The sequence below is a fragment of the Ylistrum balloti genome, unplaced genomic scaffold (assembly GCF_031769215.1).
Source record: "Ylistrum balloti isolate Yb309-2 unplaced genomic scaffold, AGI_CSIRO_Ybal_v1 Utg370512, whole genome shotgun sequence".
Taxonomy (NCBI): domain Eukaryota; kingdom Metazoa; phylum Mollusca; class Bivalvia; order Pectinida; family Pectinidae; genus Ylistrum; species Ylistrum balloti.
The window spans coordinates 43,885-105,006 of record NW_026782330.1 but is presented as its reverse complement, the minus strand read 5'-3'; the positions used below and the strand labels follow the sequence as shown (position 1 = coordinate 105,006).

The following is a 61,122-nucleotide window of genomic DNA, read 5'->3' as shown; positions in this document are numbered from 1 at the left end:
TTTTTCTGCGACATTCACATCCAGTTTATAGCATTTTGTAAGGTCGTTTAATTCCTATTAATTTCATAATCTAATATTAGTTTACTAGTCGAAATCTGTATAGACTGGGACGTGCTCAACCTTTGCACACTTAAACATACCATTCTGTTTAAATATATATTAAACAGTACGCGTATAATGGTTGAGGAAGTGATGCCTATAAGCAGGGACGTATAATACAATATTATACGTCCTTGCTATAAGGTCTGGTGCCCAAGGAAGATTCTGTTTTGCTTGTTTTCCGTTTCTAAAATTATTATTCATCTATGTTTCTTGTTAAAAATCAACTTTGACTTGGGTATAAGGTGTATTTGGAAACATAATTTTGATTTTGGATATTCAATTGCCAGACTATGATAACATCTATATATAAAGGTTCACCAACTCGTGTATTAGATGTGAACAGAGATTTATGCACAAGGTTTGCCACTTGCCGCATCATACATACAATTCCTGGGCTGTCTGAACCCATTGGACTTTTTTTCCATTTTGGTAAAGTTCCCAGAAACTCACGTTTTCTTTTCTATCTTACCATTAGTATTCCCCACACTCAAGATTCTAAAACATTTCAATGATCTATCACTGCGCATGCACAATACAGTTCCTGCTCTATTTCCGGGAAAATGTTTACGTTTTCGACAAACGCTGAAAATGATCTTTTTGAATGAAATCGCGACAATTCAAGTAATTTAAGACGTATCAGATATGGACGAAAGTTAGTTGTGTAAGTATTATTTATCTGTTTAAATAATGCAACGAATTTCGTAACAATATAGGGCTCTGACATCTTTCTTTCGTGTGTCGTCACTATTTTCAGTCATATGATGATTTTATGATTCAATGAATTTGTTGAACCACAGTCACTTGTATCTGGAATGCAAGCAACCCAATCAAAATATTCACAGTCAACTCTTCATGGACCGATATTTACTTGAGTTGCAATTGCAATCCACCTACTTGTGCCTGTGTTTGAACACTTTGACTCTGTTTGACTGTTGGGTGTGACCTAAGTATGGACAATCTATACAAAGAGTTGGTCCCTAATTATAAAATTCCTACTACTACTACTGTCATAACCTCTCTTCATATTGATTCATCTGTGTCCATTGGCTTGCCATTCTTGTGAATTGACATCTTTCCTTTGAAAACAAAATAATCCCCCTCCATTTGGCTGATATAGGATTTCAGGTCAAGATCAAAGTAACCCTTGACAGGATTAACTCAACCAGTGACAGGATCAACTTAACCGTGACAGGATCAGGTTAGCCTGTGAGGATCCATTACAGGATCAAGTTTACTAGGGACATGATTGAGTTAACCAGTGACAATATCAACTTAACTGTGTGACAGGATCAGGTTAGCCTGTGAGGATCCATTACAGGATCAAGTTTACTAGGGACATGATTGAGTTAACCAGTGACAATATCAACTTAACTGTGTGGCAGGATCAGGTTAGCCTGTGATGATCCATTACAGAATCAAGTTTACTAGGAATATGATTGAGTTACCAGTGACAGGATCAGGTTAGCCTGTGATGATCCATTACAAGATCAAGTTAACTGGGGATTTGATTGGATTTACTGGTGACATGATCAAGTTAATCCAGGGCTCTCACACCCCATTTTGGGACTGGGACCCGGGGCCCTTAGAATTGGGAAAAATAATGGTGTTTTCCTTATAATTTGGAAAACTTGGGGTCTAAATTGGGGAAAAAAAGATACTATTTTGCATTGGGAATAGGGCCGATATTTATTTGGCCCCAAATCTGGCAGATTGAGAGCCCTGTAATCTGTGATATGATTGAGGTAACCCATGACAGGATCAAGTTTACCTGTTGCATGACCAAGTCAGCTCCTGAGAACTGTCACAGCAAAGAAATAACATATGAAAATCTGTCTGAGGCATCAAGGTTGTCTCAGCTTTTAGTACATAGATTGCAAGTGATAACATTGAAGTATTTTGTCAGAAAAAAACACTAGTAAACACATATAAAAATAAATTCACTAATCTTTGCATTATTTTGATGTGGATGTCCATTAGGTTACATTTTGCAGTGTATCGTTTCTTTGATTGTAAACAAATTAACCAACATATATTTGAATTTTGTGTTTGCGTATTTAGTTTTTACCTTGACCTATTAAATTATGAAGAACCTCTGATATATAATGATTCTGTTATGTTTCTTCAAAAATTGTAGATCAAGTGATGAGAATGGAGCAGTGTACATAGTACATAGTGAGGTGATCAATGACAAAATAAAATTTTGCCAGAAAGCATTGTGATTGAAAAGCAGCCATGTTGGTCAAGTGCTGATGTTTCTGGAAGGGGCATGTGTCAGCCAATGTCCTTCAGTGTCCAGAGGGAGGTCCAGCTTCGATTTCTATGTCCAGCAGATATAGATGAGGTCAAGAAGTTATGCAGAGAATGGTTTCCAATAGAGTGTGTATAGTTTGTTTTTGTTCTTAACACTTCCATTTGGAAAACCTGCACCTGTAGAATTGTTTATGTATAATGGTAACTTTTTATCATCAGATGGTGGGCTATTCAAATCGCTCTGCATCCATGGTTCGTCGGTTAATTGGTAAACAGCATTTGTTATCGCTGTTTCTTGAGAAGTACTGGATGGGTCTTTATTAAATTTCATATGTAGGTTCCCCTTTGTCTCTCCTTGTGCTCGTTTGATTTTGGAACTGATCAGAAGAAATGAAATAGCTTCCAGGCAACCAGTTCTGATTTGGCAGGTAAAGATTATCATTGCTATTTCTGCAAAGGAATGTTCAAATGTCTTATCATGAAGAGCAAAAAAAGAGATGAGAAAAGAAAGGAAAAGATCAAACTTTCAAAGAACATATAAAAATCTAACAATGGTGGACGCCAAGATCCCTCTGGGTTCTCTTGTCATACTTAAAATATTTTAATTGATGAAACCATATGTATGTATAGTAATAATTTTGGTATGTAATAAAAATAACTTAAGTAGTAATTATATATATGAATGGAATATTGGTGAAACAATTTGTGTTATTACAAAGTGATAAAACTTACTGACTTAATTCTATAGTGAATCAGTATATTTATATATTTTTCTTAAATATTTTCTCTCTTGTGCCTTTCCTTCATATTCCTTTTTTTAAGAAAACAATATAAACCTTCCTTTAATTAGGAATTCTTCATTTCTCAGAAATCAGATTTGAAAAAAAATTGAAGGAACTATTACCTTTTATTTCAATCAGCAATATTATAGTTTGTATGGATATTTTCTCCCTCAGTTTTAGCCATTTGCTCTAAACCCTGGTTGGTTTTATATACATAAAATTATGTTTTTCTCAATGACATTTTTATTTTACAGTTTTGGTAGAGTTATTGCCCTTGCTTTTTTCCCGATGTTTTCATTGTGTCTTTATATTTTCTCCCTCGGTTTTTAAACCAATTTCTTTGGTAGACTTCAAATCCACATCATGATTTTGTTTTGTTATGAACATCATTTTGATTCAATTGTATTTCTAACAGCTGTTGCCCTTTGTTTTTTCATGATTTTATTTTACACTTTGATATATCATTAAAACATATTGCATTGTTTTAACTTGTGATACTTGGACCTGTTAATGCTTTATCTGTTTTTGTATTCTTTTCAGTACATTAAATTATGACTATTTCTTCGACATGGGATAGACATAAATGATATTGTTCTGCCTGGTGATACTCTTGTTATGCATGAGTTTGAAATGATATTATTGTTTGACGACCTGTAGATATATAGCTTAATCTTCGTTTGATAAAATGTCCTTAATTTGTTACAGATATCCCGATACATGGTACCAGGAAATAACCTCCAACCCCAAATTTTACTCACTAGCTGCAACCTACCATTCCAGGATCGTGGGAATGATTGTGTCAGAAGTCAAGTTACTATCTTCCATCAATAAAGAGGTTGGTTTGTTCAGGACCTGCTTGTAGTTTTGTGTATCTGAAAACTTGTTCTTGAATGAGAGATATGAATGCAGGAACTACCTACATTTGTAAGAATTTTTTCCAGACTGTCAAGGAATGGTATTTTATCTCTAAATTCTGTTCCATATTTTGGGAGGACCTATCATATTGGTGTTGGATATTTCCATGGGTCTGTTGTCCTCACACTGTGCTCCATTTACCAGTGCTGAAAGTCCAACACATGTCAGACATAAAATGTTGAGATATCTTCAGAAATCTATTGTACCACAGTAAAGTTTGTCTATAAAAGTAAAATTACCAGACCAAATACTGATGAGATGTTGTTATAATTTATCCAGTTTTTTAAACCATTCACCTATTATCATGGTTTCATTTTTGAATAAAAAGAATGAAAATGATATGTAAGTGATACTTGAACATGGACATTGTGATTACTCACAGGATGCTGACATTCTGGCCACTCATCATCCTCCCACTTCTCAGGTTGCCTACATACTGAGTCTAGGGGTGGTTGTGGACTTTCGGAAGCACGGCATTGGTAAGGACATTGATGCTAGTGTACAAGTACTTAGATAACATTATACACTGATTTCTGATAACAAGTCCATGTTAAGTGTATAAAAACTGACATTATCAAATTTTCATACATTTTTTATTTGTACTTAATCTGATTCGTGTTAAAGAACTATTTTAAATTTATTTTGATGATGCTGAATTGTATAATGTGAAATGAGATAATTCTATAATTTGTACAAAAATTAAACACTTTGCCTTGTTACAACTTCTTTGTTTTCAACATATCCTAGAAATAGTAATACAATCATGTATATTTTAAACTTTCCAGCTTCTTTGTTTTCAACATATCCTAGAAATAGTAATACAATCATGTATAATGTATATTTTAAACTTTCCAGCTTCTTTGCTATTGGACAGCCTAATTTCCTACCTTACATCAAAAGATCGATGTAACTGTAAGGCTGTGTACCTTCATGTGCTTGCTACAAATGTTATTGCTATCCGGTTCTATGAGAAGCGTCGATTCCAAGCTCACAGCTTCCTGCCTTATTACTACTCGATTCAGGGTAAACCCAGGGATGGATACTTATATGTACTGTATGTCAATGGAGGAAAACCACCCTGGTCTTTCCTATATCCTTTTTATCACCGAAGACTTTCTGTTTTCTTTTTAAACATATTTTAAGCAAAAAAAATATCTTTTAATTTAATGAAAGTGTTTGAAATGAAAAGAATAGAAAAAAATGTGTGATTTTTAGGCTAAGAGCCTGCATCAACATCATCTAAAAACTTTGTTTCCAGATTGTTTCCAACACCACTAGTAAGCATTCCTACACTTCCTGGTTCTGCTTAAGTTGATTGAATAGTAATATATGCCATATCTAGTAATTCTAAGACACAACAAATCATTCTATCAGAAAATTCCTCACTATTTGAGACAAATCATAAGCATATGTGAATGGGTCTCCCTAAAACAAATAAATAAGAAAATGATCAAATCATGCATGAGAGAAAGTAAACAACCAGCAGTGTCTCGCCAACAAAGCGGCATTCATCAGCCTGTGAACAACCTGTGATTTCACATGAAAGCTCTGGTTTCTTATTTTTATAGTAAATAAATAAAAAATGAAACCCTATCAAGTCTTTTCCTTAACACACTTCACTGATTACCTGGTCAACTGCGGAGTGATGATGTCCAAGCTTCAGCCGTGCGCCTTGCCAAGACAAATTGTGCGGTCAGTACGTGGATGGTTGTGCCGTTTACTCGCAGGAGCCACATCTAATTATTCTAGTTAGTTGTCATTCCAACCTATGATTTTATGTGTGAGTCCTTGAGTACAAATGTTGATAAATGTCCCATGATCAAACCTGCCATGTCTTCTGTTACTTGCATAATCTTTTATTTATATCACAGTCAAAATTGTTCCCAAAAGATAGTCACGTAAGTGTTGAAGGAATTGTTTCTTCGATAAGGAAATGATTTTAACAATTATATTTTTGTCTTCTGACACTAAAGATAAGAGTTTGTTTTAATGTAATATTTATCACTTATTAATACAAACATATATACCAAAATCCTGTGTAAATCCAACATTTGATATCTGATAACTTTCTTCAATGTCTGAAAGTGCTAAGTGTAATACAAAATGGATGTGTATTGAACCCAGTAAGGCTTCTGTAATATGGTTTGATGTAACATATAGCAAGTTACATTAGTGGGCTGCAAAACTGAGCTCATTTGTACTTTTATACTAAGGAGGCTTTAACATGATGAGAGATCACTTCTGTGGAGTGTATTTAAGATATTTAGAGTCCTTCATTTAACTAAAGGAAAAGTTGTCCATAGACACAATGTTTCCAATACACATTGAGTTGAGAGACTGCATTGGCTTCAGTCGAGGTAGGAACCTGGGGATTCACATGGCCAAAAAAACTGAGAAAGAAGAAGATGTCAAGTTTTTACAGAAAAAGTATTGGAAAATGTGTTTTAAAAAGCACTTTTTTATCATGCAGTCTGCATATAATCAGTATTGTAGTGAAAATAAACATCGTAGCTAAAACTAGGTTTATTTAGACATCATCACAAGCACACTATCAAATCACTGTATTAAATATTACACTTCCCGACATTTCCTCTCAGTTTCACACAACTGTACTAACACATGATTAGTTCTGTTTCATAACTACCCATGAACTGGACACGACTACCTTGCAGCATAACCATGACCATGGATGTCTCTGATAACAGGTCAACTGTTTTAAGGGTGACAGGTCAGCCATGACTGTTGTTGGTCACGGTCATGGTAACAAGTCAATAGTGACTTAAGTCGGCCAGAGTAACATTGGCAGGTCTACTGTAACTGTTGTTGATCTAGGAACAGGTCAACATGACTGTGGTTGTTTAAAGTAATGATGTCAGATCTAAATCAACTTTTGTTGTTCAAAATAGTGGTGGCAGTTCAACTGTGACTGATGTTGGTTTAGGTAATAGTGACAGGTCAGATTTGATTGTTGTTGGTCATAGTAATGATGACAGGTCAACTGTGACAGTTTTTGGTGAGAGACACGTCATCCATGACATGGCATTTGGTATTCAGTGACTTATTTGGTATTAGTCCATCTAGTTAAAATCTTCTCATTTCACATCAGACTTCGTTACATAAAATGGGTTTGTAATTTGAAGCAAAATGAGAAAAAGCAATTGTATTGGTCAGGTCAGCTTTCTGGTGTAATAGTTTACATAAATGAAACATAGATAAGTCAAATCTGGTGTAAAAGTTTAAATAAATGAGACATAGATAAACCTAATCTGGTGTAATAGTTTAAATAAATGAGACATAGATAAACCTAATCTGGTGTAGTAGTTTAAATAAATAGGACATAGATAAACCTAATCTGGTGTAATAGTTTAAGTAAATGGGACATAGATAAGTCAAATCTGGTGTAATAGTTTAAATAAATGAGACATAGATAAACCTGATCTGGTGGAATAGTTTAAGTAAATGAGACATAGATAAACCTGATCTGGTGGAATAGTTTAAGTAAATGAGACATAGATAAACCTAATCTGGTGTAATAGTTTAAATAAATGAGACATAGATTAGTCAAATCTGGTGTAATAGTTTAAATAAATGAGACATAGATAAACCTAATCTGGTGGAATAGTTTAAATAAATGAGACATAGATATACCTAATCTGGTGGAATAGTTTAAGTAAATGAGACATAGATAAACCTAATCTGGTGTAATAGTTTAAGTAAATGAGACATAGATAAGTCAAATCTGGTGTAATAGTTTAAATATATGAGACATAGATACGTCTCATCATTATGATATTCTCATTATTTCGGACAGTACAACATTTCAGTGACCTGTACTTTGTTCTATTCTGTTGTATTAGTGTGTTTGTAATATCTGTAAGTTTACATCTCCTGCTACATGTATAATATGTATAAGTCTATCTGAGGTAACTCAAGACTATAAGACTATATACTTACACACTTCAATCAATTGTGGTCAGAGAAATGTGTTCCAGAAATCCCTGTCATTGGGAAGTGTTCCAGATTTATTGAAATCCTTATCACAGAAAAGTGTTCCAGAATGAACAATAATTACACCAAATAATCAGGAGTTTTCTTCCTTCTCCAGTCTTCTATCCAAATCATCCATTAGTTTCCTGTAGGACTTAACTCCATCACTCCCCGTTACATTGTAATATAAACATATTTAATAATGAAATATAAGGAAGAGTGAGTATCTGTTGTAAAGGTTAATGATTACATAAAGGATGAAGAGAAACAGGGTTTCAATCTCTAATCTGTTCAGGATTAGTCTCATATCCATTCTACCACTAATCTGATCACAGAAATGTCAGAATGTTAATTTTGTAGGTTAAATGTTTTTCTTTTTTAGGATTACAAAATTAAATACAAACCAGATTTTGTTTCTGAAGCAGTCGTGTGTGATAAGAAACGGTCTGGTTTGTTGTATTACTTTCTTCATGATCATAGATGCAGCTAAGTTTATATGTGTCTAAAGAGAGAGTGAGAGAGAACTTCATGTCAGCAGGGAAATGTCTTATATACAAAATGTCTCATATTCAAGAAAGTTAATTCAAAAATTGTATATATCAGATGTATATAATAACCAGCTTTAGGAATAGTTTTACTAGCTTTGTCTCAAAATTGTAAGCTTTCAGTATGTTAGCATTGTCAACCTCATTTTTATTTCAGAACGTTGCCTTCCATTCAGTGTTGAGCCTGCATAAAAAGCATTTCGTCAATGTTTTTATGCAACAAAAATGAACAAATAAAGAGCTTTAGACTGAGGTTACAATAGACAGGTATAGACTGAGGTAACAATAGACAGGTGTAGACTGAGGTTACAATAGACAGGTGTAGACTGAGGTTACAATAGACAGTCATAGACTGAGGTAACAATAGACAGGTATAGACTGAGGTAACAATAGACAGGTGTAGACTGAGGTTACAATAGACAGTCAAAGACTGAGGTTACAATAGACAGTCATAGACTGAGGTAACAATAGACAGGTGTAGACTGAGGTTACAATAGACAGGTATAGACTGAGGTAACAATAGACAGGTATAGACTGAGGTAACAATAGACAGGTATATACTGAGGTAACAATAGACAGGTATAGACTGAGGTTACAATAGACAGGTATATACTGAGGTAACAATAGACAGGTATAGACTGAGGTAACAATAGACAGGTATAGACTGAGGTAACAATAGACAGGTATAGACTGAGGTTACAATAGACAGGTATAGACTGAGGTTACAATAGACAGGTATAGACTGAGGTAACAATAGACAGGTATAGACTGAGGTAACAATAGACAGGTATATACTGCGTTAACAATAGACAGGTGTAGACTGAGGTTACAATAGACAGGTATAGACTGAGGTAACAATAGACAGGTATAGACTGAGGTAACAATAGACAGAGGTTACAATAGACAGGTATAGACTGAGGTAACAATAGACAGGTATAGACTGAGGTTACAATAGACAGGTATAGACTGAGGTAACAATAGACAGGTGTAGACTGAGGTTACAATAGACAGTCATAGACTAAGGTTACAATAGACAGTCATAGACTGAGGTAACAATAGACAGGTATAGACTGAGGTAAAAATAGACAGGTATAGACTGAGGTAACAATAGACAGGTGTAGACTGAGGTTACAATAGACAGTCAAAGACTGAGGTTACAATAGACAGGTATAGACTGAGGTATTAATAGACAGGTATATACTGAGGTAACAATAGACAGGTATAGACTGAGGTTACAATAGACAGGTATATACTGAGGTAACAATAGACAGGTATAGACTGAGGTAACAATAGACAGGTATAGACTGAGGTAACAATAGACAGGTATAGACTGAGGTTACAATAGACAGGTATAGACTGAGGTAACAATAGACAGGTATAGACTGAGGTAACAATAGACAGGTATATACTGCGTTAACAATAGACAGGTGTAGACTGTTACAATAGACAGGTATAGACTGAGGTAACAATAGACAGGTATAGACTGAGGTAACAATAGACAGAGGTTACAAAAGACAGGTATAGACTGAGGTAACAATAGACAGGTATAGACTGAGGTTACAATAGACAGGTATAGACTGAGGTAACAATAGACAGGTGTAGACTGAGGTTACAATAGACAGGTGTAGACTGAGGTTACAATAGACAGTCATAGACTGAGGTTACAATAGACAGTCATAGACTGAGGTAACAATAGACAGGTATAGACTGAGGTTACAATAGACAGGTATATACTGAGGTTACAATAGACAGGTATATACTGAGGTTACAATAGACAGGTATATACTGAGGTTAAAATAGACAGGTATAGACTGAGGTAACAATAGACAGGTATATACTGAGGTTACAATAGACAGGTATAGACTGAGGTAACAATAGACAGGTATAGACAGAGGTAACAATAGACAGGTATAGACTGAGGTTACAATAGACAGGTATAGACTGAGGTTACAATAGACAGGTATATACTGAGGTTACAATAGACAGGTATAGACTGAGGTTACAATAGACAGGTATAGACTGAGGTAACAATAGACAGGTATAGACTGAGGTAACAATAGACAGAGGTTACAATAGACAGGTGTAGACTGAGGTTACAATAGACAGGTGTAGACTGAGGTTACAATAGACAGGTGTAGACTGAGGTATTAATAGACAGGTATAGACTGAGGTAACAATAGACAGGTATAGACTGAGGTTACAATAGACAGGTATAGACTGAGGTAACAATTGACAGGTATAGACTGAGGTTACAATAGACTGGTGTAGACTGAGGTAACAATAGACAGGTATAGACTGAGATAACAATAGACAGGTATAGACTGAAATAACAATGGTATATGTATCTCTGCCTTTTGAGTTCATATGCATGTGCAATATTTTAAAAGTAATCCTGATTTCTTGTTTTAGTATCATTCCTTTGAAAAAAAATAGTTGTCTGTTTTCATGTTACACACATTTTGATAAAGGTAAAGGGTACCTGGCAATTACCTAATATTTTCTTTCATTAATATCATAGAAGCTATGATATCATTTGCTTTATGAAGGTGGTATCCTTTACCTAGCTAGGTGGTATCCTTTACCTAACTAGGTGGTATCCCTTACCCTAGCTAGGTGGTATCCTTTACCCTAACTAGGTGGTATCCTTTACCGAAATAGGTGGTATCCTTTACCCTAACTAGGTGGTATCCTTTACCCTAACTAGGTGGTATCCTTTACCCTAACTAGGTGGTATCCCTTACCCTAGCTAGGTGGTATCCTTTACCCTAGCTAGGTGGTATCCTTTACCCTAACTAGGTGGTATCCTTTACCTAAATCTTTACCTAAATAGGTGGTATCCTTTACCCTAACTAGGTGGTATCCTTTACCCTAACTAGGTGATATCCTTTACCCTAGCTAGGTGGTATCCTTTACCCTAGCTAGGTAGTATCCTTTACCCCAACTAGGTGGTATCCTTTACCTAACTAGTTGGTATCCTTTACCCTGATAAGGTGGTATCCTTTACCCTAACTAGGTGGTATCCTTTACCCTAACTAGGTGGTATCCTTTACCCTGACTAGGTGGTATCCTTTACCTAACTAGGTGGTATCCTTTACCCTGACTTAGTGGTATCCTTTACCCTGACTAGATGGTATTTTTTATCATTACTAGATGTATCTTAACCTGATTTTGATACTGCCTATAAAATGTATTACATGTATTTATTCCTTGTATGAGATACTTATCAGGGTAATATGCTCTAGTTTAATACATCCTTTATAAACAGTTGATAGAACTTGCACCTTCTTTGAATGAAACAGTATTATACGGAGGTCACATTAGTATTTACGTAACACAAAACTCCTTGTCCCTAAATCTGATTGTGTCCCATGTATTATTTCTGAATAGTGAGTGCTTAATAAATATAATGTGTATATTGTATCGCCATGATCAAGTTAACATGCTTTCAGAAACTCTTAAAACAAAAGATAAATGTTGAGGTTGTGATTGACATATGTCTGGTGGCTACCGACGACAGGTAACTTCCCACCATTTATACATTAGCATCCAAATTTTACTCTGATAAACTGCATGAGCTGTCTGTCTGTTGGAGTAATGTTACAATACACATGTAGAATGATTTTAAAACATGCATGCTTCCCATGTATTTCTTACATATCTAAGTGCTTTAAAGTCACAGACTGTTGTATCAATTACCAGACAAATTGTTTGTATCAATGTGATATTTAAAGTAAGTTGCTCGGTGAACAGCTGTGAATCACCAATACTGGAGACCTCTATTCACTTGTGTAAATCTTCTGGTATACAGATTTAAAGGAAAGGCACACTGCCATTACAGTGAATATTCATACTTATATCTACATTTGTTTTGAGAATATGAACAAGACTTGAAAGAAATAGTTTGGAGTGAAACAATCATTCCTTTCCTTGTGGGTATAACAGAGAAACCTCAACCCATGGGTAAGATTTTTCCAATCTTTACAGATCCAGGGGTTAACATCCTCGGGTATAAGATTACTTTGTCACTTTCTCAAAGTAACAGCTATTGGGGTAATCTATTATACAACCTTGAACATTTTAAACACAAGAGAATTAAACTTTAGAAAATTTTGTTGAAATAAATGAAAAGAATCTGTTTAATACAATAACATCAGATTCTATAATCCTGACAGGTTTTAATGTTATCTGTTTAATACAATAACATCAGATTCTATAATCCTGACAGATTTTAATGTTATCTGTTTAATACAATAACATCAGATTCTATAATCCTGACAGATTTTAATGTTATCTGTTTAATACAATAACATCAGATTCTATAATCCTGACAGAATTTAATGTTATCTGTTTAATACAATAACATCAGATTCTATAATCCTGACAGATTTTAATGTCATCTGTTTAATACAATGATATCTGATTCTATAATCCTGACAGATTTTAATGTCATCTGTTTAATACAATGATATCTGATTCTATAATCCTGACAGATTTTAATGTCATCTGTTTAATACAATAACATCAGATTCTATAATCCTGACAGATTTTAATGTCATCTGTTTAATACAATAACATCAGATTCTATAATCCTGACAGATTTTAATGTTATCTGTTTAATACAATAACATCAGATTCTATAATCCTGACAGATTTTAATGTTATCTGTTTAATATAATAACATCAGATTTTAATGTAAGTGAAGAAAAGCTGTTTTTTCTGACCTTAGAATATTATTTATTTTTTATGTTGTTGTGTCATGACCTAAAATTAGCTATAACAATTGTAGACAGTGAACCAAACCCAAATCTCCTGGGAAGACAGTCTTAATAAGCATTTCACACTTGTTGCAAAAAAAATGATCCACACAACTGTATGTCATGTTTTATATCATTGCTTAGTGTGAACAAAATGTTGCAGCAGTGTGCTTAACAAAAGCATCAAGTGTTATCTATAAACGAAATGTACATACAAACTGACCTTTGTGTTCCAGCTGATTATTTATCTGTACAATTTTTTTTTTTGTTAATTTAAAGCTTAAGATAGTGGAATCACCACATTTATTTAACAACGGAAAGTTCTTGAACATTTTTGTGGAACAATTTACCCAGATTATCAGTTTGAATACTAGTTATTATATATTATGTACCCAGATTGTGTATGTACTGATGTGATGGTAATGTGATGTAGCGTGTCGACACAAGGTCATAACACCGAGTTATACAATGTAACCTAGTTATCGGTGTGAATTACTGTAGCCATATACAATGTATCATGTTAACACAATGTAATACTAGTTATACAATGTGACCTAGTTATCAGTAAGTAATACAATGTAATACTACTGTTATACAATGTGACCTAGTTATCAGTAAGTAATACAATGTAATACTACTGTTATACAATGTGACCTAGTTATCAGTAAGTAATACAATGTAATACTACTGTTATACAATGTGACCTAGACAGTAATACAATGTAATACTACTGTTATACAATGTGACCTAGTTATCAGTAAGTAATACAATGTAATACTACTGTTATACAATGTGACCTAGTTATCAGTAAGTAATACAATGTATCATGTTAACACAACGTAATACTACTGTTATACAATGTGACCTAGTTATCAGTAAGTAATACAATGTAATACTACTGTTATACAATGTGACCTAGTTATCAGTAATACAATGTAATACTACTGTTATACAATGTGACCTAGTTATCAGTAAGTAATACAATGTATTATGTTAACACAATGTAATACTACTGTTATACAATGTGACCTAGTTATCAGTAAGTAATACAATGTATTATGTTAACACAATGTAATACTACTGTTATACAATGTGACCTAGTTATCAGTAAAAGTCTGATATTAATGATATTCTAAATAGACCAGTATTGATGAGAATACATTTCCAACTGGAGGAGGAATCATAGTGTTATCTTGTTTGTAGTGTAAATCATAATGATGATACAATTTTTGTGGCGTAGCAGACTGTTATGGCTAATTTAGGATGTACAAGATGATACCTGCCAAGTATCTTGTACAGTATCTGTAAGGAATGATTATTGGCAAGTATATATTAAATTCTTCTTCAGTAACATTCTGAAGGAGAATTTGATTTTCATCTTTTCTTCTGAATAAAGTTGGAATAAGACCAGCAACATGGGTACTATAAAGAGTTGAAGGTATTTGTAGGTGTTTAATTCCAATGCTGAAAGTCTGTTCCACATATATGTGTTAGCATTCTATGACCTTGTTTTTGTTAGTCTGGTTTTCAATTGTTGTTTATTGCTATGCAAATGTTATAGCTACAAGTAGTGCAATCAAATTTTATATCTGGTTTGTAATTAAGATATGTTTAAAAAATAAAATCTTTGCATGAAAATAAAGTATTTAAAACAAATTAAAATGATAAAAAGTTTCCATGCTGTTATGTTGTTGCTGATAACCATTGTACAGTCACACAAGATGAAATAAATGTCATTTCACCTTAGATTTGTATTTCAGCAAGAGGTCAAGAGGTCATTCATCTAAATACATCCTGTTCTCTCGTTTTGATATCATGGTGACCTTTAGTGATCGTTGTTCATCTGTCGCCATGTGTTGTGCATTTACTTTTTCTTGTGAACACAATAACTAGAATGAATATGAACTGATTTTGCTGGAACTGTTAGTAGCCATATAACAATAAGATATTGGATGAGTTTGACATTGAAATTGATTTGAATGTACATGTAATTTACAAAGTTAGGGCCCTTTGCAATTTCATTATGGACCTTGGGAACACAATAACTGAGTAAATATGAACAAATTTTTATGAAACATGATGTGCAACCATATATCAGTAAGATCTTGGATGAGTTGGACAATTTATATTGGGTTGTAATTTACAGAGTTATAGCTTTAGCTGCGTTAGACCTTAAGAAATAGTGATAACAAATTTTCAAAGTCAAAATCCAAGATGGCCGCTTGTGGGACATTTTGTTTTTTCTGATTAGTACCAAAATCAAACAGGCACAACTTGGTATCAAGGATCTTTGCAGTAGTTCTCAAGAAATAGTGTTAATAAACTTTCAAAGTCAAAATCCAAGATGGCTGTCTGTCAGCCATTTTGTTTTTCTGATCAGTTCCAAAATCAAATAGGCACAACTAGGGACCAAGAGGGAACATACACTTGAAATTTAGGAAAGATCCACCCAGTACTTCTTAAGAAATAGCGATAACAAACTTTCAAAGTCAAATGCAAGATGGCCTGCTGTTAGCCATTTTGTTTTTCTGATCAGACCCAAAATGAAATGGGCACATCTAGGGACAAAGCGGAACCAACATAAGAAATTTGAGAAAGATCTACGGAGCAGTTCTCAAGAAATAACAATAACAATCTTGCAAAGTAAAATACAAGATGGCCGTCTGTCAGCCATTTTGTTTTTCTGATCAGACCTAAAATTAAATGGGCATAACTAGGGACAAAGAGGAACTTACTTATGAAATTTGAAAGAGATACATCCTGTGCGTTCTAAGAAACAGCAATAACAAATTTTAAAAAGTTAAAATACAAGATGGCTGCCTGTCAGCCATTTCGTCTTTTTTATCAGACCAAAAATCGAATGGGCACAACTAGGGACCAGGGGGAACCTACAAATGTAATTTGAGAAAGAACCATCGAGTACTTCTCAAGAAATAGCATTAACAAACTTTCAAAGTCAAAATCCAAGAAGGTCATTGTTGGGCCATTCTGTTTTTCTGATCAGACCCAAAATCGAATGGCACAACTAGGGACAAAGGGGAACCAACAAATGCAATTTGAGAAAAGTTGTTCACAGATGGATGGACAATGGACAGACTGACGCAGAGCAATTTAAATAGCCAACCATCATCTGATGATGGTCTAAAAATGTCAAATGAGGTTGACAACAGTACTAGTTTGATAAAACTTACAAGAGGAATATGATTGACTGTTCAGCAAGAGAAGGTAAAACCAAAAGCACAGATTTACCCCAATTCTTTTTGTGAAGTCATTTGAACACATTACAACCCTGTGACTCAAAGTGGTTCAAGGTCATTCAATGGAACAAACTTGATAGCCTTTATCCCAGAATGATCCTTGTTCAATATCAAGATGCGGCAATATGGTTTCATGAGAAGAAATTGCTGAAATATTTTACACACTAAACCCTGTTACCATGAACACATGCTGCTACAGACAAATTATCTTAACCCCAGGCTGTCTAGTTCTTTAAGAGTACTTGTAAGAAAATGGTTGACACCTGATGTATGGATAACAGACATCATGGCATAATTATCAGCTGATCACATGCCTTTTGGTCGGTTAAGATAAATATTGTAAGGTGTATTCAGATAAAGGAGCATGTGTATGCTATTTCACAACATCCAAGAAATAACTTTTCAACATAAAACAAAGCAAGCTGATAATAGAAACGATTTTATATTTTAAATGAGAGTATGTCACATTAATTATGTAAATGGATGTTACATGGCATTGACAGTACACACTGTTCCAAACTTGCATTACTTCTGGACTTGGTCAGATTTTTAATGATGACTGATTGAAGTTTTAAGCAGTTGGCCTGTACATACTACTATGAGAACAAATTGCTGGGAACAAACTTTGTTACAACTAACCATTCCTAGCAATTTCTTAAAGTATGTAGAAATTGTCATTTTAATAAAAATGAAAAAAAAAAATTCCATCCTGCTGTGAAAGTCGGCCATTCCAAAGTATACCAATCAACTATATATCTCTGAGTTTCTGTTTGATAATGATATAAAAACAACAGAAAAATCTGCAGTTCAGACAATTTTGATGAAAGTCTTGGCACATTGGCATTTTCCTGAAGAAGACTGTCCTGGTAAAATCACTGTCACTAGACTGCCAACCTTGGTATGTTTCAGCACCTTTCCCAGCCGTTTATCCATTCTGCCAAGCAGTTTCTGTAAAACCAAGGTTAAAGACATGCTTTATAACATCCAACCTATTACTTAACGACATATTCATGTTTGTCATTCTAGAAACTTCTGTATGTATGGAAGGTTTTTGAAATATTAAAATGAATACTTAAGCTAAATTCAATGTGAGGATTTTCCAATAAATGCAGAAATTCATATTACACAAATTATTATCTAAATTTACATATTACTCATGAAGTAACATCCAATAGCTCACCAAAATAATACACCTATTTTATAAACAGTATCCTGTTGATATCTAACCATATCAATCAGACTAGCCATCGACATGGTACACTGACTACAGTAAATAACGGTATTATTGCTCTGACTTTTTTACCTGTTTTTCCTCCTCCGTCAGTTTTCCTGTGTCCTCTTTCTTGTATGAGGGAAAGCATGTGTAGACAAAATCATGGAACTCTACATACGACTTCGACAGTGACTTACTAGTCCTGTCACAATCAGACACTATGGCAACCACTTCCTGATCGGCATGCTGCTGCACAACAGATGCTTCATCCACCAGGGCAGCTAGGGGAAACGAGAAAGGTCATTTAATAAACTAGGTCACAACCACCGGGACAGCTATTGGAAACAAGAGGCCCATGGGACCTGAAGAGTATAAAGACCTTTATCTATAAACTTAATGGCCTTTAATGTTTAATTACAGATTAAGATGTATAGTGGCACTAGGAAATTCGTTATAACAAAATGAAAGTGAGACATTTAAAATAGAGTGTGATATAAGCTACTTCAGCTTTTAATGAGAAACCTGGTATATATTTTAAACCTGAATGTTGCATACATAAGGGATAAGGCATATCCATGTACTATGGATATCTATGAAGCTTCCTTGTAATAATGTATATTGTGTATGCTCAAGAAATGTAACATTTTGTCCTAATGATGTGGAATCTGATGCAATCAGTCAATTAAAATGTCTAACAGTCTACTGACACTAAAAAGAACTTTATCATTACAACTCACCTGTTTTCTTCACATCTTTTGTAATACTGAACAGACTTTTGTACTGGCTGTTTGAAATATTGTGAAAGAAGGATTTTTTTCTAGCGACGATTTGTGTATGTGATAGAGACTCCGACTTTGATTGGAGCTCCACAGCCACTGAAGTGTTTTGGTCCTTTATTTCCTCCTCAGATGCCTGAACACTTTGCAGATCAGGTTTTGGTTCCACATCACTTTTCTCTTCTGGTGGAAATATTGCTCCACCAATCACACAATCACCAAAAGCAATGTCTGCAATATCAAATTTAACACATATATGTAAGATCTGTCATAATGACATTGAAACACACATACACTATAAATGGTAAATAGCATTCTTAAATTCAACAGCATCACCAGATTTTTAACAAATATCTGTATTGATGGATAAAGGCATGCTAAAGCAGGGCATCTTTCACAACACATACTTGAGGCTTGTTATCTTTTGACCCAAAGTGACCTTGACCTTTGTATCCGACCCAAGGTATGTAACTCTATCACTCAAATTCAGAAACAGAACAACCTTGAATACCATATCACAACTAATCTTGTTTAAAGTGTTAGAGATGGTAGAGATGGTAAATCAAGTTCCCACACAACACATCATGTTAAATGTTTTAGAGACATGTAAATCAAGTTCCCACACAACATATCATGTAAAATGTTTTAGAGACATGTAAATCAAGTTCCCACACAACATATCATGTTAAATGTTTTAGAGACATGTAAATCAAGTTCCCACACAACACATCATGTTAAATGTTTTAGAGACATGTAAATCAAGTTCCCACACAACACATCATGTAAAATGTTTTAGAGACATGCACATCAAGTTCCCACACAACACATCATGTAAAATGTTTTAGAGACATGCACATCAAGTTCCCACACAACACATCATGTAAAATGTTTTAGAGACATGCACATCAAGTTCCCACACAACACATCATGTTAAATGTTTTAGAGACATGTAAATCAAGTTCCCACACAACACATCATGTAAAATGTTTTAGAGACATGCACATCAAGTTCCCACACAACACATCATGTAAAATGTTTTAGAGACATGCACATCAAGTTCCCACACAACACATCATGTTAAATGTTTTAGAGACATGCACATCAAGTTCCCACACAACACATCATGTAAAATGTTTTAGAGACATGTAAATCAAGTTCCCACACAACACATCATGTTAAATGTTTTAGAGACATGTAAATCAAGTTCCCACACAACACATCATGTTAAATGTTTTAGAGACATGTAAATCAAGTTCCCACACAACACATCATGTAAAATGTTTTAGAGACATGCACATCAAGTTCCCACACAACACATGTTAAATGTTTTAGAGACATGCACATCAAGTTCCCACACAACACATCATGTAAAATGTTTTAGAGACATGTAAATCAAGTTCCCACACAACACATCATGTTAAATGTTTTAGAGACATGTAAATCAAGTTCCCACACAACATATCATGTAAAATGTTTTAGAGACATGTAAATCAAGTTCCCACACAACATATCATGTTAAATGTTTTAGAGACATGTAAATCAAGTTCCCACACAACACATCATGTTAAATGTTTTAGAGACATGTAAATCAAGTTCCCACACAACACATCATGTAAAATGTTTTAGAGACATGCACATCAAGTTCCCACACAACACATCATGTAAAATGTTTTAGAGACATGCACATCAAGTTCCCACACAACACATCATGTAAAATGTTTTAGAGACATGCACATCAAGTTCCCACACAACACATCATGTAAAATGTTTTAGAGACATGCACATCAAGTTCCCACACAACACATCATGTTAAATGTTTTAGAGACATGTAAATCAAGTTCCCACACAACACATCATGTAAAATGTTTTAGAGACATGCACATCAAGTTCCCACACAACACATCATGTAAAATGTTTTAGAGACATGCACATCAAGTTCCCACACAACACATCATGTAAAATGTTTTAGAGACATGCACATCAAGTTCCCACACAACACATCATGTAAAATGTTTTAGAGACATGTAAATCAAGTTCCCACACAACACATCATGTTAAATGTTTTAGAGACATGTAAATCAAGTTCCCACACAACACATCATGTTAAATGTTTTAGAGACATGTAAATCAAGTTCCCACACAACACATCATGTAAAATGTTTTAGAGACATGCACATCAAGTTCCCACACAACACATCATGTTAAATGTTTTAGAGACATGCACATCAAGTTCCCACACAACACATCATGTAAAATGTTTTAGAGACATGTAAATCAAGTTCCCACACAACACATCATGTTAAATGTTTTAGAGACATGTAAATCAAGTTCCCACACAACACATCATGTTAAATGTTTTTGAGACTGGTAAATCAAGTTCCAATGCCACTGTCATTTGGTTTGCACTACGTTTGAGTAACTCATTTTGCCAAACCAGTGTTTACAATTAATTCTTGAGAAACAATTGTTGAATACAGTATTTATACAATGAAATGAATCAACATGTAATACACAATAATGATTACAAAAACACATTGTCATCCAGGTCGTACCATTGGCAAGCTTGAGCTTGACGAGTTCCATTGTGGCTGAGGCATCTTCTATAGAATTGTGGCCTGATGCATCCCCTTGGATATCACGCCTGTAAATAAATTCATTTGTCTATAAAATAGCAGCTATATATATCCTTCAGTAAGCCTGACATGGTATCCCTTAGTTTAACAATCAAATTAGTTTGAGACAGGTGGGATGGGGGGTCCCTGTCAGGACAACAGAACAGTAACAATTCACTAATGACATGTCAACAATTAATTATACAGGTGTCTCTCCATTAGTTTGAGACAGGTGGGAGGAGGGGTCTCTGTCAGAACAACAGAACAGTAACAATTCACTAATGACATGTCAACAATTAATTATACAGGTGTCTCTCCATTAGTTTGAGACAGGTGGGAGGGGGGTCCCTGTCAGGACAACAGAACAGTAACAATTCACTAATGACATGTCAACAATTAATTATACAGGTGTCTCTCCATTAGTTTGAGACAGGTGGGAGGGGGGTCCCTGTCAGGACAACAGAACAGTAACAATTCACTAATGACATGTCATTAATTAATTCATCCTTTTGTTACTTCAATGATGTGAAGCACTGGGACAACATAAACACATATCTAACAAGGCCTGTAGGGATTCCATTACCACATACAATTCTTGTGTTCAAGATGGCTTTATCTCAGTCTCAGATAATTTATATATCTTATTTGAAGGTGTAACCCTGGTTAAATACTAGCCGCAATATACCACTCGGCTAGAGAGAACTTCTCTTTAGCTCGATTGGTTGAGCATCAGACTAGTAAGCCAGGGGTCCCGTGTTCGATTCCTAGCGGAGGCATTGAAATAAATAATGACCTCTGTTACAAAGTTTACAGAATGTCAGCCCTTGACTGAGATAAGTCAACCTCAAACAGATAATAGAATCTATTAATCCTACAATAATGCTCTCAATCACCTTGTCTTTTATGACATCACAAAGATGTGACACTGTATTTTATAACATATTTTTTCCCTCGAAATTCCAAATACCAATGTTTGTCCTTCAGTTCTAGGTATTCTGCCTCGAAATTTGTTGTTTTCAGCATTTGCACGACCAACATTGAGTTTACCAAATATTAATGTAAAATTTGTGTATATATCTTTATGTAAAATACCTGTAATTATCAATTATCTCCATTACAGTGATGACTGAGTCATCAATATGTAGTTATGTGGGATAATGGATATTCAAACATTGTAGAAAACTAAAAAGTACAAATTACTTGAGAAATACAGATGCAAGTCGCCTCAGTCCTGTTTTCCTCTTCCTGTCGCCATTCAGATTGTACATCACACTTGTGTCCATCACATATGGGTGAAACATCTGTCAACCAGACCAGTCATATTTAAAAGGGCAAAAATTGGCAGCAAATTTACACTAAGATTTGGATCTATGATGAATCTTACCTTTTACCCAGATTCAGTTATATTCCAGCAAAGAGAAGAAAATCACAGTGATCTAGATTCAGTAAATATCAAGTTCGACAGACATATTATCATTTTAAATGGATTTAGTTATGCTGGACAAACCTTGACAGTGGACCGACAGATGACAAGTTATACTCCCCTAACTTATGACAAGTTATACTCCCCTAACTTATGACAAGTTATACTCCCCTAACTTAATATAACAAGTAAATGCTAGAATTGTTCAATTTGTTTATTTTTACCATTGAAAACAAAACATATCAGAAGTCTGCCAGCTTATGACGTGTCATATCAAAATGTGATTACTGACAAACCTGCAGAGCATTCAAGTCACCACACAGTGACTGTCCACATAAAATAGCATCATCTGGGAGAATTTTCCTCAAGTATTTCTGTACATCACTCAAACGTGTCTGTACTGGGTCCAGGATCTGCTTGGTGATACCACTGTATCTGTTAAAGACAAGAAACATCTGTTGTGAGTCACATCAGAAAGTTATCATTTGTTACTATTTATTAATCTATTTAACAGGTTTAACGTCCACTATTACAACCTTTCAGCAGATGAGCTTTGTTCTTACCAGAATTATTAGATTTCTATTGATGAAGACATTTCAGTATTAATCAGATCTTTACAATTAATCACTGTTACCTCAATACCATACTCAAGTTTTAATCCATGCCTGTTATCAATACGATACTTGAGTTTTAATCCATGCCTGTTATTAATGCCATACTCGGTATTACTCTGTATTAATCCTATACTCAGTATGAAATGGATCTGTCTGTGCTGACCTTGTTTTGTCCTTAGGTAAGACATTTAACCCTAATTGCTCTGAATGGCCTGCAACAGGCCTCCTGTAACACTATTTAGTAAGAGTCACCAGCAATTACAAAGAGACTCCCCCACCCCACACCTCAAAAGACCTCCTTACTCTTTGTAAATCCAAAGAGACTTCCCCACCCCACACCTCAAAAGACCTTCTTACTCTATGTAAATCCAAAGAGACTCCCCCACCCCACACCTCAAAAGACCTCCTTACTCTTTGTAAATCCAAAGAGACTTCCCCACCCCACACCTCAAAAGACCTCCTTACTCTATGTAAATCCAAAGAGACTTCCCCACCCCACACCTCAAAAGACCTCCTTACTCTATGTAAATCCAAAGAGACTTCCCCACCCCACACCTCAAAAGACCTCCTTACTCTATGTAAATCCAAAGAGACTCCCCACCCCACACCTCAAAAGACCTCCTTACTCTATGTAAATCCAAAGAGACTCCCCACCCCACCCCACACCTCAAAAGACCTCCTTACTCTATGTAAATCCGAAGAGACTCCCCCACCCCACACCTCAAAAGACCTCCTTACTCTATGTAAATCCAAAGAGACTTCCCCACCCCACACCTCAAAAGACCTCCTTACTCTATGTAAATCCAAAGAGACTCCCCACCCCACACCTCAAAAGACCTCCTTACTCTATGTAAATCCAAAGAGACTCCCCACCCCACCCCACACCTCAAAAGACCTCCTTACTCTATGTAAATCCGAAGAGACTCCCCCACCCCACACCTCAAAAGACCTCCTTACTCTATGTAAATCCAAAGAGACTGCCCCACCCCACACCTCAAAAGACCTCCTTACTCTATGTAAATCCAAAGAGACTCTCCCACCCACACCCCACACCTCACCCCACACCTCAGACCTCCTTACTCTATGTAAATCCAAAGAGATTCCCCCACCCCACACCTCAAAAGACCTCCTTACTCTATATAAATCCAAAGAGACTCCCCCACACCACACCTCAAAAGACCTCCTTACTCTATGTAAATGCAAAGAGACTGCCCCACCCCACACCTCAAAAGACCTCCTTACTCCATGTAAATTCAAAGAGACTTCCCCACCCCACACGTCAAAAGACATCCTTACTCTATGTAAATCCAAAGAGACTCCCCCAGCCCACACCTCAAAAGACCTCCTTACTCTATGTAAATCCAAAGAGACTCCCCCAGCCCACATCTCAAAAGACCTCCTTACTCTATGTAAATCCAAAGAGACTCCCCCAGCCCACACCTCAAAAGACCTCCTTACTCTATGTAAATCCAAAGAGACTCCCCCAGCCCACATCTCAAAAGACCTCCTTACTCTATGTCAATCCAATCAAGTTTTAAAGCCAAAATATATGTATCATTTGGCAATTTCCTGTGATTCAGAAAACTTCCATTTGATAACTATGGAAAGATCAGATTAAAATATATATAAGCTGATTGCTACACTTGTGTATCTATTGAGTAACACTTGGTGGGGATATCAAAACAAATAAAAATTATAAAAATTTGTCCCACAGAAAATATTAACCCATGTTAATACTTAGTTTCAAAATCTACCACAAAAATATCATGTGACTATATATATATATATATTTGCACACTGGTATAGGGGTGTTGACAGGTAAAGAGCAATGCTGCACCTGCTGTGAGGTTTTCATGATGACAGGATGAGGGTGTGTAGTTATTCAGTAATGATTGTACCTGGATCAAGGCATGTTTACAAAGAGTGAATTTCAAACACTTTTTTATCAATACCAACACGTGATATTATTTTTACTACATTTGTATAATTAGAATCATTTATTTTCTTCAAGTTAGAAAAATAGTGAAAGATGCATGTATTGGGGCTTTCAGACAAAGATCTCCATGTTTGAATTAAGCCCTAGCTTTGTACCCTGTATTAATATTACACCTCAGCAGTCTTTACAGATAGATTGAGAACTTACTTGGTAACGTAGTCACGGATTCTGTGATGTGGTTTCACAAATGTATCATAAATACATTCGAGGTCCTCGTTTACTACAGAAATTCTGGTCACTTCACTTTTCAATCGTACTGTCAAACACTTTAAATACAATAGCACATCAAGAATGAGTAATATATGAGGTTACCAGGGTATATCATAATGAATGACATATTCAATTTGTTACAGCTACAAACTGCAGCCAGTTGTTAATGAATGCAAAACGTCATTGGTAACCTATTTAAATAAGACCATTAGAAACACTTACTAAACAACAACTAGAGAAGGCCAAATTCAGGGTAGTACCGGCCAAGGAGAGGAATCCCCCAGGGCCGTATACTCAAAAACCAGCTCAAACAGAAGATAAGATTTCCATTGACCTACTGAAGGGAGACCTGTTGTTGAGTGACTCGTCTTCCGACAACTCTTCCGTCAAGAGTATCAGCTCCACAGAATTACCTGGACCCTTAGTGGATTATAAGAAGCTGGCCTATGCCTCAACATCAGATGCCACCATTTGCCTGGACGAACTAGCCTACCCATGATGAACAACAAACGCTTTTCATTATTATTATTTTGATTGGACTTTAATTATTAATTTGCATACTTCATGAACTTCAATAATACCATAATTTGGCAAAGTATAACGTCAACTTTAGGGCTTATCTGCCCTTACTCTATTGTCAATGTAAATACGTCATAGTTAATTCTGAAAAAAGTACTTCAGGGAGCTAAAATGTACAAAAAATTGTCCTGATGAAGCCTCGAATAGAGGCGAAACTAGTAGACAATTAGTAAAAATTACCCACTAACTGGTGACATTTGTTCTTGTTGCGAATGATTCTCCTACGGTTTTATATGGTAACCTATTTAGTACTTCATTAGCCTTAATGCTTTTAACTGAACAGCAGCTTAATTCATTGATACAGAATAAAGTTATATTGTTTGAATTCATGACACTTTTTATATGTTACAAATTAGGGTAGTAATACACACACCTGTGTGATCCAGAATTATTCACTCTAGCTGGTCGATGTCAGTAATAAGCTGGTCTCATTCTGGCATTTAAATCATGATTAAAATCTAACATATGTCTATTTCAAAGAATTTTTCACCAAATCTGATACTGACAAGCACAATTGTGGTCAGATTTACCAACATCTGATAAAAGACGTCCCTATTGTGGTACCTTCAGTCAGACCATTTCCCCCAGTTTTATTGTGTGTAAAGAGTAAAGAGATATTCTTCATGTTAACATTTTAGCTAAAGCTACTCTCTGAAGAAATGAGATTTGAGAAAAGCTGTCTTTTCTGACTAAAATGAACTTTGTTTGAGATACAGTCCACTTCATCATAAAAAGATATTTTTTCCACAAACAGCCAAGGGACAAAAATGGTCACATTACTACACCTTTATAACTTGTTATCTGAAATTTTCACATTGAATACCTCCTCATACTTTCATGCAACATCATCTTGTAGAAATAAATCATCACGTGTGTACATACCATTTCACAATCTATGGCAAAAATTGGACTGTGGTTAGTTACTGTGCCATAGTCATCTTTAGAGTAGATGAATTCTGTGTCTGAAAATGATAAACATAGCAGTAGTCAACACTGTTACCTATATCCTGGAATAAAAAAACTATAATTTTACATTGCAATTTCGCATTTTCTATTGGCCAAAATGGACACATGTGACAATGTATAAAAATTCATTGTAAATCGTGTGGTTCCATAAATAGATTTATTGGGAACATTTTGTTTTCAATTTTTTAAACACTTCTAACTTTATCTGCTTTCAATTTTTATTAAAAAACCATAAAACAATGCCAACAAGGTTGGCTTCTTCCTCTATGAATGGAGAAACTGATGGACTTGGTTGAATCTGCCATGTACAACTATGTTATGACAGCGGTAAGAGAGTTTGAAATTTTGATATCTGTCCCTGTTGATACTGTTCTTGGTTGGTAAGATAATATCATGAATTGACCTCATGCTTCAATTGTATATTGTTCAACCAAGTTATAACAATAGATTATATCATCCATTGGTACACATTAGTGATACTGCTATAACAATAGATTTTATCATCCATTGGTATACATTAGTGATACTGCTATAACAATAGATTTTATCATCCATTGGTATACATTAGTGAATACTGCTATAATTGTATATTGTTGTCCTATAACAATAAATTATAGTATCTATTGGTATAAATTAGTGAAAACATTATGTAGTAATTAAAACTACTTCAGAAAACAGACATTTTAATAATTACTTCTGCCCAATATCCACAGTTGTATCATTTCATGTAAATTGTGTTTTTTAATTAAAAAAAGAAATAGAATTATTCTTCTCCTACTTATAGGGTATTGACATGTGGTGTTACAACAGTTATAACAGAAAAAGTCCTTACTTGTGTTAAGGTTTGGCATGGGGAAGCCTTCTAGCACCATCTGTGATGTACTCAATAAAAGGTGTGTCCTAGGAAATCTATCAGAGGCTGGCAGTAGTTCACTTTCTATCTTTATTTCTGGTTCTTTGTGAATTTCCTGTGTTTCAAGTGTCACACTGGCAGGCTCTGTTTGTGGTACTTTTCCCCCTATGATGGGAGCCATTGGTTCAATATTAACAATCTGTGTTTTACTTTGAGTTTCTCTGCGCTTCATCTTTTCTCTGAGTGACAATGGAACATACAGTAATTCCTCCGCAACAGAAGAGCCATATTCTTCAGGGGATACCATGTCTACAGACTGGAATAAAAGAAATCTTGTAATATCTTAATACATTCTGTAAAGTTAATTCATATTCCAGTATTATCAGGTTCCAGTACAAGTTAATGCTAACTGTTTGGCACTTCTCAGAAATAAATATGTGTAGATGGTTTGTTTATGGTTTGTTCCATATCATTGCTAGTGACTGTGTTATTATACATACCGTGAATGTCCAGCAACTACAGCTAAAACAACATCAGTATGATAATAGATATGTATTATAAAACAACATCCAAGTAAAACAATATAAAGAAGTCGGGTATATTAATGAATGCACAATTGAAGAGAGCTGTTATACCTGTTGTTTGATGTCTTTTCAATTTCATGCTGTTGAATCTCTCAGATGAAATATAATATTATTTTTTAAAAAATGGAAAACAGAAATTCTGTACATCTTGTGTTGTGTCAAAATTTTTCTTAATCTTTCCACAGTATGCATGTACAAACATAATGAATTATGTATTATCACTCTGATACATTCAATATCACATAAAATGAAATATATCAACATCTACAGCTTACTCACCATTTCAAAATATTTCTGTATATTTGGAAAGCACTCTGGATGTGTTTGATAGTCATCACTGCCAACACCATCCAACACAATGACTACCACCCCTTCAATCTTGCTGGGTCTCAGCAACTTACACCACCTAAAGACAGGTCAAAGATCACACAGCCATGTCTTAGTTTTAAATCTAGACAAAGTTCTAATGGATATAACATACAACTTAAACTTAAAAACAGCATAACGTGACCTGGGTACCATTTAGCATAGTAACACAATCACATGACCTGGCTATCATTTAGCATAGTAACAAAATCACATGGCCTGTCTATCATTTAGCACAGTAACAAAATCAGGTGACCTGGCTATCATTTAGCATAGTAACATAATCACTTGACCTGGCTATCATTTAGCATAGTAACATAATCACATGACCTGGCTATCATTTAACATAATCACATAGCCTGTCTATCATTTAGCACAGTAACATAATCACATGACCTGGCTATCGTTTAGCATGACAACACCATCATATGACCTGGCTATCATTTAGCATAATACAATAACATGACCTGGCTATCATTTAGCATGACAACACCATCATATGACCTGGTTAGCATACATATGATTTGGCTATCATTTAGCAAGAATCATCACTGCTCTGTGCATTATTTATTGTAAGTCTTGTCATGGTACCATCACGTAACAAGGATGTAACCTTATATTTACCTCGGTCTGTAAGAGGACAGGTTACCCTGTAATGCATACAGCAACAAGTGCTGTACATCCATCATAAACAGGGGAGGTAATGTAGGAACTGGGCTTTCTTTACACAGCATGACACCATATTCTGACGCAAGGTCATCCAGTGTGAGAAACAGCTTGGATTTATCCTGAAAAAACAAATAAACACAAAATGACAGACTATACAAGATGGCTGTAGTTTTTTACCAAGTCACATACTATACTCATGTTTGAAAAAGCAGATTGGTACATGTAATGGTTCTGGTGTAAATGTTGTTTTAAGTTGTAACATGATCCCAACACGACCTTCAAAATTTACTCCATATAATTTTTTTTAATAAATATACTTAACCATCTCCACAAACAGCGAAACAAATCATGATGCTTGGTCTCATATATTGAAGATGTTAAGTTATTACAAGTTCTAAATACATTAAGACTATAAAATTTGGTTCATGTCCAAATCTTTTATCATAGACCTGCATGTCAGTTAGAAACATTTTTACAATCATGTTAAGATGTTTTGTAAAGAAAAACCAAAATTTCACACTGATGTACAGCCACTAAACAATCACACAATAATGTTAATTTGTCTAAAATCTTAATACTTGTGTGAATTACCAGTATCTGTGTCATTTATTTTCAAGTCAAATTACCTGGCTTAATTTCTGTCTTTCTCGTAAGGCTTTACGCAGTTCCAGCAGGGCTTCCCCTGATAATTTGGGCTTGCTCTCCTCCATAGATTTTCCCTTTAAAATTTCTGCCGACGTTTCTTGTGGAACAAATGATGCAACATTCCCAAAGGCTTCTGGGATTTTCTGTATCTTTGCTTGTGTGTGATCTTCATCATCAGAGTCCTCCAAACTGGTTTTAACCTTTTTAAAAATACACTGATAAAATATACTGGTAAATATATATTTATACATGAGGCATATTAAGTACGATTCTAAAGGTAGAGTTCTCCTTGTGGGGTCATAGAGTCTAACTTGAAATTGTACATAATCAGTCTAAAATAATCCCAAATGAATATTAAAGACAGTCAGATGTATAAAATAATACTCTGTTTTATAACTGAATAAATAATATATATATAAGTTAGTTTAATAAACAAATTATTTAAAAGGGAAATCTTTTCAACACATAGTCATCGAAGTAAAGTACTAGAATGGATGGTATATGATTTAATGCAAGGGATCTTAATCCTCCAGTTAGTGATGCTTGAAAACAGTCTGTACAAACTTTCACTGTCGAATCCAAGATGTCTCTCTTATCCTATAGTCCTTATATAATTTAACCTTCATGCAAATCTAAATATAAAATATCTCTTGTGTACTTTCCAAATAATAATGAGAATAATGATGTTTGACTCCTAGAATCAAAAGGTGATAGCTAGGCAGCCCATTTAGTTCTTCCGGCCAATCTTTATATGTATTTGCAGAGATCTATACAGGGCATCATGAGTGTCATTTGGACCTCAACTATTTGTTGACATTGCCTGCTTCATATTTAACATCGTACCGCATCCACGTCTTTAGCTAGTTGAAGGAATGCCGCTGCTTTTCTCTTCTTGGACTCGATGCGTTTGGTTTTCTTAGAGGATTTGGAATCCGAAGATTTATCTTCAGGTGTCATGTTGTAATCAAAAGCAAAGAGACAAAAACATGATTATAATACAAACGTCTATTCTTTTTTCATTCTGCAAACATCCTGCATTCTTTTCGTTGAGGTCATCTTTTTGGTATATCAGGGGTAAAAATAATTATTCTTCACGTTTCACGTGTTATTATTTTCTACATCTGTATCATTTAAAAGCTTATCGTAATGGGTTTCCTTTCTATTATTGAAAACACTCTGTTGATTGAGATGGGGGAAATCCTAATCTATTGAATGCTTTACAGAAACTGTGTGCGGCATTTTCAAACTGGCTTGTTTGGGGTTGTGAGGAGAGAATGAAAACTACGAAAGAATTGGCAAGGTAACCGCATCTACGGTCTAGCTAACTCACGATAAACGATTTACTCGAAACACACACACTAGAACACTATGACCCTACTTGCACTGTAGGCGAACTGCATGTATGTCTCCTTCGTCCAGACTGAGTCACAGTTACACCGAAAAATTCCGGGTCTCCAAAAGGATAATTTAACGGTTAGGAATTTGCCTAAATTTGACGTAAATATTCATATGTATTTTGCTGTTATTGATATTTACATTTTTATTGACATTTGATATTTACATTTTTATTGACATTTGATATTTACATTTTTATTGACAATGTCAATAAAAATGTAAATATCAATACATCAATAATAGAAGAGGAAATGTCCACTCTTCTTATAATTAATGACTATAGTTTTGTGTCTTTCTGATTATGTAACAGTTATTTAAGTAGCAACTAATTCAATCATTTAAGGGAACTTGGACTTCTGAGGGAACGCACACTATCAACATCTGCTGGCAGCAAAAAGTCACGATCTCCAAGTAAGATTTCGTTTAGATTAATAGAAGTTCTTTCTTAACATATTGTCAATTTTTGGATTATTTATGTTATTTAATGTCCTAAAGGTGAAGGGATATAAAATAAGCATAAAAAATAAATTGTGATAGTTTTTAACATTTGTGCTGAAATTCTCAATACCTTGTATCAAGATTCACAACACATACATCTTTTTCTGTTATTTCTTAAAAGCTTGTAGGAAAAGATTGACATGAAATGGAAATTCAACACAATAGGTTCATGATTTATAACAGTGAAAGTACTCCAATCAATTGAAACAAAAGAAAGTTTTGGAAAATGGACCCCAGTTTTGGCCTTAAACCAGAATGATAAAACGGTAATTCACAATATAAAATCATAATTTTATATTTCCAGCAAAAGTTGACATCCATGTAATCAATTTCTTGAAAATATTTAAAAAATGATTTTGGTAGAAACTGACAGTTTTGCAGTATTTCTTAATTTTGATAAGAATAAAAATGCAGCAATACTATGGGGCCAATAAAGGAGAAAATAATGTAATTTTGGAATTTTCGATTAATCCTGTTTTATAATGTTACAACTAAATATCCTAAATTACTCTCAGGGACCTTTTACTTAATCAGAATGAAATAGACTGTTGTAAAAAAATGATTCAGAAAGAAAATTTCAATCTGTGGTTCAGGATTTTGAGCACAACCAGTCAGCTTCAATATCTAAAATATCACCTTATTTCTAGTTGATTTTTTTATGCCCATTGGAATCCATATGCATCAGTCTTTCATTTTTTCCATGCTGATCCACAAATACATATATCATAGCTATTGATTTTCATTTTGTGCAGGTCAGCCGTTTGGATATCTTATAGTTTTGGACTTTGAATCCACCTGTTGGAAAGAGAAGAAATTCCAAACACAGGAAATCAGTAAGTCTTAGAGGAAGTTGGAGGTCAATGAATGAATGTGAAAATTCAGAGGTTTTCTATGAAAAAGCATGAATTAGAAATTTGTCAAAGAGAGAGCATATATTGTTTGATTTTCATTCAGTAAGCATCAATAAGAAGGTTTGCAGTGCTATAAGTCATCCTCGATACGCCAGAGCTTATAATCACTTTTGATCTCTAGACCCCTAGAAAATGTCATGGCAAAATTGAAGGCACAAGTGAAGTACACTCTTTGATTGGTTCCAGGAGAAAAAATTGTCCAATCACAGGCTGATATGCTCTTTTTGAATGAATATAAAATGTATTACAAAGGAGTGACATCCAACTTCAAAAGCCACTGCAATAAACCGTTATGTAACCTCGAGATTTGTACCATGTAGTGTGAGTGAGAATGGATTGAATGGTTTACGGGGAGTGAGAATGGATTGAATGGTTTTCAGGGAGTGAGAATGGATTGAATGGTTTACGGGGAGTGAGAATGGATTGAATGGTATACAGGGAGTGAGAATGGATTGAATTGTTTACAGGGAGTGAGAATGGATTGCATGGTTTACAGGGAGTGAGAATGGATTGCATGGTTTACAGGGAGTGAGAATGGATTGAAATGTTTACAGGGAGTGAGAATGGATTGCATGGTTTACAGGGAGTGAGAATGGATTGAAATGTTTACAGGGAGTGAGAATGGATTGAAATGTTTACAGGGAGTGAGAATGGATTGAATGGTTTACAGGAGTGAGAATGGATTGAATGGTTTACAGGGAGTGAGAATGGATTGCATGGTTTACAGGGAGTGAGAATGGATTGAAATGTTTACAGGGAGTGAGAATGGATTGAATGGTTTACAGGGAGTGAATATGGATTGAAATGTTTACAGGGAGTGAGAATGGATTGAATGGCTTATGGGGAGTGAGAATGGATTGAATGGTTTACAGGGAGTGAGAATGGATTGAATGGTTTACAGGGAGTGAGAATGGATTGAATGGTTTACAGGGAGTGAGTATGGATTGGATTGCGGGGAGTGAGAATGGAATAAATGGTTTACAGGGAGTGAGAATGGATTGAATGATTTACAGGGAGTGAGTATGGATTGAATGGTTTACAGGGAGTGAGAATGGATGGAATGGTTTATGGGGAGTGAGAATGGATTGAATGGTTTGCGGGAAATGAGAATGGATTGAATGGTTTACAGGTAGTGAGAATGGATTGAATGGTTTACGGGAGAGAGAATGGATTGAATGGTTTACGGGAGTGAGAATGGATTGAATGGTTTACAGGGAGTGAGAATGGATTGAATGGTTTACGGGAGTGAGAATGGATTGAATGGTTTACAGGGAGTGAGAATGGATTGAATGGTTTGTGGGGAGTGAGAATGGATTGAATGGTTTGTGGGGAGTGAGAATGGATTGAATGGTTAACGGGAGTGGGAATGGATTGCGGGGAGTTAGAATGGATTGCATGGTTTACAGGGAGTGAGAATGGATTAAATGGTTTACAGGGAGTGAGAATGGATTGCGGGGAGTTAGAATGGATTGCATGGTTTACAGGGAGTGAGAATGGATTGAATGGTTTACAGGGAGTGAGAATGGATTAAATGGTTTACAGGGAGTGAGAATGGATTAAATGGTTTACAGGGAGTGAGAATGGATTAAATGGTTTACAGGGAGTGAGAATAGATTGCGGGGAGTTAGAATGGATTGCATGGTTTACAGGGAGTGAGAATGGATTGCATGGTTTACAGGGAGTGAGAATGGATTGAATGGTTTACAGGGAGTGAGAATGGATTAAATGGTTTACAGGGAGTGAGAATGGATTAAATGGTTTGTGGGGAGTGAGAATGGATTAAATGGTTTACAGGGAGTGAGAATGGATTAAATGGTTTACAGGGAGTGAGAATGGATTAAATGGTTTACAGGGAGTGAGAATGGATTAAATGGTTTACAGGGAGTGAGAATGGATTAAATGGTTTGTGGGGAGTGAGAATGGATTAAATGGTTTACAGGGAGTGAGAATGGATTAAATGGTTTTCAGGGAGTGAGAATGGATTAAATGGTTTACAGGGAGTGAGAATGGATTGCGGGGAGTTAGAATGGATTGCATGGTTTACAGGGAGTGAGAATGGATTAAATGGTTTACAGGGAGTGAGAATGGATTAAATGGTTTGTGGGGAGTGAGAATGGATTAAATGGTTTACAGGGAGTGAGAATGGATTAAATGGTTTACAGGGAGTGATAATGGATTGCGGGGAGTTAGAATGGATTGAATGGTTTACAGGGAGTGAGAATGGATTAAATGGTTTACAGGGAGTGAGAATGGATTAAATGGTTTGTGGGGAGTGAGAATGGATTAAATGGTTTACGGGAGTGAGAATGGATGGAATGGTTTACAGGGAGTGAGAATGGATGGAATGGTTTACGGGGAGTGAGAATGGATGGAATGGTTTACGGGGAGTGTAAGGTTTTTTAATGGATGATTTATGCCTGAAGATTTTTGCTTCTGTACCTTTGGTTTTGACATCTTCATGAATATTCATGGTTAATTATTTGACCACAATGAATTTTAAACATGACCATTTCAGTTCATATCTTCACTTTTTGCTTTTTTATTAATATACTTATACTGTTGTTTGAGATTTCAAGTCAGTCATTGTTTACTTGTATCACTTTTGCCAGTTGAGTTTCCAGCAGTGCTACTCAATACAACTACAGGGGATATTGAAAGTGAGTTCCACTACTATGTTCAGCCACAGGAGCAGCCTATACTCAGTGAGTTCTGTCAGGAACTGACAGGCATCACACAGGTAAATTCTACTGCTTCTTTGTGGCACACTCGGACTGTCTATGTTGTGACATAGTTCTTTGCATGCTGCTAATATAAGAAACAGAACGTTTATACAAACTGTATCTGTTTGTCCCTGATATCATAGGCTTCAATATATATAATCAAGTACATGTATTAATATCAGTGTTCTATTTAATTCAATATATGGAATAAGGTTTTATTAAAAGTGTTCAGGATCTTTTTCCTTTTGAATGTCATAAATATCCAAATGTTTTCAGTGTGTCAGAATTTCATTAAGTTCCTTATTTATATGTAACATTTGTAGATGACTATCTCTACTTTACAAGGAGATTCAATGATACAATATGCATGTATCAGCTTATTGTAAACCATAAATTAATTATGTGTTTCACAAAGTTTGCTAATTGTTTCTGGCTAATTCCTCTTGTACAGGAACAGGTTGATGAAGGAATTCCTCTGAGATTTTGCCTGAAAAAGTTCTCTAAGTGGTTAGATGGCCTGTGTAAGGACAAGGGGATAACATTCTCACCTGTTGTGGGTCAACAGTCAAGATTGAAGGCCACCACATTTGTCACATGGTCAGGTATTGTGATCTTTGCCATGTTTTAAATATCAGTTTAACTTGTACACTACAATTTTTTTTACATTGGCCATCTCTTCAATTTATCGTATATTTTAATTGAACCAGTTTAACATTCTAGTTCTTTGAGGTATTTTTTATCTTTGGTGGGGCGATGGTGGGGGTTGTACATTCGACCAGAATTGATTTAAGGAAATTTTTTAGTGTTTGGGTTTTAGGACTCAGTCAATTTCACCAGTGTTTAAAAGTTAAATTTAGCTGTGTGTCTTAACTGCTAATGGATTTTGAGAATTGGTAATTCAATTTAATTTTATCATCGGTTTCTAGTTTTGTGGATTTGTATCTTCTGTAAAACAAATACAATTGTATTTTAATTTGATATCAGTCATTTATATTTTTCCTCTGAATTTTGTTGTGTTTGGATCTAGAAATTCAGAAAGTTCAGGGATGGTAATCAAACTTCTTGTGGAAGTATGATGTGATTTGCACTAGTTACTTTCCATTATTTTCACCATTAAGTTATGTGGTGTATTGTCAGTCCACTTATTGGAGTGATGTTTCAGATATCTATCTCTGTTATAACAATACTGTATAGTAGCATTAATTCAACTTTGTAATTGGATGATTAGAACATATGTGGCTTCATTTCCTTCCCACAGCTCTTTCATGATATGAGATAACTTAGATGTAGAATCTTCTGAGATGTCTACCAGACGAAAAATCATTTTCCAGAAGTGATATCACCAAAACACTGACTTCCTTTTAGGTTAAGGCTTGACTTATCAGTTTACAATCCAGAGTGAATTTGGGAGGATTGTTTGTTAAAAAGATGTCTTTGAAACATTTAAACATTTGTTTGATTAATTTCAGATTGGGATTTGGGTGTGTGTCTTTTCAATGAATGTAAAAGAAAGCAGCTGTTGAGGCCAGCACAACTTAACAGCTGGATTGATCTGAGAGCAACATACAGGAAATTCTATAACCGACGGCCACAGGGTTTAAATGGAGCTCTGCAGGACCTCGGTATCACATTTGAGGGGCGGGAACATTCAGGTAAAACTCATACATATACACTGATGCTCATAATTATTCTACCTACCTTAATTCCATTTTTTATGTTTAATTACAAAGTTAGCAAAAAAAAAGTTATTGTAAAAAAAGAAAGTAAAGAAAATAAAGCTCAGAACTGACCTTCTGGTACTTTGAAATTTGTTTCTTGTAATTGTCTCCCTTTGAGTTTTTTAAGGAAAAACACCATCCACTTTTGTTAGATTGTTTCAGGCAATTCATCTGTCAGTTGTATTAATCTTCAGCACGAGTAACATTTTCTACTCTACTGTTCGAATAACAAGGAAGATTTTCAGTTATTTGAAATTCAGTGATGGCTATATAACTTCTGTTGTTATACTATATATGATACCCTTTTGTACCCTGGATATACTTTACTTTTTTCTAAAATGTAATATAGTATTATTATTTTCAAATCTCTAATCTTTGAAAGTGCTGCTAGTGTTAAGTTTCTGCTGAACTTGTCATAGAACTTTTAAACAATAAAAAATACTAATTACTGGTACATTTATTGTATTAAGATCATTGAAAATAAAATTTCTTTTGTTTTGCTGGACAACTGGTCATCAAGTTGAAGATAAGTTGTGTGAAATTTGAATATGCTACAATGAATACCTTTGATTACTGACATCCTAAAAGAAGAAATCTCTGACAACAGACAGATATTAAACCTGAAGCTTCAATACGTTAAATTTTATGCTGACATAAATAATGGAAATGTTCAGAATGATAAGCAAAATAATAGATACACCATTGATGCTGGTATGAGAGATATTTTACACTGCTCTATTTCTAGGTCTACATGATTCCCGTAACACTGCCCGACTGGCCTGGAGAATGACTAGAGATGGATGTGTGTTGACCACCACCAAAACACTCAAGCTGGTATGACGGATTGCTAGTAGTTTTTAGTCCAGGCAATGACATTAAGTTGGTGTTAAGATTACATTTGAACAAACATCATTGTAACAAAAAACAAACATTTAATTTGAACTTCATCTGATGTGATTTTAACAATTTTAGAAATTTGACTTATGCTTTGTTTAATTACAGAAAACTCGTTACAATAGTTATGTGATACTGAGAGATGCAAATTAATTAGACAATGATATAATTTTTAGATTTGAAATGTTTTCATTTTAGATTGCATATCTAGCAGTGTTTTTATTTAATGTGATATAGTAACTATGCTTTACAAAATAAAATTTGTTTACCCTTAGATTTGTTTGTTGTTTATTGTCAGAGTGAGGAGTCCAGTAGTAAAACAAGAATTCCTAAAGCTCTGCCTGTTGACAGTAGTACAGCTGTGAGAATGTCTCAGACTGATGAACACCATGTTGCAGTCAACAAGGCTTCGTCTGATGTCCAAAACCTAAAAAGTCCAAGCAGAAGTCCATGTCACAAGAAAAGGAAAACAGACACACTTTCGTCACCCACCAGGAAACCTAGCAACACTGCTCTGGGTTTTGTGGTATTAAGTCCAAGGACTGCTAGAAGTAAAATACCAGTAAGGTCACCAAAAGCTTCAGATCATAGAAACATTTCAACCACAACGAAACTGTCCATTGTGGATCAGATTTACAGAGATCCTGGTGATGAAAATTCAACAGCGACTTGTTTATCCAAACAAAATGGTAAGAAATCACTTACAGGCCTGAAAAGCAGAGACAACAATATCTTGTGTTGTACACGACAACTCAACCAGACAACAAAAATTAACAGTACTTTCTTTAAAACTCCAAAAAACATCAAAATAACAGTCCCAAACATAGAAGGGAAAGATTCTTCTAAGCACCAGTCTAAATCTGCATCATTCAGAATTCCACTTCAGATGGAGGATCCTCAATCCAGGACCATGAACTCCTCTGTTTTCTCTGGAAAATCAACAGGACAGGAAACCTTGACCTCATTTACTAGTTATGTTACGCCAACGAATTCCTCCATCAGAAAGTCAGACAACAGAAAAAGCGGTATGAAGGAAACTCCCCCTCTATGTCGCTGTGGTAAGCGATCAAAGAGACGCATGGCTCAAACACCAGGGCCTAACATGGGCCGATTTTTCTTCACCTGTGGTGCTGGGTCTCGCCCAAGTAAACCCCAGGAAAACAGAAAAGGTTGTGAATACTTTAAGTGGGAATCGGTAGTCAGGACAGACACAAATAATAGTTATAACAGTTCTTTCCAAAGTGATGGGAACAGATCCGACACTGGCTTGCCATTCAAACAGGTTGTACTGACAAGTGGATTTTCACAACGAAAAAGTCTTGGTATTAGATCTACTGTCCTTAGACCACCAATTAGGTAAGATATAGCAGGAATGAACTTGACCAATCTGAAGTTAAAAATACCTAAATACTCAGTATTTTATCTGTGTCTGTGCAATAATAGATGGATATTGTACAATTTATTTTCATCCCTGTTTCATCAGATAATGCTCAAATCCCCTTCATCCTTGGTCTGTACCTCCATCTGTAAACATTCTTTGTTATCACTATTTCTTGAGAAGAACTGGAAGGATATTTCTCAGACTTGATGTATATATGTTCTCCATGATCCCCATGTGCCAATTTAATTTTGAGACAGATCATTGAAAACAAAATGGCAGACAGGTGGCCATCTTAGATGTTGATTGTTGAAGGATGTTGTCACAGGGCATTGCAAAAGAACTGGATGGCTCTTTCTTAAAATTCATCTGTAGGTTCACTTTGGTCCCTAGTTGTGCCAGTTTAATTTTTGGACTGATTAGAGAAACAAAATGACCGACAGCCATCTTGGCAATGAAAGTTTCGCTATTTCTTCAGAAGTAATAAATGTGTTTCTTCAAGTTCATGTATTTGTTCCCCTTGGTCGCTATTTGTGCAATTTTGATTTTGGAACTTTTGAAAACGAAATGGCTGACTGGCAACCATCATGGATTATTGCTAATTCTGAAGAGAACTCTCAAATTTTGTATAATTAAGAACAAAAACAGGAAAGGTGATAATAAGAGAGGATAAGATTCAAATTTTAAAGGACGAACAAAAGAAAAAATGATGGGTGCCAAGATCCCTTTTCAGAAATTTTGTTGATAGATGTTGAGTGTGTTTTCTTTAAACCAAATCTGTATGATGTAGAGAAAGAGCTTCTAAAGAAGTGATAATGCATATTAAATTACAAGTTTTGCCATATCTTTTTACCATCATAGCATATAGTATACCTCAGCACATACTCTCAGCTTTAATTTGTCCTTGTCAAATCCTAACTCAATATTTCATATTTATGGGACAACTTTATGGTAGATTCCTTGTGTGTCCTGGTGTATCTCAAATGTTTCAATGGTGACAACATTACACCACAAACAAAATAGTAAGGTATCTCTTTGTATACTGTAGATAGTAGCAATTTCAGATTAAATTATGACAGACCCTATCATGTATGCATCTACGTTATTTGTTGGTGTAAATGCTAGAGATAATTAATTGCTTTGGAGAATCTACCTAAAAGTATACATTTCTGTGTTTTATATATGTTCTGTAGTACAGCTCTTAGTAAGGTAGTAGTAACAAAAAACATACATTCTAAATTTTTTTTACAAATTTTGATGGTCACTGTCCTGATCTAATTCTTATCTTATATATATGTATGTAATGTTAAAATCCATGGTTTTTGTTGTTGTATTCCTTTGTGTATTGTATGTTTTAGAAACACTTTTGATGGGAATGCAGGGTTTTAGACCTGAAGTTTTATACCATATACCAGCAGTTATTTTCTATGTTTATTCTTCAAAATATTTTATTTCTTTGCAAAGATAAAGTGTTGATTTTTCAGAAACAAATTTTGTTAAAAGCAGGATCTGCTACAAGATCATGTGATATCATATGTTTGTTTATCTTGTTTTATTGGTAAACTTGCTGACCACATTACTAAAATAATTGGAAGCTTCTCTTCCTGTCTTCTTCTTCTATCACTTATAGTTACATTGAAAACTATACCTTATTATTCTGGATTTGTAAGGCCCTGTACCCTATAGTATCACTTCTATCATTGTGAGTTACATTGAAAACTATACCTAATGTTTCTGTATTGTTAAGGCCCTGTGCCCTATAGTATCACTTCTATCATTGTGAGTTACATTGAAAACTATACCTAATGTTTCTGTATTGTTAAGGCCCTGTACCCTATAGTATCACTTCTATCATTGTGAGTTACATTGAAAACTATACCTAATGTTTCTGTATTGTTAAGGCCCTGTACCCTATAGTATCACTTCTATCATTGTGAGTTACATTGAAAACTATACCTAATGTTTCTGTATTGTTAAGGCCCTGTACCCTATAGTATCACTTCTATCATTGTGAGTTACATTGAAAACTATACCTAATGTTTCTGTATTGTTAAGGCCCTGTACCCTATAGTATCACTTCTATCATTGTGAGTTACATTGAAAACTATACCTAATGTTTCTGTATTGTTAAGGCCCTGTACCCTATAGTATCACTTCTATCATTGTGAGTTACATTGAAAACTATACCTAATGTTTCTGTATTGTTAAGGCCCTGTACCCTATAGTATCACTTCTATCATTGTGAGTTACATTGAAAACTATACCTAATGTTTCTGTATTGTTAAGGCCCTGTGCCCTATAGTATCACTTCTATCATTGTGAGTTACATTGAAAACTACACCTAATGTTTCTGTATTGTTAAGGCCCTGTGCCCTATAGTATCACTTCTATCATTGTGAGTTACATTGAAAACTATACCTAATGTTTCTGTATTGTTAAGGCCCTGTACCCTATAGTATCACTTCTATCATTGAGAATTACATTGAAAACTATACCTAATGTTTCTGTATTGTTAAGGCCCTGTGCCCTATAGTATCACTTCTATCATTGTGAGTTACATTGAAAACTATACCTAATGTTTCTGTATTGTTAAGGCCCTGTACCCTATAGTATCACTTCTATCATTGTGAGTTACATTGAAAACTATACCTAATGTTTCTGTATTGTTAAGGCCCTGTACCCTATAGTATCACTTCTATCATTGAGAATTACATTGAAAACTACACCAAATGTTTCTGTATTGTTAAGGCCCTGTACCCTATAGTATCACTTCTATCACTTATAGTTACATTGAAAACTATACCTAATGTTTCTGTATTGTTAAGGCCCTGTACCCTATAGTATCACTTCTATCATTGTGAGTTACATTGAAAACTATACCTAATGTTTCTGTATTGTTAAGGCCCTGTACCCTATAGTATCACTTCTATCATTGAGAATTACATTGAAAACTACACCAAATGTTTCTGTATTGTTAAGGCCCTTTACCCTATAGTAGTCACCCTGATTGCCTCTCCACAAATTTAATTCCTGGCTGACAAATTTTGCATTTTGAATTCACATTGCAAATGGATAATTGAACTTGAAGCTTTAAAATCTGTGCATTGAGTATCCAAGCAACCCTTTATCTTAAACATTATGTATAGGTGACAAGTTAATGTGTACTTGTTCCTTGTTTTATGTCATCTTTGACTGATAAAAATAAAATATTGTTAGTCATCAAAATGTTTTATTATGTGTTGAATGTTTACTGTGTTTTTATAAACTTATGTTGGGTTTCTAAGGTTTATTTAGGACTGATCCAGTTTGTTTCTGATGCTTGCATAGGCCAACAAAAGATGTTATCTGGCTTATGTAGGACAGGAAATGATATGGTTGATGTTTCTGTAATCACACCCATTTTGTTTTGTCATACTAATGGATTCCAACATACAAGAATGCATGTCAATGAAAAAATTAGAAGGTTGAACATAGCTTTATAGTAAGTTAAAATGTACAGGAAGTGAAAGGAATTTCGCGTGACATTTTATTACTTTTACGACACCTATAATTAAGACTTATGAACAAAAGATAATTTTTGTTTTTATTTGTGTCGAAACTTAATTCTGATATATACAGTTATATACATAACTCTATTGAATTTGTTTCTACAGTTTCGCTGATCTAACGCGACTGAACTGTTCCGATATTTCCAATCGTTTCCGCTGATATAATGCGACTGAACTGTTCCGATATTTCCAATCGTTTCCGCTGATATAATGCGACTGAACTGTTCCGATATTACCTGTCGTTTCCGTTGATCTAACTCGACTGAACTGTTCCGATATTACCTGTCGTTTCCGTTGATCTAACTCGACTGAACTGTTTCGATATTTCCTACCGTTAAGGCTGATCTAACGCGACTGAACTGTTTCGATATTACCTGTCGTTAAGGCTGATCTAACTCGACTGAACTGTTCCGATATTTCCTACCGTTAAGGCTGATCTAACGCGTCTGATCTGTTTCGATATTTCCTATCTTTCCGCTAAACTAACGCGCTGAACTGTTACGATATTTCCTACCGTTAAGGCTGATCTAACGCGTCTGATCTGTTTCGATGTTTCCTATCGCTTCCGCTGATCTAACGCGGCTGAACTGTTACGATATTTCCTACCGTTAAGGCTGATCTAACACGACTGATTTGTTTCGATATTTCCTACCGTTAAGGCTGGTCTAACGCGTCTGATCTGTTTCGATATTTCCTACCGTTAAGGCTGATCTAACGCGTCTGATCTGTTTCGATATTTCCTACCGTTCAGACTGATCTTATGCGCTTATCTGCCAACTTTTCAAAATTCTCATGACAAGAAAAGTGCGTGAACCGTGAAAACTTTTGACACACCAGATACATTGCGCGTCGCGACATTTGTCACAGAGGGAAACTTAATTCATGTATATTTAATTAATACATCGAGATAAATTTAAATTGATAAAGTACATGCTACAAAATATTCTTTAAAAATCTGGGTTTTTTTTCCACAAATAAGGTTTCAGTTGGAATTTATTCTTTTAATTTTCAGTATTCATTGAACCCGCACAATATAACAGATATTAAGATGTATGATTATCTGTTTGGTTGTTAGTAAGGATAGGTCTTTCTAAATATGATGCTTCTGTAAGAATTTGTGTGATTGAAGTAAGGAAAAAAGGATATTAATCATCTCATGAAATTTTAAGCTGTCATTTTAATAAAATGTTAGAGAAAGAGGGGGGAAAATGAAGAAATTCTGACATTAAATTCAAAACATTTTAATCTAGATCTAATGGTCCATGATATTTGAATTTTAGGATCCACTATGAAATATTTCTCCTAACGTTGAAGCTAATCTAATGCGGCTACAATGTTCCGATATCTCCTACCGTTAAGGCTAATCTAATGCGGCTACAATGTTCCGATAACGCCTACCCTTGTCCATGTTTTGGGATACCAATAGGAATTTTTCGATTTTTTTTATCATAAGAACCGTTTTATTGTTATCACTAAGATTTGAAACATGTGGTTGATAATAAAAATAGCAAGCTTAATGTTGAATTGTTGTAGTATCATCCGATGATTTTCTAAAATAGAGCTGATTCAACTTTTGGCGGCAACTGATAAAATTTCGTACTGATGTAAGAATATAAGCTTGTCTATTCTAGCAAGGGTTGTGCTTGGTTAGGACTGACATCTTGGAGGAAGATATGTGCCCTTCTGATTTTGAGAATATTTTCAGTTCACAGTCACATTTTTTTCAGTGGAATAATAAGTCCAACATTTTCTCAAAATTTGAATAAATGTATTGGTCACCTTCACATGTACATATATTTATATCCTTATGCTTAATATATAAAACTACCAAATCAGTTTTTGTTTGGAGGGGCATGTCACTGTATAGTGACGTGCAACCTAGTTCAGTACAACACTCTAGGTTATCCCCCTTGTATACTGTCACTCGGAACAGCGTGGCTTTGTTTACACACAACCAAGTGACGTGTTTATATATATGTATATAAACACTACAGATCCGCATTGTAGTTAGTTAGCAAATCGCACAGATAACAGCAGCAATGGGAGCCTTATTCTGTAAATTGTTCAAGAAACCCGAAATGAGGGTGTTGCTAAATGGACTTGATGCTGCCGGAAAAACAACAATTCTTTATAAACTCAAATTAGGTGAAGTTGTAACGACAATTCCTACCATAGGATTCAACGTGGAGACGGTCGAATACAAGAATATATCATTTGTGACGTGGGACGTAGGCGGAAGAGGTAAGATGAGGCCTCTGTATAGACACTACTACCCTGGTGTTAAAGCTATTGTATTCGTGGTTGACAGTAGTGACAGAGATCGGATGGAACAAGCCAGAGAGGAACTGCATGCTATCTCAAAAGAGGGAGAACTAAAGGACGTTAATATCGCCATTGTGGCCAACAAACAAGATTTGAAGTGTGCAATGACCCCCAAGGAAATTGACGAGAAAATGGACGTTAGTACCATCCGTAAAACGCACACGTGTGAAGTGTTCGGTACCACGGCTACAACTGGGGAGGGTCTGTACGACATGATGGACTGGTTGGTAGATGTTACTACTAGGAGACAGACAATGGAGATTCTAACAGGAAAAGACCAGGATGTAACTGTGAAAAAGGGTCATAAATCGTTGTACTTTACATCAACTTTGTCTTATATCAAACAAGTGTTTTCAAAAGTGTGACGGATATGATGTTGACGTTGTCATATTTCTTGTCAATCTTTTTTTATTTTCAAAAGTTTTCAAGTTTATTGTTACTTTCCACCATTATTGTTATTGTTGGGTACATACGATATAACAACTTTAAATACCATTTTCTTATATTTGTTTTTCCCCATAAAATTAAAGTTCATAATGAAACCATATTCGTTTTTATTTCTGACACAAACATCCACCGACAATGGACGATATCATTTTGTGGTTTTACATGTACGTGTATTGATAAACGAGAAAAGATTCAAGTAGACTGATTCGGAAAGGAGACACATTACAGATTTATAAGTAGAATATAGTTATTTCCGGTCATCCGATGGGAGGCCGAACGGCTGATTTAGTGGACATGAAACCCGTTTAATAGATAAATAAAAAGTAATTTCCAGGGAACGGTCATTTCATTACCATGTACGACGGCAGAATTAGAAAAATACATCATACTATATTTCATACCTAGTGATGTGACACCCCTCCACCCACCACCACCACTCTCTCTCTCTCTCTCTCTCTCTCTCTCTCTCTCTCTCTCTCTCTCTCTCTCTCTCTCTCTCTCTCTCAACTTGTTTATAATTGTTTGTTACTATATCATACTGCCACCTTGTAAATATAATGTGTGTATTAATGTTTGGAAAAGGCTTTAAATGAGTTGTAAAATTGTGTCCAATCCTGTTGCTACTTATGGTTAAATCAAATCACTAATCAAACGCATTTTGCAATCATTAACATAAAGACTGTACAAAATAGGGGACAGAATTTCTCTCCGGAATAATCCAACCGTGTTTTTGTGGTATATAGACCCAATTCCATCACATTTAATATAAGATTTCACATTATCATTTAAGGACTGTATGATTTTCACCATTTACCCGTCAGTTCCATGTTTTATTGTTTGATCATAGACAACTTCCATCAATTAAATAAAAAACACAGTACATTCTGTTTTTATAAATGCTTTGTTTACCAAAGTTTGTAGAGTAAACATAACATCAATCGTAGAAAATCCAGGTTTAGACCCAAACTGAGCGTCTGTTATGATATTGTATTCTTTATCCCATTCCATCAGCCTCTTGTTAATTATTGCTGTAGATAATTTTCCCGTACCTCTTAACGAGTGTTACACCTGTAATTATTTCGATCTTCCACATCACTTTTTATGGATTTGAACGACACAACCTTTCGACCAAGACTTTGGGGAAAAAACCAGACTGGAAAATATCATTACACAAATCAATGGGACATGGTAAAAGTTCATTCTTACAACCAATAAAGATTTAATTCAGAATATCGTCTACAACTTTTCCCTGGTTTTTTTTTATTTCTAATAGCGGCAACGATTCTATCCCTACTTACAGAAATGTCTAATTCTTCGCTAATCGTGTCACCAGCATTACTTGCCAAAGAAGTAACGTTAGCATTGCCAAACTCGTCGATTTTCAACTATTTATGGAAACATATAAGCCATCCATAGATATATTAGACCGACATACACTTAGAAACAATATATTTATAAAACTGTTGTGTATTATTTTTCCTAACCAACTCTAGCATATCACTTTCGTGCCTGTTGTATCCTTGTATTTATTTTCAAGTCTTTTGCACAATGATTTCTTTTCTACTAGCTTACGATAATTCTCCTTGGACTTACACCGGTTAAAGTTTGCCAATGTTTGTAGTCATCATACTTTGTCCCACTACCATTAGTAAACCAATGTTTATCTTCTGGCATTCTAGATTTACTCGGTACAATCATATCATCAACTGTAGAGGATACATTAAGTACGTCACAATATAGAAATACACAGGTATTGACAACTTGACAAAAGTCGGCTATAATATCTCTGACGTCATTTTATCTACATAAAATTCTATTACTTATAAGCATAAGATTACATGAATTCTCGCTAAGATAAAATAAAATTGACATTTTCACTATTTCATTTAACGTTCTTGCATGGTACTATAGCTTTACACATTGATCTGTTTTCTAACACAAATGTGCGATTCTATCGTGGTTGATATAAATTTAGAAATGACATATAGGTAAGTGTGGGATAACATTTATTTATTTTCTAAGTGTGTAAGAGTTATTATTAACTATTTTAAAGGTTTAGCAGATGAGGCCAATGGCGGTGATATTATGGAAGATAAGACACTGACCGTCTGTTTCCTGCATTAAATGTTTATTTTAGTATATATGAATTGTTAAAAATATTTAAAGATTTATCTAATGGTAAATCTGCGGGTATTGTTTTCATAGTTTCTGAGTACAAAGATATTTTTCACCTGTTTTATTAAGGTTATTTAGTACTATGTTACAAACAGGATATTTTCCAGGCTCATGTGCTAAAGGCGTTATTAGTCCCTTACACAAAAAGTGGGATAGAAACAATGTAATTGTATTAATTAGCCATTTAGCCAAAATGTTTACGTCGCTGTTAAATAAACGTCTTTTTAAATGGAGTACATGAGAAAATATTGTTTCCGATGCCCAGTATGGTCCTGGGTAAGGTATAACGGACGAAAATAAATGCTGTATTGCATTTGGATATAATAAAAGTTGAACTTGATGAATACTGAACTAAGTATACCTCCACATTAAGCCAGAAATGTATAGGTTGGAAACACGTGGGTCAATCAGGTACAGACTGAATAGTTATATAAAGTCGTTATGTTAAGTGTTTTGTTTACGTCACACGTGACCAACCTAAATGTAATAAGTGTAATATATATACAGTATGTAAACATTAAATGGACGTCTCTTTTTGTCTCGGCACTGAATCCTCTAAATTTTCATATCGTCAGAAAGGAAACTTTATTTTCATTACTTCTGTATTACTCTTATTAATCTATCGATTTTACACAGAATTTGTTAAACAGGAGACCTAGCCGGTGCGGATTGTCATGTACACGTATATTCTCGTATACAGGTAAGTTATCCGAGACACAACTGTACGATTCCTGAGATCGCCATTTAATCATAACTTCACGAGTTTTCCTTTTACTTTTCAATTCGTAATATTATTCAACCACTTTTACCAAACCGCTGAAAATGTGCGATCCAATCGCACAGTTGTGCGCACGATACTATGTATGCACGTTGTTTGCACGAAGCTCGTGCATTGTACGTTACAACAACTGTACTTAAAAACCGACTAGAGAAGTGGCAGATGGCAGAAGAATTGTTCACATTCCTGTAATTATCATTGATGTCCATGAGCTTGGGTGCGCGTGTACATGTACCAATATCAATAACAGCATCAATATTTATACAATCTGGGTTCACACACAACTATCGTATAAAGCTTGAAAATATGTCAAGCTTCGTCAACTTGTACAGTGTGAAATTTCGTCCCAGTTCTCTAACTTATGGTATTGTGGTGGCGATCCCAACAGAAAATGTCTCCAGGTTCCTTCCCCCCCTGGTCATTCTTTTCTTTTTACAAATATTGCCGATGATAACAATATATTATAACCCGGTCAAGCTTTCCATGCCTTCGTTCTACGCCGCCGTGGTACCGTAAGAGCGATAATTGACCGCTAGCTATTGATTGACCAATAGGCAGGGCCGTGACGGATTACGTAACCTCACAACGTGTTAGGGCTTAGGTCAGTTCTGGCTTAAATCTTTATTATTGACCGCTGATACCGTACGGACACGTCGACGGGTCAGAGATCGCCAGTGTTTATACCATAGAGTCAGCAGGTACGTGTACTCTTGTTATTTATCAAAATGTTACGCATACATAGCAATATTAATTCATAGTAATAGTAGCATATGTATTCATAGATATATAATATTAGTATAAAATACATAAAGAACCAGAGTCTGATATAGTGTTTACTGTTAGTGATCGAGGACCGTACATGTAGGCACAAGTTTCTTCCGCTTTACTTTCTTACTTAGTCGAGAATTTTAAAGACAATTGCATTTTAACAGTTTTCACAAATATAGCCAATGATAACACTCTGTTATAACTATGTATATACTATATTATATTATATATAAGTATATTGTAATGTGTTGTGTACGTAACATACAAACACAAATAACGAAGTATGATGTAATGTGTATGTAACATATAAACACAAATAACGGAGTATGACGTAATGTGTTGTGTACGTAACATATAAACACAAATAACGAAGTATGATATAATGTGTTGTGTATGTAATATATAAACACAAATAACGAAGTATGATGTAATGTGTTGTGTATGTAACATATAAACACAAATAACGAAATATGACGTAATGTGTTGTGTATGTAATATATAAACACAAATAACGAAGTATGACGTAATGTGTTGTGTATGTAACATATAAACACAAATAACGAAGTATGATGTAATGTGTTGTGTATGTAACATATAAACACAAATAACGAAGTATGATGTGTTGTGTATGTAACATATAAACACAAATAACGAAGTATGATGTAATGTGTTGTGTATGTAACATATAAACACAAATAACGAAGTATGATATAATGTGTTGTGTATGTAATATATAAACACAAATAACGAAGTATGATGTGTTGTGTATGTAACATATAAACACAAATAACGAAGTATGATATAATGTGTTGTGTATGTAACATATAAACACGAATAACGAAGTATGATGTAATGTGTTGTGTAAATAACATATAAACACAAATAACGAAGTATGATATAATGTGTTGTGTATGTAATATATAAACACAAATAACGAAGTATGATGTAATGTGTTGTGTATGTAACATATAAACACAAATATGATGTGTTGTGTATGTAACATATAAACACGAATAACGAAGTATGATATAATGTGTTGTGTGCGTAACATATAAACACAAATAACGAAGTATTATGTAATGTGTTGTGTATGTAACATATAAACACAAATAATGAAGTATGATGTAATGTGTTGTGTATGTAACATATAAACACAAATGACGAAGTATGATGTAATGTGTTGTGTATGTAACATATAAACACAAATAACGAATATAATGTGTTGTGTATGAACATATAATGTGTTGTGTATGTAACATATAAACACAAATAACGAAGTATGATGTAATGTGTTGTGTATGTAACATATAAACACAAATAACGAAGTATAATGTGTTGTGTATGTAACATATAAATACAAATAACGAAGGATGATATAATGTGTTGTGTATGTAACATATAAATACAAATAACGGAGTATGATGTAATGTGTTGTGTATGTAACATATAAACACAAATAACGAAGTATGATGTAATGTGTTGTGTATGTAACATATAAACACAAATGACGAAGTATGATGTAATGTGTTGTGTACGTAACATATAAACACAAATAACGAAGTATGATATAATGTGTTGTGTACGTAACATATAAACACGAATAACGAAGTATGACGTAATGTGTTGTGTACGTAACATATAAACACAAATGACGAAGTATGATGTAATGTGTTGTGTATGTAACATATAAACACAAATGACGAAGTATGATGTAATGTGTTGTGTATGTAACATATAAACACAAATAACGAAGTATGATGTGTTGTGTATGTAACATATAAACACAAATAACGAAGTATGACGTAATGTGTTGTGTATGTAACATATAAACACAAATAACGAAGTATGATGTAATGTGTTGTGTATGTAACATATAAACACAAATAACGAAGTATGATGTAATGTGTTGTGTATGTAACATATAAACACAAATAACGAAGTATGATGTAATGTGTTGTGTATGTAACATATAAACACAAATGACGAAGTATGATGTAATGTGTTGTGTATGTAACATATAAACACAAATAACGAAGTATGATGTAATGTGTTGTGTATGTAACATATAAACACAAATAACGAAGTATGATGTAATGTGTTGTGTATGTAACATATAAACACAAATAACGAAGTATGATATAATGTGTTGTGTATGTAACATATAAACACAAATAACGAAGTATGATGTAATGTGTTGTATATGTAACATATAAACACAAATAACGAAGTATGATATAATGTGTATGTAACATATAAACACAAATAACGAAGTATGACGTAATGTGTTGTGTATGTAACATATAAACACAAATAACGAAGTATGATATAATGTGTTGTGTACGTAACATATAAACACAAATAACGAAGTATGACGTAATGTGTTGTGTATGTAACATATAAACACAAATAACGAAGTATGATGTAATGTGTTGTGTATGTAACATATAAACACAAATAACGAAGTATGATATAATGTGTTGTGTATGTAACATATAAACACAAATAACGAAGTATGATGTAATGTGTTGTGTATGTAACATATAAACACAAATAACGAAGCATGATGTATTGTGTCGTGTACGTATCATATAAGCAGAACAGGTTACCCTGATGTCCTGTAACATGTCTAATAACACCTGTGTTTACATGTTACCCTGCTGTCCAGTAATACATGTGTTTACATGTTACCTTGATGTCCTGTAACACCTGCGTTTATATGTTACCCTGATGTCCAGTAACACCTGTGTTTATATCCCTGATGTCCAGTAACACCTGTGTTAAGATGTTACCCTGATGCCCAGTAACACCTGTGTTTATAACCCTGATGTCCAGTAACACCTGTGTTTACATGTTACCCTGATGTCCTGTAACACCTGTGTTTATAACCCTGATGTCCTGTAACATCTGTGTTTATATGTTACCCTGATGTCCAGTAACACCTGTGTTTATAACCCTGATTTCCTGTAACACCTGTGTTTAGATCTAACCCTGATGTCCTGTAATACCTGTGTTTACATGTTACCCTGATGTCCAGTAACACCTGTGTTTATAACCCTGATGTCCAGTAACACCTGTTTACATGTTACCCTGATGTCCAGTAACACATGTGTTTACATTTTGCCCTGATGTCCTGTGACACCTGTGTTTACATGTAACCCTGATGTCCAGTATTACCTGTGTTTACATGTTACCCTGGTGTCCAGTAACACCTGTGTTTATAACCCTGATGCCCTGTAACATCTGTGTTTACATGTTACCCTGATGTCCAATAACATCTGTGTTTATAACCCTGATGTCCTGTAACACCTGTGTTTACATGTTACCCTGATGTCCTGTAATACCTGTGTTTACATGTTACCCTGATGTCCAGTTACACCTGTGTTTATATGTAACCAAGAATTCCAGTAACACCTGTGTTTATATGTAACCAAGAATTCCAGTAACACCTGTGTTTATATGTAACCAAGAATTCCAGTAACACCTGTGTTTATATGTAACCAAGAATTCCAGTAACATCTGTATTTACATGTTACCCTGATGTCCAGTAACACCCATGTTTACATGTTACCCTGATGTCCAGTAACACCCATGTTTACATGTTACCCTGATGTCCAGTAACACCTGTGTTTATATGTTACCCTGATGTCCTGTAACACCTGTGTTTACATGTTACCCTGATATCCTGTATCACCGATGTTTAGATGTTACCCTGATGCCCAGTAACACATGTGTTTAGATGTTACCCTGATGTCCTGCAACACCTGTGTTTATATGTTACCCTGATGTCCTGTAACACCTATCTTTACATGTTACCCTGATGTCCAGTAACATCTGTGTTTACACGTTACCCTGATGTCCAGTAACACATGTGTTTACATGTTACCCTGATGTCCAGTAACATCTGTGTTTATATGTTACCCTGATGTCCAGTAACACCTGTGTTTATATTTTACAATGATGTCCAGTAACAACTGTTTTTACATGTTACCCAGATGTCCTGTAACACCTGTGTTTACATGTTACCCTGATGTCCAGTAACACATGTGTTTACATGTTACCCTGATGTCCAGTAACATCTGTGTTTATATGTTACCCTGATGTCCAGTAACATATGTGTTTACATGTTACCCTGATGTCCAGTAACATCTGTGTTTATATGTTACCCTGATGTCCAGTAACACATGTGTTTACATGTTACCCTGATGTCCAGTAACATCTGTGTTTATATGTTACCCTGATGTCCAGTAACATATGTGTTTAGATGTTACCCTTATGTCCAGTAACACCTGTGTTTACATGTTACCCTGATGTCCAGTAACACCTGTGTTTATAACCCTGATGCCCTGTAACATATGTGTTTACATGTTACCCTGATGTCCAATAACATCTGTGTTCATAACCCTGATGTCCTGTAACACCTGTGTTTACATGTTACCCTGATGTCCTGTAATACCTGTGTTTACATGTTACCCTGATGTCCAGTAACACCTGTGTTTACATGTTACCCTGATGTCCTGTAACACCTGTGTTTACATGTTACCCTGATGTCCAGTAACACCTGTGTTTACATGTTACCCTGGTGTCCAGTAACACCTGTGTTTACATGTTACCCTGATGTCCAGTAACACCTGTGTTTACATGTTACCCTGGTGTCCTGTAACACCTGTGTTTACATGTTACCCTGGTGTCCAGTAACACCTGTGTTTACATGTTACTTGGGTTCGGGATGACATATCGTTGATTACAGGATCCTAATATTAGGGGTTACTTATCGACGTTAATGAGATAGATGCTGTTCACACTCTACTGAATTTCTATCAATATGACTCGAAACACATATAAATCGATTGAAGAAGTTGAATTAGAAATATTAATGGAAATCTAATAGCCTGATCTGCAATCCGCGAACATACTGTTTGAATTACAGGCCTTCCTAGTGATAGTTAAAATAGACTTTATCCTCAGGGTAAAAAGGCTTTACAGTCAAGAGGAGAAATCGGTCACGCTTTGATGAACCTCTCTCAGTATTAAACTGACGTTACGTGTTTATTAAAAATAATGTTTAATTTGTGTTTATGTTTGATTTTCAATAGGTGATGTGATTATTTGTCACGACAATGGCTGTCATGTCTGTGAAAGATACAGTTATGCAAGGATTACGAGAATGCTATGACACAAACCGCTACACTGACGTCATAGTGCAAGTTGGAGATCAATCCTTTCACTGTCATCGGATCGTGCTATCGGCCATATCGAAGTTCTTCGACGCTATGTACTCGTCCGGAATGAGGGAATCCAGGGAGGACAGGGTGTCCCTAAAAGACATCACACCGTCCGTGTTCAAACTTATCATTTCATATGTGTACAAAGATACCAATATCCTCACTGAACACAATGCGGAAGACCTCTTCAAAGCGTCCTCTCTCCTACAGATCCACTCGCTACTGAGAGAGTGTGAGATATTCTTGGAAAATAAAATGAACACAGAAAACTGTTTGGGGATTTGGAAGCTAGCCCGAGCTTTTCATAGTGCTTCTGTCGAGGCCAAGTGCTGGACATTTATACAAAATCATTTTGAAGAAGTCCGTTTGACTGATGAATTCGTACGGCTTGAACTTGACGAACTTTGTGAGATTATCAAATCAGATGATTTAGTGGTGATTCGGGAGGAAAATGTGTGTGACTCTGTGTTACGCTGGGTCAACGCTGAGGAGGAGGAGAGGAAGTTTTGTGTGGAAAAGTTGGTTTCTCTCCTCAGATTAACACTTGTCAGTTTAGAATATCTATTAGACAAACTGGATCCGCTGGAGTTGATTCGTTCAAACGACACTTGTATCAATCTTGTCAGACAAGCCGTGAAGCTACACGCTATCCCAGCTCGCCAAAACGAACAATGCCATCTTTTACAGCCAGCAAGGAAGAGTTCGGACAAGGAGACAGTACTAACAGTATTAGGTCGGCGTCTAAAGGAGAATGGCGAGAGGATCACGGAATTCATTGCCTACAGCTTTGCTCAACAAAAATGGTATTCACTTCATCCAACACCTCCAGACACGGGCGAGGAGTTCGCAACGTGTTGCTATGGTGAAGACTTGTTCATTACGGGCGGCACCAACAAATTGAATGGCTGCTTCTATTTCTCGTCAAAGATATCCAGGTGGCGTAGCCGGGCTGCCTTGATTTCTGGGCGTTACCGTCATTGCATGGTGTCTGTGAAAGGTTCACTGTATGTTTTAGGAGGCTACAATGCCGGGACAATGAAGAGTATCGAAGAGTACGATATTCGGAACGACATCTGGAGACAAGTTGGTGACCTTCACACGGGTGTTGATGCCTCGTGTGCTGTTGCCATAGGAAACAATATCTATACGTTTGGAGGATGGCTTGGATGCGACAAAGAAACTGCAGCAATTCAGTGCTTCAATACTGAAACATACTCATGCACGCATGTCAGCAACCTTCCCAGCCCTGGCAAATTCACCAGGGCAGTTGCCTGCGGCAGTAGCATCCAAGTTTTGTGTTCAGAAGGCAAATTAATGTCTTATACAGGAAATGGACCGACCAAGCTCATTGGAAAGATCCCAAATTTTGACCGGAAACACTTCAGTATGATACACGACAATGACGACAGTACGAGACTTCTAGTTTTAGGTGGGGACGACACCTATCAGCACGTACCACAGATGTCTCACGAGGACACACCCCACCGAGACATTTACACTATAACTGGTGACGACATGTCCATGTGTACAAACCGGAAGTTCCCTGTCGTGATGGGAGTTGAGGGCTGTTTCTATATGTTAATCAATAAGCGAGAGTTCCACACAGACTATGAGAAAATGCTGATCGAGTTTGACGTTTGAGAGTAACAACATGCAAGATATAGTTAGAATGGCGACATAAATGATCAACTTGTGAAAACCTGATGACAAAGGTTGTGATTTAGAAACAAATCCTTTCCTTATTTATTTATATATTTATTATCGAAATTATTATTTTGAATGACAACATTTTTGTATATGTTTTTTCATGTCCTATTGGATTTATTGAGTGCTTTGAACTTAATGCACGTATATGTACCTATACAATTAATTAATATATATATAAAGATATTTGGTTTGAATTAAAATATTCAACTTGTCAATATCTCGACAGAGTTTGCTTTATATAAGAGAGAATGTTAAAGTAACTATGATGGTGAGTAACATGAGTGTGTTACTACGTCACAGTCTTTGAATATTATGGGTTTATTTACTTAGAGTACGGTCTCCAAGCTATTGAGTAGCGACTGGACCTAGCCGGATTTTCATATACTTACAAACTACTACGATGGCGAAAGGTAACCACCCCGGTGTATTATATATGTTTTAATGATTCACTGAAAATTGTTTTTCTAATATAATTATTTCACTGAAGACAAACATTTAAAATATCAATAGATCCTGATAAAGGTTATACTTCTGGTGTACAAGTTCCCGATATTTTGTTTTTGTTTTTACAGTAGCACAGGGACACACATTATCACAATTCCATTCATATACATATGTGTGTGTGTGTGTGTGTGTGTGTGTGTGTGTGTGTTGTGTGTGTGTGTGTGTGTGTGCGTGCGTGCGTGCGTGCGTGCGTGTGTTAACAAAATATCAACATGGTAACAGTTTCCAAATTACAATCACTAACGTTTCCAAGCCTTGCTGCCATCTTCAGGCGAAATCGCAACACATGTTGCCATCAGTTGCCATGTTGATATTTTGTTTTTATGTTCATATTTACGATACACGAAACGTTTCTATATATGTATATTATTGAACCATACCGTCGATATTACTTACTAGATTATATCTTTCACACTGAGTAATACCATCATAACCTATGTTGTGATCCGGTATATTCAAATTATTGTTCGTCCGTTATTTCTGTCTACTTTGTTTCTGTCTTCGTTTGTGTCCGTATTATTATCTATACAAGTTTTACTTTGTAATTACTAATTTCTAATCGAACATTAACAGACACTAGCTTGACAACATAGAACGATCTGAGGCCCACAGTATACTTTTATTGCATTTTCAAGTGAAAAAAATAGCACAGACACGATTCAAACATGAAACAAATCTGTGTCCGAAAATTTGTAATTATTTCTACGATACTCTTAAACCACGATCAGTGTGTTTATCTGTAGAACCCTGACACCTCACGATCAGAGTGTTTATCTGTAGAACCCTGACACCTCACGATCAGTGTGTTTATCTGTAGAACCCTGACACCTCACGATCATTGTGTTTATCTGTAGAACCCTGACACCTCACGATCAGTGTGTTTATCTGTAGAACCCTGACACCTCACGATCAGTGTGTTTATCTGTAGAACCCTGACATATCTGTAGAACCCTGACACCTCACGATCAGTGTGTTTATTTGTAGAACCCTGACACCTCACGATCAGTGTGTTTATCTGTAGAACCCTGACACCTCACGATCAGTGTGTTTATCTGTAGAACCCTGACACCTCACGATCAGTGTGTTTATCTGTAGAACCCTGACATATCTGTAGAACCCTGACACCTCACGATCAGTGTGTTTATTTGTAGAACCCTGACACCTCACGATCAGTGTGTTTATCTGTAGAACCCTGACACCTCACGATCAGTGTGTTTATCTGTAGAACCCTGACACCTCACGATCAGTGTGTTTATCTGTAGAACCCTGACACCTCACGATCAGTGTGTTTATCTGTAGAACCCTGACACCTCACGATCAGTGTGTTTATCTGTAGAACCCTGACACCTCACGATCAGTGTGTTTATCTGTAGAACCCTGACACCTCACGATCAGTGTGTTTATCTGTAGAACCCTGACACCTCACGATCAGTGTGTTTATCTGTAGAACCCTGACACCTCACGATCAGTGTGTTTATTTGTAGAACCCTGACACCTCACGATCAGTGTGTTTATCTGTAGAACCCTGACACCTCACGATCAGTGTGTTTATCTGTATCTGTAAACCCTGACACCTCACGATCAGTGTGTTTATCTGTAGAACCCTGACACCTCACGATCAGTGTGTTTATCTGTAGAACCCTGACACCTCACGATCAGTGTGTTTATCTGTAGAACCCTGACACCTCACGATCAGTGTGTTTATCTGTAGAACCCTGACATATCTGTAGAACCCTGACACCTCACGATCAGTGTGTTTATCTGTAGAACCCTGACACCTCACGATCAGTGTGTTTATCTGTAGAACCCTGACACCTCACGATCAGTGTGTTTATCTGTAGAACCCTGACACCTCACGATCAGTGTGTTTATTTGTAGAACCCTGACACCTCACGATCAGTGTATTTAACTGTGGAACCCTGACACCTCACGATCTGTAGAACCCTGACACCTCACGATCAGTGTGTTTATCTGTAGAACCCTGACACCTCACGATCAGTGTATTTATCTGTAGAACCCTGACACCTCACGATCAGTGTGTTTATCTGTAGAACCCTGACACATCATGATCAGTGTATTTATCTGTGAAAACCTTACACCTCACGATCAGTGTATTTATCTGTAGAACCCTGACATATCTGTAGAACCCTGACACCTCACGATCAGTGTGTTTATCTGTAGAACCCTGATATATCTGTAGAACCCTGACACCTCACGATCAGTGTATTTATCTGTAGAACCCTGACACCTCACGATCAGTGTGTTTATCTGTAGAACCCTGACACCTCACGATCAGTGTATTTATCTGACACAAAACTTTAACAAAATGCGATAACTCACTAATTGAGATGCTGTGGACCCTGAATTTGGTACACTGCACATCGTCTATGTATGATCAATGTATACACAAAGTTTCATTAACCTCCGGACACACAATTTTATAAAAGGACAGTAACTCTGTAATTAACCGATGGAGAGACCTGAATTTGATACGCTGCACATTGCGTTAGTATGACCAATGTATACACCAAATATCATGATCCTTACTTAACTGTGGGCAAAGTTATGATCCGGACACAATGTAACGGACCAAAAGACCGGTAGCATAAAAACACATTCTGTTTTCCTTCTCGGAAGTCACAACCCTTGTCATTATAATATAAATGTACATGTATATGGACCACGGGGACCTTGGGATACCACGTGGACCTTGGGGACCTTGGGTGGAGATCCGTGTCTGTGTGTTTGTAAACCCCCTTTTAATACCTTTGTATGTAACTTACGATGGCATCGAATGCGACTTACCTGATACAATTTAAACCTTGTATAAGCCGGGATATTATTTACACAAACAATACAGAACACGAAATTATCTAAATGTTCCATGGCAACAGATGAAAACCTATTTACGCTCTTCCCACTGGGGTTTTCTGTCAATCATTTATGTCTGTTGTTAATACAAAGCTAATGGAATACGAGGACTTGTAGACACAAATTGTTTTAGTGTTAAATAAATAAAGTACAATACAGTTAATGGTAGAATGTCAGAATTGTGATTTGAGCACATTACGGTGCTTCTGTAGCTGACTCGTCAATACCGTCTGAGCAGACATACACCGAGGATATATCATCTAAAAGTCATACACAGGTGTCCAGTTATCGTCTCATACACAGGTGTCCAGTCATCGTCTCATACACAGGTGACCAGTTATCGTCTCATACACAGGTGTCCAGTTATCGTCTCATACACAGGTGTCCAGTTATCGTCTCATACACAGGTGTCCAGTCATCGTCTCATACACAGGTGACCAATTATCGTCTCATACACAGGTGACCAGTTATCGTGTCATACGCAGGTGACCAGTTATCGTCTCATACACAGGTGACCAGTTATCGTCTTGGAAGCCGACAAAGTTACCGTCATACGATCTGTGAAGACAGTCAGAGTTACAAATTAGTTACCGTCTGTGAGGATAGTCACATGTGACTACCAGTTATCGTCTGTGAGGATAGTCACAGGTGACCACCAGTTACCGTCTGTGGAACAGTCACATGTGACCACATTTAACCGTCTGTGGGGACAGTCACTTGTCACAATTAGTTACCGTCTGTATGGATAGTCACCGTTGACCACCAGTTACCTGCTGTGAGGACAGTCACAGATGACCACTTTTAACCGTCTGTGAGGATAGTCACAGATGACCACCAGTTACCGTCTGTGAGGATAGTCACAGGAGACCACCAGTTACCGTCTGTGAGGATAGTCACAGGTGACCACCAGTTACCGTCTGTGGAACAGTCACATGTGACCACTTTTAACCGTCTGTGGGGACAGTCACTTGTCACAATTAGTTACCGTCTATGTGGATAGTCACCGTTGACCACCAGTTACCGTATGTGAGGACAGTCACAGATGACCACCAGTTACCTGCTGTGAGGACAGTCACAGATGACCACTTTTAACCGTCTGTGAGGACAGTCACAGATGACCACCAGTTACCGTCTGTGAGGACAGTCACAGATGACCACCAGTTACCGT

At 35.6% G+C, this 61,122-nt stretch overlaps 5 protein-coding genes and 1 long non-coding RNA gene across 10 annotated transcripts; 5 read left to right on the top strand and 1 right to left on the bottom strand.

The window, feature by feature from the left end:
• Positions 1-684: 684 nt before the first annotated feature.
• LOC132555766 (N-alpha-acetyltransferase 60-like) lies at positions 685-5,942 on the top strand. The gene is made up of 6 exons (XM_060220130.1): positions 685-763; positions 2,237-2,478; positions 3,840-3,969; positions 4,432-4,528; positions 4,905-5,139; positions 5,670-5,942. The coding sequence occupies exons 2-6, from the start codon at positions 2,369-2,371 to the stop codon at positions 5,800-5,802; spliced, it is 705 nt and encodes a 234-aa protein (XP_060076113.1). The 5' UTR covers positions 685-763; positions 2,237-2,368; the 3' UTR covers positions 5,803-5,942.
• A 51-nt stretch (positions 5,943-5,993) lies between these two features.
• LOC132555764 (uncharacterized) lies at positions 5,994-15,009 on the top strand. Of its 3 annotated transcripts, none has more exons than XR_009554453.1 (2): positions 5,994-9,368; positions 9,775-15,009. It is a non-coding gene; the product is annotated as an uncharacterized LOC132555764 (long non-coding RNA). The 3 variants fall into 3 exon arrangements; XR_009554452.1 differs by having other exon boundaries at positions 5,994-9,566; positions 9,801-15,009; XR_009554451.1 differs by having other exon boundaries at positions 5,994-9,566.
• Positions 15,010-17,018: 2,009 nt separating this feature from the next.
• LOC132555728 (RNA exonuclease 5-like) lies at positions 17,019-31,202 on the bottom strand. Of its 3 annotated transcripts, XR_009554450.1 has the most exons (14): positions 30,942-31,202; positions 30,080-30,313; positions 29,409-29,572; positions 28,698-28,824; positions 27,814-28,150; positions 26,898-26,977; positions 25,374-25,492; positions 22,913-23,051; positions 22,394-22,494; positions 21,134-21,222; positions 18,543-18,812; positions 17,896-18,086; positions 17,342-17,540; positions 17,019-17,215 (listed from the first exon to the last, which is right to left on the bottom strand). XR_009554450.1 is itself a non-coding variant. In XM_060220091.1 (13 exons), exons 1-13 carry the CDS (start codon positions 31,053-31,055, stop codon positions 17,400-17,402), a joined length of 2,106 nt encoding a protein of 701 aa, XP_060076074.1. In that variant the 5' UTR covers positions 31,056-31,202; the 3' UTR covers positions 17,019-17,399. The 3 variants fall into 3 exon arrangements, 2 of the variants coding, with proteins under 2 accessions (XP_060076074.1, XP_060076075.1); XM_060220091.1 differs by having other exon boundaries at positions 17,019-17,540; XM_060220092.1 differs by having other exon boundaries at positions 17,019-17,540; positions 30,080-30,298.
• A 170-nt stretch (positions 31,203-31,372) lies between these two features.
• Positions 31,373-39,609, top strand: LOC132555775 (ERI1 exoribonuclease 2-like). The gene is made up of 8 exons (XM_060220138.1): positions 31,373-31,398; positions 31,837-31,904; positions 32,744-32,824; positions 35,512-35,639; positions 36,074-36,224; positions 37,092-37,274; positions 38,086-38,174; positions 38,533-39,609. Exons 1-8 carry the CDS (start codon positions 31,373-31,375, stop codon positions 39,592-39,594), a joined length of 1,788 nt encoding a protein of 595 aa, XP_060076121.1. The 3' UTR covers positions 39,595-39,609.
• A 5,590-nt stretch (positions 39,610-45,199) lies between these two features.
• On the top strand, positions 45,200-45,993 carry LOC132555725 (uncharacterized). Its single transcript, XM_060220088.1, has one exon. The coding sequence runs from the start codon at positions 45,200-45,202 to the stop codon at positions 45,845-45,847; it is 648 nt and encodes a 215-aa protein (XP_060076071.1). The 3' UTR covers positions 45,848-45,993.
• An 8,774-nt stretch (positions 45,994-54,767) lies between these two features.
• Positions 54,768-56,513, top strand: LOC132555717 (kelch-like protein 24). Its single transcript, XM_060220079.1, has one exon. It carries the CDS (start codon positions 54,768-54,770, stop codon positions 56,511-56,513), a length of 1,746 nt encoding a protein of 581 aa, XP_060076062.1.
• Positions 56,514-61,122: the final 4,609 nt, after the last annotated feature.

What these genes read in the sequence shown, in the direction of transcription:
- LOC132555766 (XM_060220130.1), top strand. Translation starts at nt 2,369, where the DNA reads ATGTGTCAGCCAATGTCCTTCAGTGTCCAGAGGGAGGTCCAGCTTCGA. An exon ending in AGAGAATGGTTTCCAATAGA is followed by an intron (nt 2,479 to 3,839) that starts GTGTGTATAGTT and finishes AATTTGTTACAG; the next exon opens with ATATCCCGATACATGGTACC. An exon ending in AAACCACCCTGGTCTTTCCT is followed by an intron (nt 5,140 to 5,669) that starts ATATCCTTTTTA and finishes AACACACTTCAC; the next exon opens with TGATTACCTGGTCAACTGCG.
- LOC132555728 (XM_060220091.1), bottom strand. Translation starts at nt 31,055, where the DNA reads ATGACACCTGAAGATAAATCTTCGGATTCCAAATCCTCTAAGAAAACC. An exon ending in AAAGACAGAAATTAAGCCAG is followed by an intron (nt 29,573 to 30,079) that starts GTAATTTGACTT and finishes TTGTTTTTTCAG; the next exon opens with GATAAATCCAAGCTGTTTCT. An exon ending in AAAAGATGTGAAGAAAACAG is followed by an intron (nt 18,087 to 18,542) that starts GTGAGTTGTAAT and finishes CGTTTCCCCTAG; the next exon opens with CTGCCCTGGTGGATGAAGCA.
- LOC132555775 (XM_060220138.1), top strand. Translation starts at nt 31,373, where the DNA reads ATGAAAACTACGAAAGAATTGGCAAG. An exon ending in ATTCCAAACACAGGAAATCA is followed by an intron (nt 32,825 to 35,511) that starts GTAAGTCTTAGA and finishes CACTTTTGCCAG; the next exon opens with TTGAGTTTCCAGCAGTGCTA. An exon ending in CCACCAAAACACTCAAGCTG is followed by an intron (nt 38,175 to 38,532) that starts GTATGACGGATT and finishes GTTTATTGTCAG; the next exon opens with AGTGAGGAGTCCAGTAGTAA.
- LOC132555725 (XM_060220088.1), top strand. Translation starts at nt 45,200, where the DNA reads ATGGGAGCCTTATTCTGTAAATTGTTCAAGAAACCCGAAATGAGGGTG.
- LOC132555717 (XM_060220079.1), top strand. Translation starts at nt 54,768, where the DNA reads ATGGCTGTCATGTCTGTGAAAGATACAGTTATGCAAGGATTACGAGAA.